The sequence below is a fragment of the Anas platyrhynchos genome, chromosome 9 (assembly GCF_047663525.1).
Source record: "Anas platyrhynchos isolate ZD024472 breed Pekin duck chromosome 9, IASCAAS_PekinDuck_T2T, whole genome shotgun sequence".
NCBI lineage: Eukaryota > Metazoa > Chordata > Aves > Anseriformes > Anatidae > Anas > Anas platyrhynchos.
In genome coordinates this window covers 15,669,859-15,739,528 of record NC_092595.1, presented here as the reverse complement: position 1 = coordinate 15,739,528, position 69,670 = coordinate 15,669,859, and the positions used below count along the sequence as shown (strand labels likewise).

Below are 69,670 nucleotides of genomic sequence, written 5' to 3'. Positions count from 1 at the left end.
TAGGTTTGCAGAAGGAGAATGTTGCTTTGCAGTCTGGGTTGCTGCGCAGAGCCAGGCTAGTGGCAGGAGCTGGATCTTGCTGTGGCTTAAGCCTTGAGGTGGAAATCACTGGCACACATCATGCAGGAAAGACCTCTCTGCCTCTGTTTTCTTTACTTTTGCATCTAATCAGATTTACCCTGGGCTTTCCTGAAAGCCAACAAAAAGAAATCTCCAACACCAATAGCTTCTCAGAGCCAAACTTCTTCCCAGCATACAGGGTCTGGGTCCCTACGTGTTTGCCATGCTCTGATGATGAAGGTGTTAACCAGTTTGGGGCAGCTCCCGGGGTTTGGAGGATGCTGAACCACAGCAGCTGAACCCTAGGAGCACAACAGGTCTTCCCCTTGTCCATAGGGCAAACTGAGGCCCAAAGCTCATCCAGGTCACCAGCAAGTCTCCTGGTGTCACTTCATCAAGCCTGGCTTACATGTCTTTGGTAAATGTGCTTCCAGGGAAGCTTCTCTCCCTTGGTACTTGGTGGAGTAAGTTGAAAGAGCTCGTGGAGCTCAGGGAGGAAGTAATATAACCAAATGGGAGGCATTTTTTTGTTTGTTTTTGTTTTGTTTTGTTTTTGTTTGTTTGTTTGTGTTGTTTGTTTGTTTGTTTGTTTTTTCACTCTCTTTTTAGGAAAAGATGATTTTGTTGTAGACTGTGCCAACACTAAGGACTATCTGAGTTCCTGGCAGAGGTTTTCCCTGTCCAGCCCAAGGCATCCCAGCCCCATGGCATGACTGAGACCTGATCCTAGCTCCTAGACATGGTCCCTGCCCTGTGTCGGGGTGAACCTGTGTGCTCGCCAAACCTAAATCCATCAGTTCTGGTGACCAGTGGCTCCTATACCACAATTCAAAACCTGCTAAAGTCCATAGAGGTCCCTCTGCAGACTTCCATGGGGGAGAGCTTAAAGGCTAATTCCTCTTCCTCTGGTGCCGTGGAGCAGAAATATCCACCTCATCAAAGGGAAATGCCTGGCTGAAACAGCCAGGACGGTGCCCAAGGGCAAGCTTGAAAGATACAGACAGGTCTCCGTGGTGCATGTCATACTCCACCTGGCTCTGTGCTTCAATTTAATAAGTGACTCCGTTTCCCAGGAACGAATATTAACTGAACAAACTATTTAATTTTGCTGATTAATTAACACAGGAAAAAGATCTGACCTTGCTGCAGAGGCAGTAATGTTCTTCTTATGCCACTGCAAGAGGATGGTTTAATTCTGTGACCCCGGAGCAGCTCGGCCATCGCTGTGTGCTGAGTGCTACGGTGAAATTCTCTTTCCTGAGGGGAACGTGGGTGACCCTGGGTAAGCAGATCACACAAAAAATGAATTATCTGTTTTATGCAATCAGTAGATCAAGAGATAATAACAGTGCAGAAATGTCATGAAGTACATGTCTGTCTCCGTGTACATTAGCCCTCCACGTGCCAAGAAGCTGGGATCGGAGGCATCTGGTCTGTCAGAAAGCAGAGTTAAAAGAAAAGCAGAGAAAGCTTTGTCTTTTGTTCCCGGGTGGTCAGAGTGGAGCAGCCGGGGCAGAGCGCTGATGCAGCTTGGAAACAACATGAAGTTGTGGCAGGGCTTGGGGTCTGCTCTCCTGCGGCTCGGGACCCCACCTGAAGCCCTCAGACTGATTTCCAGCCCACTGGCCTCTCCAGAGCAAATTTCTGCTCTGCCCACCACCCAAACATCACGTCACCCTGGGCAGCATGCAGTGACTTCTGCAGGACAACACTCTCCTCCAAAAAGGCTGTGCTGCCACCGCCTCCCCACAGCTCTCCCTCCTGTTCCAGCACAGCACAGCAGTACTGGAGGCATTTTCAATATCTAAGCCCATGGTACACGTTGCTCCCTCGCCAGCCCTCTAGACCAGCCACGAGCTTGTTGTAATAAATTCAATGCTAAAGCTGGTCGAAAACACTTCAGATGAACGTTGCGGTTTTTTCCCCCATGGGAAAATGCAGTCGGACTGAAATCAAAACATTTTGAAGGAAACGTGTTGATTTTGACTGGGAAGTATCAAAACAGATTGTTTCAACTCTCTCGGTTTGTTTTGACAGTTTCAAAATGTTTCATTTCCATGAGGTAAAAACATTTGGGTTTGAATTTGTCTTAGTTTAATTTTGACTTTCACTTTACATGAAAACATTGTCGTTTGTCACGAAAAGCCTGAAAAGAAGCTCCTGTAAGCCTCAAAAAAAAGCCCAAATGGAAGCACTTTACTGTGGCTGCTGCCTCCAAGCCAGCTCCGGACCCCCCCAGAGCAGAGGAACAGACAGGGGAGCAGCTATGAGGCCCTTTGGGATGATGCTGTGCCCCCCAGCACAAAGGCCTTGCAGACAGCACCCACGGTGTGAGGCTGGTGCAGAACCAAAACCAAGTCTCCACTTGTCCCCTCACTCTCCCCCACCACCATGAGCAGCTTTTGTCACCCAAAGTTAGGGGAAGTGTTTAAACCTGCCAGGGGAGCCTGGAGGGGAGACAGATCCATCAGCAGGCTCAAGCAAACAATTAAAGCAAAGCAGCACACGGAAATTAACCTTCAGAGGATAGGAACAGATAAAATGACTCCTCTTCCTCTGCTGATCTGTTTCACAAGCTGGTGATTCATTTCTCCGTGGTGCTCATTGCCATGTTATAAAGCACGGAGAAAACTAGTAGGTAGCTTGAGAAGTCCCAAGCATTAAAATACTTTATTTCCTGGGTGTTTTGCTTTCCCATTTGCTTGCTGATTTCCTGTGGATCTTTTTCTAAGCATTTTAGGGTGTATTTGCCTCTTGAGCGTGGCAATGACTTGAGTAAAAAAACAGGGTTACTCCTGAAGTGGCTTCTGCATCTCATCCACGTCTGAACGGGCTGCGCTGCTCTGGGGTGAGAGGTGAGGGCTGAGCGACCTGCTGGATCCATTACAACTCTGCTGCCTGCGAGGGCATCTCTCACACGCCCCTCTGCCTCCTCCGTCGCTGACATCTGTAGGAGTTTTAGTTTTTTAGAGACTTTCTTTGGTCAAAACTGGCCAAGAGATTAACAAGTTCTTATAGAAAGAAGGATCCCATAAGCTTTCCTACCGTGAAAAGCAAAGGAACACAGGGGGCTGAGTGCCTACATGTCTGCATGTGGTGGGACAGATGAGGGGTGCTGGGTTCGGGGGGAAAAGTGCCCCCAAACCAGAGAGCAACAGGCCAGGGGAGGCCTGTGGAGGGCAGGGGAAGGAGGTGGGTCTCCAAAATATTGCATAGGGTTCCTTTTCCCAAGCACAAAGAGTACACGTCCAGCTTCTTCCCAGAGAGAAAGTGAATCTCTGAGTACCTGGAGGACTGCCGCAGTTAATTTAACGGGTCCAATTCAGCACCTCGTCCCGCACTGCCGAGATCAATGGGTCACACGGATTGTAAGTGTTTTATGAATACATTAAGAGGGTGATATCGGCTGGAGTCTATTAAACAAGCAAAGGCCCCAGCATAATAGCTTCTCTCCTCTGCAATTAGAAGTAAGTTCTCCGTGTGCAGTTCCCGTCTTGTGTTTGGAGCTGAGCCCTTGGCCGCCCACCACAGGACATGGCGTCTCCGAGAGCAAAGCGTCTTGGACAAGTCGCAAAGTAAAACCACATCACTAGGTTAGAGGAGTTTAAAAAAAAAAAAAAAAGGCATCAAGAGAGAAAGAAATGGGGCTGGGGGCAGGAGAGGAAATCAATACCTCGTTGAGCCTTTCTTCTGGTTCTGGTGAAAGCCCAAGATCACTCGTAGGAGCCCGCACAAGTTCATAAACACCTTTATTTGTAGTTTCCAATTTGACTTTGTTCAAAGTGGAGGGTACGAATGTGTTCCTGTCGCTAGCTGCTGATTCTGCTACTTCTCCAAAAAGAAATGGCTTTGCCTTTTTTTTTGTGCGTGCCTCATAAAATAGGGATTAAGAGCATTTTTTTAAAACATAGTTTTTGTAATAGTGCAGCCCCAAACCCCTTCAATCAGCAAACTTTAGCACGACTTGACAGACTAAACTGCCATTCCTTAACCCACAGGACAAGAAGTGCCATTTGCACATGGTTGAGTGGCGAGCAGGAAAGATTCATGTCGCTTGCTAATTGCCTTTGGCTCTGCGCCACCGCACAAACACTTCAGCACCAACTGCATTTCTGCTCCCGCTTCCATCTTTGTAAATGTCTCTTGCTGTATTTCAATGACTCGGGAGTGCGTGTAGCTGGAATTCTTGTAAAAAGGTGGGCAAGCAAAGGACAAGCAGCTATTGCTGGAAGGGCACGGGGAGGCAGAGTGCTCCAGCAAGGTGTGTGAGCACAGCGGGGGCCTTTGTGTCCCCCCTGTTGTGAGTTCTCACTGAAACCTCCTGTGAATGTCGGCTGAGCACTCGGTTCTTGGTGCAAAAGCAGTGAGGACATGAGGAAGAATGCCTGCCTTCGATGTTCTGTCATCAGCCAGGTCTGGTGGTGCTGCTGGAGGTACCTGAATGTATCTGAGATGTCCACACAGGGCTGGGAAATAGAAGACAGGTCTTACAATGGACACGTGCCTTCCTTGAGTGACTTTAAGCAGCCAGGGGTGGGTACCCCAGATGAAAACCCTTCAAGTGACCCTAGGCACCTCTGAGCAGCCAAAGCCCTCCATCCGAGTCCCTCCTCTGCCTGCAGACTCTACCCCAAATTGGCTCAGAGCTGAGCTGGGGATCAGCTGAGCATCACTCCCTCACCCTAATCCCTCAGAGCTGGGTTGGGGCACACAGAGACAGCTCCTCCAGCCCTCGCTCAGGGGGAAGAGCATTCCCAAAAAAGCCAGGAGAAATGAGCCTCTCTGGGCCCAGGGCCAGAATCTGCAGGAAATCACGCAGAGGAGGGTTGTGAGCATTCAGACTAACCCGGAGCGCTGGCCAGCCCTCCCTGAAATCACAGAGAGGAGGGTGGGAGCCCACCTGAAGGCGCATTCAGTGGAGAGGAAGATGAAGGTCTTGGCAGTGGGAGGAAAGAAAGACGTGGCTGTCTGGTGAATCCAGGCAGAATGCCAAGGGGGGATGTAAGGGGGGCACTGAGCTTCGTCGCTGCCAGACATTGCAGTCTTCACAGGACAGTCCTCATGTTTTATGCACTTTTTAACTGTGCAAATAACTTTCAAAAGATAATTGAAGGTCTTAGGATGAGTCTTCCTGAGGAACTACACCACATTTCCAGTTATCTGCACAATCTCCTTTAGAGCCACATAGCAGAAGCTGTAGTCATTGATAAACTTAATCCGTTCATTTCTCCAGGGCAGAATCCTGTAAATAAGAGACTCGTTTCCCTCTCCTTCTCTTGTTTGTTTTGTCATTCTTGTGGACAGGATGATGGATTTTGATTTCCTGGACCCTTCCCTTTCATTGATGGGCTCTTGTAAAGAAACACTGCTCACATGGATTTTCTTTTAATAGACTTAATTGAAATGATGGCAAATGTCATGACTTGAAGTGCAGGATATGAAATACGAATATACTTGCATATGTTCTCTTCTAACAGTACAAAATTTATGATTATATAGCTTACATCGAAATAGCCTAACATTGACTCTAAATGCTGATTTCAGTATATCATGTGTTATGTACCCTGCAGGCAAAGCAGCACATACAGGCGTTAAACCAGGAACAATTAGGATTTGGCAAGTTTATTTAAATCTACAGAGAATGTAATCGACCATGAATGCTATGAAGATAACGTCAAACTGTCAAACGGAGTGACAAGTTAGAATGGGGAAAATCCACGGTGAGAGCAGTAGTTTGCTGCGGAGCATGGGCTGAGCTGAAGCCAGGGCTGGAGCTGGCCCACAGAAAAGAGCCTGGGAACCGGTGTCTGCCAGGAGCTTTGGAGCTCTTCGGCCACAGGACATGCTGGGGCATCGTGGGGCAATACAGGCCTTAGGTTTTTTGTAGCTTACCTTTCCAGAAATAGCTGCGGCAGCTGGAGCACCCACCGGGAAGCTGGGAGCCCGATGTGCACATCCCTCCCTGCAGGTGTCAGTGCCCCCTTCTCATCTTCAGTGCCTCTCAGAGTCCTCTTGCCTTCATGCACTGGCACCCACTGACCTGCTGTCTCCTGCCAGTGCTTAACCTCTTAACCTCAGTTTAACAATTAAATGGGAACCAGCTCAAGAAAGAATGTGCTTTGTGTCTTAGGGCCAGATCAACATCTTCCCATGTGGGTGTCGGGGATCAAAGATGATTCTGTTACTCCCACCCTAAATTGCTTTGTGCTTTGTCACTTCCAGCTCACAGCTTGCGCTTGTTCAGGAGGATAACACAGAAACAGCAGGTGGATCCTGCAGCCTGCAACCAGTCTGTGGCTTTCTTACATTTCTGGAGAAAATGAAGTGGGCAGAGAGAGGTGTGCAATGGCACGAAGCCTTCTGAGAGATGGGAGGACTAATGAGGAAAATTGTCAATCACTTGGCTGGATAGGGAGCAACTTCTCCATCCTGCGAAGGCTCCTGGCTGCCTCCTGTCAGGGGTATGTCGGTGATAATAAGCCTTGTGTAAATTACTAGGGACAGACTGAATACATATAACTCCACGTCTTAGTAGGCCTCCACCCTCCTGTAATAGCTGGGACCAGATAATGGGAGTTCAGAGTGACACCAGTCTTAGAAAAGAGTTAGCTCTGCCTCCAAGTTTAAACAGCTTTAAGTTCTTTTTTCGTGCCTTGGACTAATTATTATTAAATCTAAACATTTTCCTGAACAGTTCAAGTCTTTTATGTGTTTCCCTTTATTTTCAAAGGAGGATGGATCTCTCTCTCGTCTGGATTAAAACCTCTTTTAGAACAAAATCTACAAATGCCTTGATTCTCTGCTTTTAATTTTTGCAAGTGCTTAAGAAAGAAGACCTTTCATAAGAAACATGAGAGATTCATGCATAAGACAATGCAGATTTGTGCATCATTTGTGTAAGTAAAATACAGCTACAATTTCATGTGATGTGACCAACCTTCTGCTCTTTCTACCCCCTAGCAGAACTCCCTAAAGGGCAAGCTAAGCCCTCTGCAGCATTTTGTCTGTCGACACTAAGGGGCCTTTCCAGTTACGCTTTGCCCCAAACAAAAGGCTAAGCACTTAGTGCCTTTTACATTCATTACCAGGAAAATTTGTCACCTTCCTAATAAAGCCTGGCTTTTCCATTTTCAGACCCTGCTCCCTGATCAGTGCCTAGCAATTAGCCCTTTTGTGTCCAGCTGAAGACCTTCCCAGGGACAGCTGGTAGGAACATGCAAGAGCAGCGAGAGGTTTCTACCTGCAGTGCTTGCCTCCTCAATCACATACTGCTCTTGCCATGTGTCAATGACAAAGCAGGCTGAGCAAAACCTCTCCTGAAGCCCTATTATCCAGCCAACATTGCTCAGGCTCACCCAGGAGTCAGGGCAAACTCTGTTTGCCTTTGCAGGTGCATCTGCAAACTCTTGAGTCTTTGGGGGATACAGAACAAATACATCTACCCGAGAGGGAAACCAAACAAATGAGATAATCGCTTGCTTTATTTGTGGAACCACACGATGGCAGAGCTGGCACTGGGAGCACAGCTGCTCCCCCTGCAGCAGGAATAATCGTCCTTACCAAGGAGGCACGTCGGTGGAGACGGACAGATGTGGAGGCTGCGAGCTTTGCTGCCATGCTCATCCATCTGGAGGATGGTAGGAGACACCGCGAGGGATTATGAGCCAATGGCTTTATCCTCAAAGAAGGCTCTGTGATTCATTATTTCTTTAGCATCACGAGGCCTTGCCCGATGAGCTTGGTTTGGTTTCCCTTCCGAGGCTCCAGCGAGCATGAGCTGCTTTGACTTGCTTGGTTTCTGCAGGCTGGGAAGCAAATCACGTCTGAAATGCAGCAGGAGGCTGCCTGGGAGAGTGGATTTCACACCGGAGACAAAATGCTGTGTGCAGTGTGTTCCTAGCACATCGTGCAGCCTCTCAGACTCTGCCTGCAGAATACAGCAAACATTTCCCTGCCAGCTGTCAGAGTGTGCCTGAAGTGAAGGCAGACGCTCCCCTGATCCCACCTGATGCAGGAGGGCTGAGTGTGACACAGCACTACGTGGCTCAGGTGAGGACACGGGCACCTGGAGAAGGACAGCAGCACACCAGTGTGTGTCCCTGCCCCGGGCATGGTGACACCAGCCACACCATCTGTGTGTGACACCTGTGATGCCTGGAGCTGGACCTGCACGCTCGTGGCCTTTCTTATCTGTCCCCCCATGCTACTGCTGGGGTTGTGCCTCTTTGGGGCTTGGCAGTGAGACTTCTGCTCTCCAGACACGAATTACAGGTGAAAACTCCACCTATGGAAATGGGGGGAGAGCTGCCCCGGCCAGCTGAGGTTTACCAAGAGAAGCTGTGCTGATGAGAAGGCTGCAAGGAAGTGCAACGCTGGTAAGAGGTTAAAAAGAAACCCTAGTGTTAAGAGAGAGCCCTCAGTCGGGGCTGCAGCAGCAGTCCTCATCACTCCGGTGCTTTCAGGCTTGCTCCTGGAGGCCTCAGCAGGCGCCAAGCCCACATGAAGGAAGATCCTTAGAGGTTTATAGGCTGGACAGGTCCAGGCAGATGCTTTGCAGGTCTGTAAAAGACACATCTGTGACAGCAGGGTGACTCCCTGCCAATTCTCAAATCCTTGCTCCGAGCCCTGGAAGTGTAGGGTTTCTCAAAGAAACCATTGTCAGAATTTGTTTAACACGAATGAAACTGTATTTTTTCTTAATCTCATTTTTATTGATCCCTCCTATGAAATGAAAGAACATATAATCTGCTTTTCTATATATCACAGGCTGTTAAAGGTCACCCAGGTATCCAGATCAGGCCAAAATATGAATTATGGCTAATGTTTTGAACCTAAAGACAGAAGATATCTGTTACAGACAAGGACAGAAGGGAGCAGGATGTTATCAACACATTTTTAGTTTTATGGCAAGGCAGAGAAAACCTTGAGCAAGCACACTGCGTAATCTAATGGACCCAACTTTTCTTCTCACTTCATAGTGCTAAGTTGAGTTCCTTAAGCTTCACATCATGAGGTGGTTCTCCTTCCTGGGAATGACCCAGAGCGGGAGTCAGCCTGTCCTCACCACCAGCTCCAGACAAAGTCGCCTTCCAGTCTGGGCTAGGACGAGTTTCACCCTTTCTTCTTCACCCTTTAGGTGACAGCTCCTAGTTCAAAGCATTTATAAAGGCTGAGGAAGCACAGATAATTTATTATTTCATTTTAGAAGAGGAAAATGGAGGCACTGCAATAAGAGGCCTCACCCAAGATGGCACGCTGAGGCTGGCAGAGCATCTTCTCACCCCTTGGTGAAGTGTTAGGTGTAAGAGGGACCTCCCTGGACATGAGTGCTGGGTTCCTCTTTTCTCCTCTCTACCCCAAACATGATAGATCAGGGCCATATGGCAGATACGTTTTAATTCTAAGTGATTCCATTGTTTATTTAGAAAAGTAGTGCTGATTTTGACAGATGGAGTTTCTGAAGAGTCCTTGGAATGGCTTTACTTTCCTGATCAGTCCTATGTACACAGTTTCCTTGGTCCAGGGAAGTACCACTGATATCTGCCAGCCTTCCTGCATTGCCTCGCAGTCATATCTTCTATGGCTATGATAAGTCAGGGGTTTCTTTTTCCAGATCCTTTTCCCTTTGGTTGTAAAGCCCACTTACATTTCCAAGGCTGTGTTGCTGGGTATTGAAATTAAAAAGTCCTTTTTGGAGAAAACAAATCACAAAATATAGCACAGAACTATGGGACAGAATAACAAAAAGATTACTAAACTGGCAAAAATGCAGTCCAGGTATGGCTCCAGGTATTAGCAGGTGGTGGGGATAAAAGCTAATGAATGCAGAGATAAATATGGTGCTTCATGATGTATTGAGATGAAAGCACGTAGTCTATATAGTGAAGTGAAGTATTTATGTCTCTGTTCTCCAGGAACTTTTGGAAAAATACTTTTGCTTGTGTTTTGTTGAAAGAGAAGCCAGACTGCATAAAAATCATTATCAGCTGTTTTATTATTATTATTATTATTATCTGTGATTTTTTTTCCCCTCACACTAATGGGTCCCAGACCTTTCTAAACCAAACAATAATAGCTGGGGAGAGAGCTGGAGGGATCCCTTCCTTTGCCAGTGCTGAGCTACAGAGCATCTAATCATAACCAGGAGATGGGAACAAAGCCCAGAGCCCTTCAGTGTCCAGTTCCCAGGAAGGAAGAAAGAGAGAAAGAAAGAAACACCCCAAAGTTTCCAAATGCAGTTTGGATCCAGCCCTTTCAAGCAGGAATCAAAACTGTACACACCTGTGAGAGCTGCCAGCAGGACCCTTCCCATTGCATATCTGGAGGAACAAGCAAGAAAGCTGTGCTGGAGCAGAGAAAAGGCTGCACAAAGTTTTCCACAGCAACATGAGCCACAAATCTACCAGTACACCTGGAAAACCCTCCCTTCCCATGCAAGAATAAGAAGATAACAGAAGAAGTGAGGAGAAGCTGGTTGAGACAAATAGCAGGGCAAGGTTTCCCCTGTATGCTGGCCATGCCGAAAGGTATGGAGACCACTAACTCCACGTGGAGTCAAAGGCAGTGGGGACAAGCTCCTGAAGGAGAAGTCATGAACAGAGAGAAGCTACAGGCAGACAATAGCATCTGGGTCCCTGGCTCACCTAATTCATGCTGAAACAGATCCTTCACCCAAACAGAATGTAATCTGCCCAGGTCTAGCAAGAGGATTGTGCTGCTATACATTTAGGCTTTCTCCTTTTCTCTGCTTGGTCCAGGTTCTCACAAAATCCACTAAAACTCTATGGAGGTGGGTTAGATCCTTGTTTACCAGTCATTATCTTCACGTCTTAGAAATAGCTGCTCTTTGGTGGTCATTACACCTTGTACATGTGCATGCCGGTGGAGGTAGCCTCATATTTCCAGCACACAGAAGTATTCCTGCCAAGTCATGTCTCTTGCAGCTCATGAAACACCTCTTCCTTCAAGCGTCATTCAGGCATTCATCTCTGTACGAAGCCATGAGGGGGACCTGATGGCCCAGAGGTGGTCAAGAGCAGGTCAAGGGAATGAACTAAGTCCCATCTCATGAATACGGAGCAGGGAAAAAAAACGTGTGGGAACCTGCCTTCACCAAGCATCACCACCTGTGGCACGACATGCTTTCCTCCAGCAGCTTCCAGCTCCTCCAGCCCTGGCATCACCCCTGACAAGGCAGTGGTCGTCACTCACAAGGCGTTTGTGTCAGAAGACAAGCAACCGTGGATGATTCAACAGGACGCGAGCCATCCTCTGGGGAGAAAAGAGCACTTAGGAAAAGCAGATTGGATCCTCTGTTAGTGAGGTCCGGCGTCTTGGAGCTCATTGGGAGCTTGGCAGCGAGCGGAGGGGAGCGCCTGAGGCATGCAGAAGCTTTTATGCAGCTGGAGAAGAGACGAAATCTTCCATTTGCCTCATCCCAGGCTGCTGGTGAGCCAACTGCTCCAGCATCGTTTGTGTCCCTGCTTATTGACAGTATATTAACCTCTGGGTGAAATGATAGGCCTGAGCAACTTCACAGTGGCCTTTACGCTATTTGCAGCAACTGCTAAATACTGCAGAAGATAATGTTATTTATTCAGCACATTGCTAATGTCGGATTACAACCGGACCCCCGTCTGCAAATGGAGAGAACCCCCTGCAAGAGGCTGGCATGAATTCATTACGAATCAGCGCTGCTAGAATAAAGCATTTATTGAGAATATCTAAGCAGTGACCTTCATACAAAATGTATCGCATAACACTTTCTATTAAAATAATCATAAACACAGTGAGCAGTAAACAAAACAATCAAAATGTGTCTTGAAAATAAATGCAGAGAGGGGGTGGTAGATGGAAGAGGGATTAAATTTCCATTTAGGTATTACAGGCAATGAAGGCTTTTTTTTTTCCTTCTCTTTTCAAACAATGTTTCCAAAATCAATAACGGGGGGAGGGAAATGGTGTGATTAGTAACATGGTGAGTAATTGCTCCAGTTTGTCACCGCTCGTGTTCAATGTTAGAGCATCTATTAAGAAAGGAGGCTGTTGGAATGAGCCCCAGTCAATATTTGTCCACGCCTCAGAAAAAAATCCTGCAGTCTGGCTAAATTCTGTGTGCTTTTCGATCAGCTGCCTCGCCTCAGCCAACATCTGTCCTTCTCCGTGTGAGCAGACCGACAGGCTTCAAAATCCAGAGGCCGCGGTGGCAGCTGGTGGCAGGCTCAGGGCAAGGCGATGCTGTGATGGGCAAGCAGAGAGACGAGACGGCACACCAAGGGCAGCCAGGAGAGGGGGCAGAGATGGGCCAAGAACTGGGTCAATGCCAGAAGACCCTTGTGGTTCTTGCAAGAAGACAGGACATATCGTGCCTGTAAGGGGCTCAGGATTCTGGGTGGTGGCTGTTCCTGGTGTCTCAACCCCCTCTCCCACCCTCATCCCACCAGCCTCATTGCACCGAGGATTTCATTCTGCCTCCAGTTTGTTTCTGGTCCTGCAACCCCGCTCTGCTTCATTTTCAGTCTTCAGCATAATCCCTAGAAACACATTCATTTTCAGCATGGTCCTACTTAGATTAGCTGCAATCTCTAGCTGCACAAGGAGAGAACAAGGAAGAACTGTGGCTCTAGGGACAGCCTTTTGTTAGAGGTTTTAATATATTTTGCAAGTTCCAGTTCAGTTTGAATTTCTCAATTTTCATTTTCTCTCTAAGTTTCCTGACCTCTGTCACATCTCTCCCTGATGATCAGTGTCTTTTCTGTCCCTTCTGTGGGTTCTTGGCTTACTGCTTACGTATTTTTAGGGGCGGTTAGTCATCCCATCATATCTGGAATTTTTTGCAGACATATTTTCCTGGTTACTTGTCAGACAACTTCCAGACTGCCTCCTAACTTTCAGGCCCCCAAGTTTTTCAGCAAGTTACTATCAATTTACCTGAGTTTCCCCAAGTTTGCCCTTGTGATTTTCAGAGAGCACTACGTTTACTTTCTTCCCCTCCAATCTCAAATGACCTTCTCATGGTTAGTCTACACAGTTATTTTCTATGACCAATTCATTAGCTGTACCTAAATCTAAAATGGCAACGGATTGTTGACTTGGAGCCTATCCAACAAAACCTTGTCACATCCATAGTCCTATCTACAGATCAGGGCTGTTCGCCTGACCTTCCCTTTTCTCCAGGTGCTGGGGTCCCTGGGCTCTCCTCCACTGCCATCTGCATCCCCCATGCCCACATTGTTCCCCTGAAGTGAGGCACCACACAGGGCCATGGTCACAAAGGGTGCCCATCACATACCCACTGACATAAACGTTCATCCAGACTTTCAGCATCTTCCTTCTTCCTTCCCCTTTCTCATCAGCTGCCTTTATATTCTCTCCCTTGCCCTTATCTATAATAAAAATGCTAATTGTATGATCTCATCTAAATTTTTTTCCTTGCTTTAGTGGCAATGCTCAATGAATGAGGCAGGTTTGACATTTGCTTTTAGACTGTCTTTTCAGTGATCCCATATCACTGAAAATCAGTCACCCTAAGAAAATGCTTTTTTTTTTTTTTAACTGAATATTATCAATGAGTAGCTGTAGATGCTTTCCTTCTGATTAGCACTAATGAATCTAATAGCATGCTTTTATCAGTATTCCTTCATATTATATAGTTTATTGATGTACTTTGGTGCCTATTTTCTATAATGAAAACTATGAAATTGCATATCTATCATGACTAAGTAGTGATGTAACTCAGAGCCAGCTTTAATTGTTGATTCTTTCAGTGAGAAGATGATCTTAGAAGCTATAACTACAAAAAGCCATTGAGTTATTTTTTCCTAATAAATAACCCACTTTCCCATAAAGGTGGAAAATTCAAACTGATAAAAGAAAATAAATTTTCATATACAGCATAATTAGTTTGTTGGACTTCTCACCACAAAGTCATTCAGCTCAAGAACATTGCAAGATTAAAAAAGCTCAGGCATTAAATGAGTAGTGAGAAGCCTATGGCTATTACAGCTACAGCTGAAAAGGTTTGGGAAGCGATACGATGCTGCACATCTCAAGTTTGCTGCTCTTTTCCAGAGATCAGGGTGAGTCTTAGAATGGGACAGGAAAATATACGAATACTGAGGGTCTTGCACCATTTTTGAAAGCATCTGGGTGCTAACCCTTGGGAGAAGCAAGGTCAGAAACTATCCGAGCTCCTGACCTACTGAGGCTTGGCTATTCCTGTACCCGCTGTTTAACTCCAGTCCGGGGAATAGATTTCTGCAGGGGAAAAAAAGGCTCAACTGTTCAAGCCGCCACTGCTGTGCCTCTCCTGTTTATAATTAAATAAGTTCCTTTAGTTTCTAATACATTCAAATGAGTTCTTTATACTCCTTATTTATGAGATGAACTCAGCTTGCAATATTAGAATAAATCTAATAAAACCACTGGCACTTTTCAGAAAATTGTGCAGTTTCACCTAAATGCCATGTTTTACGTTGCTTTCAATCTGAAGAAAACATTGGGTCTATGTGGAATCTGAACCTTTTCTGTCTTTTTTCCCCCCAAAACACTATGTTTTGGTGCTGGGCTCATGGGCAGAAAGGAGGGGGATTGTAAGGGCTGAGTGATGCTGGAGAGGAACGCGTTCCCAGACAGGGAGCGGGGCAGGCAGCTGGGGACAGAGCGGTTACAGTGCCCACAGTCACAGTCAGCACAGAGCTGGGGATCTGGACGCACAGCCACCACCTAACCCAAACCCATCCTGGCTGTAAATGCTCCTTCCTGGGTGGGAAACCCGTGGCAGCCCGTTTTTAAGATGCTCGTGACTCTGCAGACGGGCTTTAGACCATTTGGGGTGGCTGTCATTGATGGTCGGACGTCCACTGCCTGTCACCCCGGAGGCAGGGAGCGAACGCTCCACTCATGGTGCACGGGGACAAACTCTTCCTCCCACCTTCTGCTGGGTTTTCTCCTAACTCCTGCTGTGCCCAACGGCTCCTGCACCTTGCGGTGCCCTGTGGGGGCGCAGGGGACCCGTCTCCCCCCTGCCAGGCCAGCTGTGCCACATCTGGAGGGTGTCGCGGCTGCGACGGAGTAACCCTGACATCTAGTGGCTTCCAGAGCCCAGGTCCTGCTCGTCCCCGACCGAGCGGCACCCCCGGGGAGCAGAGCAAAGAGGGAGGCACCGGGGGATGGATGTCTCCAAAGGCCACCTTCCAGGGTGCGGTGGGCTTACGGGGCAAGGGCTCGATAGCTGGGGGTGCAGGGTGGTCTCTGTGAGCTGCCCCGTGTCAGATGTGAACACAGCCAGCAGCAACATTTCCAAGGGGTGAGAAGAGATACCGCAATCCACACCGCCCCCAGGGACACTGCTAATAGTGCTGTTGCTGATAAACGACAAGGGAAACCTCACGGTTAGCACAGCGTAGATCTGGGCCAGCTATGACCTTGATTGTCCCTGCATGTGGCTGCTCTCTGTTGGGCAAAAAGCCATGGATGGCTCTTTTTGGCCCTCATTTCCAGCCTCTGTCCCCCCAGGCTGGAGGTATTCCTGGTTGGGAAAACAAAGCATGGGACAATGGGTTTCATTAGACAAGCAACTGTGCAGCCTCCGTGCCTGGAACCATCCCAGTGATGCTACGGCAATGGGCAGGAGAAAGCCAGGAAGGGGGAAGAGGAATTTTAATGAGAATAATCACAGAGAGGTTCATGCAGGTCAGGAGTCTTCTCCCCTCACACCTCCACCCCTGCAGCATCACCTGTATGAAGATAAAGGATGGTGTTATCACTTTTGCCACCCCTGTTCCCTGCTGGCAGTGGATTTCTGGATGCCCATAGGGGCTGGTGGCAACCTCACCAGGTGAGGCAGGTCTGGGATGGGGTGAATGCCAGCCTGTCCTACCATTGCCCCGGTTGTGCCAAGGGTCATGCTGCTCACACCACTGAGCACCAAGCCCTGCTGCATGAGGGATTTATAGTGGGGGAAAACACCCCAAGGGAATGCGCAGAGCCCAGATTCTCTAATAATTTGTCCATTTTGAGGACATGAGGGCTATAAGGAGCCCTTCACTTGGAGGATTGTTGGAGGATGCCTTTGGGCTTATCAAGGGCAGTGCAGTTGGTGGATCAGCCCTCGTCCTCGTAACAAGGAGACGGTGCTGGAATTTCTGCTCCTTGCACATGGATCAAGGTCATGCGTGCTCCAGGAGGGTGAGAGGATGGAGGTGGCCAGCACAAGCATGACCACAGGGCTTGGGACAGCAGCACTTTGCCCCATCCCTACGGCCCCCTCCAGCAAGGTCTCCAACGAGGGTCCCCATTTCCGTGGCTGACATGAGCCATCTCCCCTCATCCTGTGTGGAGGATTTGCCATGATTTTCTGCTTACTTCCAGCTGTGGTTACAGACACAGGATTTCTTACTTCTCATGAAAGTCACTCCCAGGGTGAAATTTGAGTTTGTAAATTATTAAAATGTTATCAAGAGCATGCAGACTTGCCCATTTTTTTTCCTGTTGGTGAATAAGCTGATGTATAATTCAATTTTTCCCCTACAGTTTCTTCAGTAATACTTAAAAATTATACACACACACACACACTCACACAGATCCAAACCTTATTTCCATTTATTTAGAAGTCTCTTTGGGCCAGAGGCTTTATCTTCCCCTCTTTTTGCACAGTGCTGAGCAAACTTATGGTGTTGTCATTATATGACTAATATATAATAATAATAAACTCAGAATTCTTAGTTTCTGAATGTTTCTTCATAATATATTATTTTAAATGCTTGTTTCTAAGAGAGAAAAAGCAAATGAAAGCACATATGTGGGACACAATTATTATTGTTGGTTATTATGTGGGACAGGAACCAATACTGCTATTTACAGTTTCCTGACAATCTCCTTTACAAAAACCTGCATATAATTTTTGCTAGGTTTTAATTCTTTGGGCTGCAGCTCCCTTGGCTGGCTGCCTGACAGGGTTCAGCTTTTCTTGAAAAGTGAAGTAAGCAAACACTTGCTTTCTCCTCATTGCATTTAAACAATTTTACAGCCTGGAGGAGTTTCCATGCCCCCAGGCAATAAATAAATAAATAAATCCCACGCAGTTTGGCAGAGCAGCTGAAGTCCTCAAGTCAGGGGTGGCACCTTGGAAATTCCTCCGGACTTAGTCCAAACCAGTAACTACTGAAAATGCCTACTCACGCCCTTCCTGCTGGGGTTTGTTGGTGACTGGAAGCCAAATCCTCGTAGAATGGGAGGTGAGCAGAGGAGAAAAGCAATGCAGGATGCAAAAGAGAAGAGGAAGGTCGAAAGAATGGGGGATCAGTGGTGGGGTAGAGCTGGAAGGGATCTGGAGGAGGAGATGGCACAAGGTGGGGTGACAGCTGAGGATGCCAAAACGACTGGGGTGAGGAGACAGAGGGAAACTGGGAAGGGGTGAAGGGAGACACGAGAGCTTCCTCCCCTCCTGCTTCCCTCCAGGGACTGTTCTGCAGGGAAGAAAATCCCACCCTGGTTGCTGCAGGGGATGCAGGGGAAGGAGAGCATTGCTCAGTACATTGGAGGCTCCTCAGCCCACCCAATTTCAGCTGTCCATGGCTCACACACGTACATGCTGAAGCCAGGCCCCTGATGCAGGCACACTGGGGACATCATCTTGTGTGGGAGAAGACCCTCCCCGCTGGTGGCACGTCCTAGCCACGCTTCTCCCAGTGACTTCTACCCCAAAATCCTTTCAGTTCACCAGCCTGATGTGGAAGTCGAAGCTGCCCCAGAGCCTGCCCTAGGAGGTTTGCTGATATCTACTTTGATCTTGTCTTCCCCAGGAAGCTGCTCTGAGCCACTCGCTGCAGCTCTTCAAGTTTTCAGCAGGTCACCCAGCCAAGGAAGTGGCTTTTCTCATCTTCAGAAAGGTTTCCCTATGCCCTGGGACCCAGATCTGCACATCTTCAAGACAGGCCACCAAGTGGCTTGGCAGCACATGCAGACAGGGCTCGCACATGTGCTCAGCTGCTCCCCTCCCGAGGCCAACGCAGCATCCTGGAGGGAAGCCGAAGCATTAGCAGCAGCTTTCCCCATTACACATCTGGCAAGACCGGCGCTTTGGGAACATCAATGACATGCTTATGTGCGAACGCTACCCAGGAACACGTTTTATAGTGAAATGTAGCTCGCTAAATGCTCTCGTGTGTTCGGCTTAAGAGACTCAAAGGCTGCCAGAAAGCTCCCCAGAAAGCACGGGCCGTCCATGGTCACATCGCAGTGCAGTGCTTGTGGCAGAATGAAGCTGGGAGAGGTTGATGTATGGCACCGCAATTAACATGAACAGGTTGTACACAGCTAGCTGGAGCAAAGAGCACCCAAAGGACAAGCAGTGAGGAACAGCTCTCAGGCCAGACTGACATTCGCTGTCCTGTGGGCAAACATTTCTTACAAAAATTGGACTCCACAACCAGATGTGGATTCATAATCAAAATTGATGAGGAGAGGAAACTGTTGGCTGTCTCCATCAGCAGCAACAGGCACCACCATTAAAGACAAGGAGTGAAAGATTTTGTTTTGCTCTTTCTAATGGAACCCAATCTATTGAGATGTTTCACGTTGCTGAGATAACAAATAGGCTTTTTATTGCATCTCCAGTTCTGGTTCTCTCTTTTCCATCTCTTGTTAATGAATCTTTCAGTATATTATAGAGACTGCAATATAGATCAGCAGCTGGCTTGGTCTTGAAACCTGTATTCCTAAAAATGCATCCTTTTGACCCAAACAGGAATCTCTTCCTCATAATAGACTGTTCTCCTGTCAGGTGGACTTGCAAGAAGAAGGAGACAAATAGCATTGATGCAAGCCATTAATTGCTTTCCCGTTTATGGAAGGCAAACTTGGATGCAGACTCTATCTAAGCATTTAATTACAAGCAGAAATTGCTTTTCTCTACTGAAACTAGAAATGTTAAAGCACGCAGACACTTTTCATGCAATGAAAGTGAATATTTTTGCAACCACATCAAATTCCCCCCACCCCACCCCCTCCCTTGCTCCCTGTTTGTTAGCATTTTGCCAGCAAGGAAAAATAATTAACCAGAACAATGCGATGCAGAGAGGCGTCGCAGGCACTGGAGTCGTTTAACCAAGAGAGGAGAATCAGAAGTGATTTGATCGTGAGGGATATCATGAGAAGTAATAAGAATATACTGTCATTTCCTACAAGCAGTAGGGATGCTCAGCTGGAGTACGGTCCTCCCTTAAAACAAAGCGAAGATAATATTTTTAACTCAGAGGCTGGCGCTGGCATGGCAGACGAAGATACCTAACTAAAATTCAGTACCCACTAGGTGCAAGGTCTGCTCGTGTCCTTTCAGGCTTCAGCTTTGAATAATTTCTATTCAAGGCGCAAAGCTCTTACGCCGAGGCTTGTCGTTCTCCTCGCTGCTCAGAAAAACGCTGATTTATGGCAGTGGACTTGCCTCTAAGTCGTTGTTTACCGTGATATCTGCTTTCCAGATAAATGGATAAATTGGATAAATGGGGGTTGCTCTTTACGCGAAGAAAGCCTTGTCAGTAAACATGCATTATTGCTGTGATTAGCTTGAGGAATCATATACATTTTTCATGCTTTTCTAGTTCCACACTTCCTCTAATTCACTCCTAAAAGCCTATCTGTTTAAATGAGCTGGTAATACCCGCTAATCAATAGCTCATGCTCCTGGGCCGCTGCAGGCGATGCTGGGAGCCAGAGGTTGGGGGATGCCGGGGGACCCCATGGCTGGGGAAGACCCAGGGAGCAGGAGAGGGCCCGCGACTGGGCTCTCACTGAAGTGCTGCTTAACTGAGGCTTGGCCCCAAAATCTATCCACAAACCTCTGCCTGCCCCCACTGGGCTCAGGCTCTCCTACCATGCCAGAAAGCTTCCATAGCTCTCTTGCTGACAGCCCAAAACAACAGCCAGAGGATTTTAGGGCAGCTTTCACAGATCTGAGACCCCACTGTGACACTGCTGCCATCACCACGCTGTGTAAAGGGAATTTGGGTGGTGGCATCTCTGAAAACAGAGGTCTGGAGGCAGCAGGCTGACCTGTATGGGACCTATGGGGTCCCAGGGACACGAGCTGTCTCATCCTCCCCATCAAGAGGAAAGCTGGCACATTAGGGCAGCCACCCCGGGCAGTGGACCTGCTCCTTCCTGAGCCCATTCCCACCTCCAGCTCAGCACGAGCCCGTGTCTCAGCCTGGCAGAGGACCATCCGAGATGCATGTTCCTTAATTGCCGAAGCATCTGCCTCACGCCAGGAGCAGGAGGCAGTGTGATTTAGTTTGCAGATGGCTGGGCCTCCGTTGTGAACGTTTTGCTGCAGACAGGGAGGCTGTGGCGGCCACGCAGCAGCTCCGCACCCCCACCAGCAGCTGCAACAGCTTCAACCGGGTGCGAGGTGCTTGGTCCCAGCCAGCATCCTTCATTTGCTACCACTGAACCTGCAGAGTCTATAAAAAGATCAACGTTGCATTTACTTAAGGCTTTGCAGGGACTTTTACAGTTTCTGCAGGAGTTATTTGCCACAAAAGGCTGGTGGGAGAGGTGGTTACTGCATGCTGCAGGGCACGAGGCTGCTGAAATGCACAACTCTGGCTGCACAAGAACAGGAAAGTTGGTCTCTGCTTGCCAACACGGCAAAAATTAATCTAATGTGACCGCAGAGCTAATGAGAAGCCTTTTCTTTCTCCATCCCAATTTGGGGTTGCTAATACTGTGGGTGTTTGCACAGACTTAATTGAATCTCCTCATCTCTGATGCTCTCTGACAACACATTTTGCAGAAGTTTGTCGAACCAACAGAGCAGCTTTGGAGGCCCAGACCCAAAACACAAACTTCCCTTTGAATTAGAGCCTGTGCATAATGTTTGCCTCATTTGTTAAAAGCCTGGTTTATTTGCCTACTCAAGCTCATCACTGTAAATATTTGCCCTCTCGTCGTGCTCATTAAGCCTTTCACATTTGAGCTGGAGACAAGAGGCAGCGGTTTGCGCTCCTGCAACGTGCGCCATGTGGCCACACACACGGGGGATTTACCCAGCTCTGGTTTCGTGCTGTGCTTGTTGAGCTGCCCTGCAGCCTGGCAGGTTTGTGTCCTGGAGCTGTGCTGCTCGGAGACCCTTTTCGATGTTCATCCTATTGATTTGCTGTGTTTGGTGACAAATTCTCAGTTCTTCACAGCGATGCTGCTCAGGCATGGGCTGGGAGCACGCATGGTCTCTGTACAGGCACCAGCCACTTGGCTTTCCAACCAAACAGCATTTCATGGTGGACTCAGTGGCCTCTTGAAATATCTCCAGAAGAGAACATGCCATGAAGGACCAGCATCAAAACCCAGACTGAATGAAACACGACTTGAGGCCATTTCCTCTCCTGCTGCCCCTGCTCCATGCACAGAAAGCTGCAGCCCAGTGAGCTCTTTGCACTGTGTCACCACAACCCAGGGCCCCCCCTTCCAGCAGCAGGGGGCTGAACCTTGCACCCAGAGCGAGCTTCCTCCCCAGGGCCACCAACCCGTAGTAATAGCTACTGGCAGCAGAGCCTTCCCAGAAGGGTCATTTCCCAGCACAAGTCTTTTAAGGAACCTATCACACTTTAGAGAGGGATCAATCCCCCTTTGCCCAAAGATCTGACAAAATACAGGATATTCAGTGCTTGCTGGCACCTCTGAGCAGCCATTTGAACCTTAAGTCCAGATGAGTTTGAGTAAGGCAAGATCGCGGAGCTCACCAAGAAACATTAATTCTCCCTCAAGCTCTGAAACTTAGATAGGAAATATTTTAAAGGCATTTATTCCACTCTCCTGCTCAAGCCAGAAACACTGATTCCTCCCTTTGATGTAAGGTTTCCCTAAGAATAATTTACGATGCAAGAAGTTTTACTCCGAAGATACTTTGAAGCCAAGCAGATTTTTTTGGTTGTTTTTCAACTCCAGCAAAGTCAAAGCCCAGTAACAAGCTGTTACATTCACATATCCCCTGTAAAGTTCTCAGAGCAGATTCATTTGCTCCCTTTACAGCTTTCTTCTCATGCCTGTCTGCAAAATCCTTTTCTGAGGGAAGTCACCGCATGACAGCCCCCAGCCCTGGAGGGTGCCTCTGCTTGGAGCACTGCTCTCCCACCAACAGAGCGTGGTCCTGGGACCCCACTAATTAAATAAATGCTGTACACCCCAGCTGAAGCTGTTCCCCAGAGCAGAACCCACTCACCAGCACTGCTGACACTTTGGGTTGCAGGTCTTTACAGCCACAGTTCCCAATCAGCTGGGCAGGCACAACAGGGGACCCCATGAGCCCCCATCATTGACCCCCTCAGGGCTGCTGGTGCCTGAGGTCCAGCTCCTTCATTACAGGCCCCTGCAGCGCCTTTCCTCCTTGTTCAAAGCTTGCCAAGTTACAGAGCTGTAGAGCTAATTCTGGTTATGAAAGCGAGGTAATACACAGCCCCTTTCCTTCATGGGCATCAGCTGTGGCTCGCTGGATGGAGCCCTGGAGGTGGGTTTTACCGTGCACAGGTGTGAACATTCCTTTTCACAGTGACTGATCCTGGAGGGGGGAAAAAAAAAAAAAAAAGGTTTTCTTTTGTTAAACCCATTGCCAAAATATCATTGCAGAGAAGCTTTGGACACAGCATTTTCCATGAAGGCTGTGTTCAGCCCGATGCCATGTGCTCTGTTCCCCAGAGGTATTCTCAGAGGTGTTTCAGAGGCAGCCAGTGCCACCAGCATACAATTACTCTTTCCCTTGGCTGGTAATTTTTCAGTTGCCCTCCAGGTCCTGAGGTTGGAGGTTTGCTACTGACTCCAGTCAGGTCCTTCTGGACCTGGCTTTGGGCCAGCTCCAGCACAGAAGGTTAAAGCTGGGAGCCCCTGGGGGCCTGCCTGTGTGCAGCGGGGCAGCTGGAAGGACTCGTGCTGCGCTAAATGAGGATGTTCTGAGTCTGTAAAGCATCACCGCATAACAACTGACAGCCTTAAGTGAGCTTCACCCTTTGATTATGCTCAAAATTAGAGTGGAAACTCTTCAAGATAATCTCTCTGTACAAGTCCCACTCCTGCTCCCTGGGGACAGGCGGAAAGGGGAGAAGAAATCAGCAATGAAATGCTCCAAATGTGCAAGACAAGTTTCTGAGGGCAGCCTGTGGAGTCTGGTGTTGGCTGTGGCCTGCTGGCACTGCCATGTCCAAAGGGATGACCAGACATCAGTCTGTCTGTCCTGAGGTCCTTGCTCCTGCTGGTGGCCATGTGGGAGCCCCAGGGGACCCAGTCTTGGCTGGGTTCACAGTGCTCCAGGAAGACTGCCACACATTTTCTGTTCCTTTTTTGGTGGGTTCCCATCTTTGTTCATAGGTTCAGGATGTTTCACCTCCACCAGAGGTTGTCCACAGAGCCTGTTGTCCACACTTCTGCTCCTCTTGTGGCTGTGGTGTGCAGAGATAACCGTCCTGCACACATTCAGACAACCCACGCCTTGCCTAAGCCTTTCCTACACGCCTTGGGAGATAATCTTCAAGTGACCATTTGGGGATTACATCCAAAAAAAAAAAAAGAAAGAAAGAAAGAAAGAAAAAACCCACCTCGTTGTTATGCAGGAGTGCCAGAAGTGCTTCTAGAATTAGCAGCTACTCCAGGTTGCCCTGTTCATTTTGAAATGTGCCACTTCAAATCCCTTCAAGGGCTTGATTTGGGAAGTAAATGGGATTTGGAGCAGGTGAAACATTAAGTAATTACAAATTATTGGAACACTTCATGTTATGAAAGCCCTTCAAATAATTTTAAATTACTTTGTACTAATTGTGATCAGTGCTCCATTCATTTCCAACGTCCTCTTCAAACGACAAGTCGTGGTATATTTTGGGAGCTGGAACCCAGTGCTTGTTTTTTTTAAAAAAAAAGTACAAAAAAATCTTTTTGGAGTAATACGCTTCTGAAAAAGATCTGAAAAATGCACTAACCAGCTGCATTTCCCAGGTATTTCTGTATTGCCTGGAGCAGGATACCAAAACCCAGTCAAAACCAACGGCACCCCCTGAGCAGAGCATATTCCCTAATTACATCACTAGGGAATCATTTTCAAAAATGAAAAGAGGATTAGAGTAGAAAAGACCAGATGACAATGCTCCTGGCAAGAAACATAAGCACAACACAGGAGTGTGGCCAATGCATCGTAGGTCTGATGGTCAGAAAGCACGAGAGCGAGTTGTGGCTTTAAAGAAAGCAAGTTCCTGAAAATCCTAAGGAAAACCAAACTTCTCATAGGGTTGAGATTTTTAAGAATGGCAGTAGAAGAAAAGCCTACAAAATGTAGAGAAAACGGTCTGATTCAAGCAGTAGTATTTTCACATCTCGGTTTTTATTCACTTTTGATGCGTTTTATGTGGAGCTGCATTAAATTGTTAACTCATGTCTTGCCTTTCTAGCAGGGCCTTTCCTGGAGTGAGAAAACATCTTTTTGTGTCCTCTGAAAGCGTCAGTGAAAATCACAGCGACTTGGGTCTTCCCACCCCCTGCACCTGGAGAAACCTCCTCTCCCTCCCGCTGCTCCTGGTGCTCACGCAGCTCATTTTCCTCTCCCGGTGAGCAGGCTGAGGGCTTGCAAAGCTCCTGCGTGGAAGTATCAGGCTGTGATCCTCCACACCTCCCCAGGGAGGCGCAGCCCATGTGTCCACCTTGCTGAGCCTGTCCCTCAGGGGGTCACCACGCAGCCACCCCAGTGACAGCTCCTTTCAAAGTGCCCTTAAAAAAAAAAGGCGGGGGGGGGGGGGGTTCCTGGAGGCTTGTCCCATGAGCAGCCCCCAGAACAGGTCACATAAAACACTCTTTCTAGGCTGAGTGTGGTGATGTGGAGAGAGAGAGAACCCACAGGATGGGAGGAGAGACGGCACGTCACTGCACGGAACAACATGGAGAGAAAGAGAAAGCAGCAACAAGGAAGAAAGAAAGGAACAGAGGTGAAAAAGAGGGGAACCAACAGCAGAAGCAACGTTTCAGAGAGGAACAGATGGATGGGCAGGGAATGACTGCACTTAAAACATCCAACTGCCTTCCCATATAGCAAAGCACGCTTCTCCCAGTTAACAGTATTTGCAACCCTGCTGTGAGGAAAAAGGGAGAAGACTTTGTTTTTATTCTCACCCAAGTGCCTCCCTTAGACAAGCAGCTGTGGGATGAGTTTGGCTGGCCAGCTCCCCCAGCTGCTGGCCATCCCCACCAGTGGCCAAATCCTGCCATGGGCAGCAGTGGCTGGACCTTCTGCCCTGCTCCTCTCGGTCTGCAATTGTCACCAGCTTGCAGGAGCTCAGTTATCTTGGAGACATCACCCGCACCCACCAGCACCAGCTGAAATCGGTCACCACATGGAAAGGGTGAGGGGAGGGCTCACCAGCATGCCGGCCTAAAGAAAACAGGCTGAAAGCATGGAGAGAAATAGCACAAAATCAGAAAACAGTCTAATTTACTAATTACAATAACAATAAAGCTCAGTCATTAAAAAAGCAGTTAAAGCTGCAAATGAACAACTGCTTCGACCATTATCAGTAACAGCGTTTACAAGGCCCAAGTTCTCGAAAGCCATGAAAACGAATAGCTCAGGATGTCATAAATTTTATACTGCTCCCACAGCAAACCTGCACACAGCACACCAGAAAATGCATATTTCATTACCACTCAACGGTCTGAGCTCCCATGCAGACTACAGGCATTCTTTTCGGTGTAATTTTATAATATGCACACAACTCAAAGCCTCTTTGTAAAAGAAACATAAAAATGATGCATGCGCATATTAAAGACTCATATTTATCAGTCTCAAATGTAAGTTCACGTACATGCTTAATGTTGCCATAAATCAACAGCTCTCTCCATTAAACCATATATGCAACCTTGTTATCGAGAAAAGCTATTTATGAACACTAGAGCAAGTAATCCAGCCGTCGTTTGAAAAAATATTTGTTAAAAATATCTCCTATCTGAATGAATTACTCGAAGGATACATCATGAAAGCAAAACAAAAACAAAACCCACCAATTAAAAATACACCAGGAATTCAGGCTTGAGGAGCCAGCACTGGGAGGAGGAGGCACTAAGAGCTGTGCCCTCAGCTATTCGCACTCCTCGGCGGGTGCTGGGGTCTTTGAAGATCCTCCATGAAGTTTGGACAAAAAAAAAAAAAAAAAAAAAAAAAAAAAAAGGCTCTGTCAGAGCTAGTTTTGATGAGAAGACTGTGTTTTCAATGAGGATGGTAACTCTCTCTGCTTTTGTTGAAAATGATGGTTTTGTTTCTTTGTTTGTTTTGGTTATAATGAAAAAAGCATGGAAGATCATGATATGTTGCTTCTTCATGGAGTGGAGAGGGAGCAGAAGGCATAGTCCATCCATCTTGGGCTGCCCTTGGCCACCAGGACCCCATATTCTGCCCTGCCCAGAGGACTCCAGCCAGGGCAAGGAGAAGAACCACATCTTCCCTCCATCCTTGTTCCACCTCCAGCCAAGGCCCAGAGCAGTTCTGGGGCTGGCACTGAGGGAAGAGGAGAATCCCCACCATCCTATCCACAGCTTCTTGCTAATATTCCACGGCTGTGTGGCTACCAGCTCATTAGTATTGAAATTGGTTCATACATAGTTCACTTGCAATTTAGGCTCCAATAATCTTCCTATTTAGACCCTGCAATGCTACGAATTTATGCCCAGCTGAAATCTGTTACAATGCTACTGCATAGACATGCAATTTCATAGAGAGATAAGATATAGATCTGCTGTACTCTGGTGATTCTCTTTCAGAAGTGTACCTTGTCAGGCCATAATTTGATATTCTTTTACCATTTCTATAGGGGGGGGGAAAACCCTTTAATTTAAAAAAAAAAAAAAATCACATTTTCACCCTTTTGTTCAGTAATGACACAAATAGTAAAATGTTCAGATTACATCAGGGAATGGAAAAGCCCCATGGAGAAAAGACACGGACAAAAGCTTCATTTTCAGGTAAAATTGCATGAAGCTTGGGGCACTGCATACTCTTAGCTCTGTTTTTTTTTCCCCTGCCTTTCATCCCCGTGCATCCCTCTGAATGTTAATAGATTTTACATGGGGATGTTTAAAAGGACTGCAGAGAAATGGGGCTTTATCCACTCTAATGTCTTCCAGAAATCTCAAAGCAATTTACAACTGTGAATAATATACAAATAGTTTGGTGAGAGCAGGGGCCAGCAAATCGGATGCTGACTCCAGCTGCAGCTTGCATCCTGCTATAAAATCATTTTTAATCAGGATGCTCTTGGTTATATGTAATACGTATATATATATGTGTTTTATTTTTTTTCCTAAAGCTGCCCAATATTTTTTACTCCTGCCTCGACAACCATCAGAGATAAAGGGAAGGGGATGTTCCAACAGATGATGCCCTCGCCAGGACTATGCCAGGGATGACACAGGCTGGGATTTAAGAAGTGCTGGTCACACACTGGGTACCAGGATGCTGTGCTATGAAGGCAGCCTCTGTGGTGCCTCCAAAGCCAGAAAGGGGCTGTACAGGAGGGATATGGGACTCTTTGTTGGAGTCAAGGGAAAACTGGCACCGGGTAGTAAAGTGGGACAGTCATTCTGAAACAGTGCCACCCGTGTGAAACCCTGAGAACAAAACTCTACACTGGAGTTACAGAGGGGGTGGTGAGAAACACAGAAACACACCCTGTAAAACCCAAATCCCAGTGGCTTCATCACCCTGTGCTCAGCTGTGCTCAGCAGAGCCACGCCAGCACCTCCATGGCCAGCGAGTGCTCAGCAGGGAGCGAGGGCTTCTTGGCTGCAGCTTGCTCCAACACCTTCACGCACCCCAGCCCTCTGACCTCCAGAGCTTACTGCCCTCCTCCCAGCATGGGGCCATGCTCTAATTGGCTTTATGTGACCATGAAGTCATTAGCTTGTCCGGGCTGGGGACAAAAGAGAGATCTGCGTCTGCCCATGGGTGCCACAGCACAGAGACACCGAAGTGCCAGGAGCTCCGTGCTGGAAGCAGCCCCTTTTCCTCCTCTGCCTGCGGCTCCTGACTCAAACCTTATCAATGCTGCTAAACTTTTTAATGTATATCAATTGGGTAAAGTTCACAAACAAAGGAGGGATCGATCGGTGGAATAATAAAGTATTGATCACCCTGATGTGAACCGATGAACCTTCAAATCAATAATGAGCACAGATCACGTTCCCGTAGCACGTTTGGTTACTGCCTGCTCAGTGGCATGCCGCTCTGGATGGCAGGTGGGAAGGGAAAGCCTTCCCACAGCTCCCCAGGTTCTGCAAAGCACTGCACAGGCATTTTGCAGGTGCAGAAATACCCTCGTGGGTATTTCTCTAAGGACCAAGCTCTTCCCAGATGGGCTCCCCATCTCTCTCATCTCATTAGCCATTTCTAAGCCCATGGCTAGCTGGATTTTCTCTCTGAAGTGCTGAGAGGGAGAAATACTCTTACAAATGCCTGCACAACATGTGAGTGTTTGCCTACCTCCACCAAGCATTCCTCAGCCGACACGCTTGGGGACTGCTCCTGTGGTTTCACGGTAGGATCCCTTGAAGGGTTTGCCATCCCAGCATGAAAACCTGGTCTTTCGCTGCCAGGCTCGCTGCCTGAAGCAGAATTTTTGCTTCTGGTTTCCCTAGAGAAGCAGAGCACCGCTATCAGTGCTGCTTTTGATTGCACGGTATTGATCGATCGCACCAGTATTAATAGGTACGAGGGTACCGGTGTGTAAGCTGGACTTGGACAGGTTGAAGATGGGAAGGAGACACAGGTTTCTAACTGTGATGCTCCCTCACTGGGTCCCCAGGGGCTTTAGCTGAGTCCTTCTGCGTCAGAAACCTTCTGCTCTCGGGGGGTACCATGCAGCAGGACCCCCTCAGGCGGGGGCCGTGGGTGTCTCTGGAGAAGCAGGAGCGTGTTCCTCTCTGCCCTCTGATGAAAATCGTGAGCAATTTTGTTTTCATACATCAGAGAAGAAAGCTGCCCCCCTGCCAGGTCCAGACAGGGCTGAGATATCAAATTGTTCTTTTCAGAAGAGCATTTACTGTTTCCAGAGGTTTAAGAGAGCAGGAGGCAGCTCATTCGGTTATTCACTTGGACTCGGAGCTGTTAGACACAGATCTTAATGGATAGTATTGATTGAAAGAAACAAAGCAGCGGTTCTCTTTCTTTCTATCAAGGGATTTCTAGGCTAAGATGAGAAGAGTTTGCAGGCTTACACTCTTAACAACAAAATACCATATTACAGGATCCCCAGAAGTCTCTCAGGGTATCGCAGTGGTGAGAGAAAGAAATGTGCAAGGTGTTAATGGGATAACAAATTAATAGAGAATAGGATTAGCGAGGGACACAGGCTGGTACCAGGGCTCCCGAGGTCACCGGTGTCGAGATGTAATCCACTCCTGGCACGTTGTCCTCGCTGGCAGATGAACACGAAGGGAACCCACCTGGTTCCCGGTGCCACTGGGATCCCAGTGGCAGCTGGGACACTGAAGTCATTGTGAGCAGCTAAAATGCAATTTTAGGGGAAATCAGTGCCTGCATTACCTGGAAAGCCAGTGCAATTCTGTTCTGTAACATCTGAGAACTGTGACGAAGCAGCAGGCTTGGAAACAGTTTTAAAATCATTACCTGACTCTCTGTTGTCCCATGCAATTTTCCCATCCATCTGCCAGTCATTTCGTAAGGTCAAGAGCAAGGACATGCAAGCATGGGGACCCAGTCCTCCGTGCTGCATCTAACTCTGTTTTCCTGTCCCTGCAGGCAGATGGCCCCACTCCCCAGGGCTTCCCGAGGGGACCTTCCCCACCTGGACCATCGATGGGGATGGGTGAACCCCAAGTCATTGCCATTGCCACCCTCCTCAGCAGAAGACTTTGATGCCCATCTCCAGCCCCGGGGTCTGCATGGGCTTAGCAGAGCATTTCCTACAGACCAACCCATGATCTGTCTCCTTCCCCAGAGGGCACCAGCCCCCGAGCATTTGGGAAGGCAGTGTGAGCCACGATGTCTGTCCCAGCAGTCGTACTCAGTTCCAGATTCCCAACCACTTCCACCAGCAGCAGGTATACAAATCCCCATGGCAGCTTTTCACACCTCAGCCCTCTGCAACCCTGGGGGCCTTTGAAAGGTCTCCTGCCTCTCATAAAATATTGATCTGGGGGCTTTTAAATGAGTTGCAGACCCTGAAATCCCACCTCTCACAAGCTGTTCCGTCCCTACTGGCATGAAGACAAAAACAAACCGGCTTTCATTTCTGCTCCGCTCTTGACAGTAAGAAGAGGGATGGGGCACGGGATGGGACCTTTCATTGCCTTTAACGATGGTGCTGATTTTGGATGGGCAGTGAAGGTCACTGGAGCTTTGGAGGGCTAACTGCCCCCCAGTCACCTTGGCAGTGGTGCTCGGCTGTGAAAGTGATGCTCTGCAATGCTTCATCCAGGGCTGCAACACCTCCTTGACGATATTTCCATCGCTCCCTGACTTTGATGAGTCACTTATTACCTCCGCTTTTTTTTTTTTTTTAAGGGCCCCCAGTCTTTCCTAGATCATGCTAACAAGACAGCTATGGAGAACGGTGGCCCTGGGGGTCTTCATTAGTTCCTCCTAGATTTATGTTCCCTTCCAGTTTAATACCGTGTTCTGGGCATGGCTGCTCAATGGTGGGGTCGCGGTGAGTTTCCAGGGGTCAAGACCTTGATCTTGTTATTTATAGCTACATGTTAGGGGAGCTCTAAAACTGCATTTAGTCACAGCAAGGCCCTTGCATGGAAAATGCTGACAGCTGGAGGGATATCTGCACAACCACGTTCAGCATCTATGCGGCACTCCAGGCATAAGGAGGTGCTGTGGGATGGAGCTCCAAAGGGTTTGCAAAGCCAGTGCTTGGTCCTGCAGGGAAATGTGCAGAAAGAGGAGACCAGATGCTCACAGGCTTGCACTGCACAAGACTTTGGGATCGGTGTTGTCTTTTGGTGGATCCCAGGAAGGGAGCCCAGTTTTCACCCATCCCATAAACATTGAGATCCTGCAAGAGTTTCACTTTGCCCCCTGGCTGGAGACCTGCTGCCCTACCCTGCTGAGCACTGCAAAGCAAGCTGCAAAGACAACTCTTATTCTCTCCTCACTGCTTTATTTCCCAGTGCAGGCAGTTTTGTGCTGCTCTTTTCACCCCCATGCACATCCCACCCCCTTCCCTACTACATCTCTGTAGGGCACATCCTTTCTTTCAGCTGCTCTTGCTGCTGCTGGCGGTAGGTCTGGTCTCAGTTAGCCATGGAAATGCTACCACCTTCAGGATCCCTCTGCACCTTTCCTCTCCCATCAGGGAGACAGCAGCTCATGCACTGCAAGCTGCTCTCAACACCGGGTCTCCTGACAAGCCCAAGGGTGATGGGCAGGTTACCAGAAAAAAAACAAAACAAACAAACAAAAAAAAAACATCAAATGCTCAGCTAGGAAAAATAATCACGGCTGCATTCAAATGAATACATCTTGATTTACACCACTGGGTCCACATTAATTTGGAGCAGCTGGGGCCAGGCTTGTTCACGACTACTATAAAAAGAGATTCTGCCTGCTAAGCCTCCCTCTCTTACAACTCTAACCTGTAATTTAGTAAGTGAGAGATGACCTAAAGAAATTCCCGGGTAGCTGTAAAATGAGAGGGAGAAAAAAACAATTTTGTTGTGCAGGCTACCACTGGCAAAGAAGTGATTGCACTGGTATCTAAAAAAAAAAAATGTGAGAAATCCAGAAAATAACAATAATAATGCCTGAATTTCAACATTCAGGAGCTATTGTAATGGTTTCTAATTGAATGAAGGGTTACTGTGGAGTGCTAGAGCCTGCATTTCTCTGAAACAGCATCCTTTGGCAAGCTCAATATTCAAAAATCCCCCTGAAAGCTTATTTAAACTGACAGGGTTGGTCTAGGTTTGAGGAATAATGAGCAGATTCTGTCTTTTTTTTCAAAGACTTAAAGAAGACTGAGAATTTTATGCTGGCATAAATTTTTGTTGTAGCATAGGTGAAACCGGGTGTCTTCCCATTTGAGAAAGATGCTGCAGTGATCAGAGATGATGTGTGGGGACAGAAAGGAGCTAAAAGCATTTCTTTGTCTTTCTATGGTATTTTTTTTTTTTTTTGACATTAACATGTGGATTTTATACTCATGGAAAAGTAAGGTACATGCCAAAGAAACTGAAGTCAAGGTGTTAATTTTTAAGGCAAAGACATTCCCTCGGTTTAAAGAGATAATTCTGTGATTAAGACTTATTAGGATTAAAAGCTCATTTCAGATGAATTGATCAGATGGCTTTTGGGTGTAATTTAAACTAAAAATACGGGGAAGGGATAAGCAGACTTTATTTTTATTTAAAATTGTTTTCTCTTCCTCTGCCGTGCACCCATGTGTGCGCATTCACACTTACTCCAATCAACTTTGGCTGCTTTTGTGTATTTTTTGGTATACCAGGAAAGGTTGTTCAGCCTGGATCTGCGATGGAGATAGCAATGCCTTGCTTCTCATCTGCCTTAATTTAATATTCTTCCTTCCACTGCCACCTGCATGTTTTCACTCCTGAGAAATGAAGGCTGGTGGTCCAGCACCACGCCGCTTGTGCCACGTGGGGACAGATTTAGCTTCCACCGTCATCCTTGGTTCACAGTTGCAATTACTGATATTTCTTGGAGTACGTACCAAAATGTGTCCAGACACTGCAAACCAGAGCTGGAAGAGGAGAGAAGAGAGCTGCTCTTAGGTGGAACAACATTGCCATCTCATGGTGTAGGTGCAGCCCTACAAAGTCTGCAGGGATGCTCCCCTCCGAGCCTTCGAGGTTGAGTCTTGGTACAGAAATCCATGTAGGCAAGGGAGCTTCACTGCTCTGCTCCCAGCCTTGCACAGGGATGGAGGTGGCCAGCCTTTATGGGATAGATGCCAAAACAGAGTTTTCAGGCACCCACCAGCAACCTCTTGCACCCCGGCTCCCCTATGCCGATCCTGTTGTTGTCCTCATGCCAGCCCCTGATCTCTCCACTTCAGAGTTCTTCTGTTAATTCTCATTTTCTCAAGCTTTGCTAATAATTTCCCATGTGGCACCATATCAAATGCTTTATTGAACTCTAGATAGATTAGATCTACCAAATTTCCCTTGTCTGGAAAACCAATTATCTTATCAAAGGGAGATGTCAGCACAGTCTGGCACAAACTGCCTTTGGTAAACCTGTGTTGCACTTTATCTCATTTTTCTCTGTGCCTTTAATTAATGTTTCCTTTAGCATTTGTCCTACAATCTTGTGTATAACTAAAAATGGGTTAATGCATCTGTAGCTGGCTAGCTCATGCTTTTCATTTTCCTTATCATATTTTGCTTTTCTTATAATCCCTTTGCTTTTGGGGGTTCAATCAGTGCCTTTTGACCCACAGGACTCATCAGAAATGTGCTTTCCCCTCTGCACACAGGGCACCGCTTGTCTCCAAGCAGGATGGAGATTTCCTCAACCCCTCAGGCTTCATCTCAGTGCACTCCGGAGTTCTGCCTCCAGATGTGGCTGCTCTTTCTCCTTCCCCTCTTATTCCAGATCATGTGTGCCCTCACGCCCCAGTCAGCGTCACTCCTCCTGACAAAAATGATCTGTTTAATTTTGGGGGGAAATGGTTTTATTACCCTTTAACCCAGCCCTGCTTTTGTGGCTGGCTGTTCCCCTTTCTGCACACTTCTATGTATAATGCTACATTTTTTATTCCCCACCACCACCCTTACACCTTATATGGGTGCACTCAGCCCTAGCCATCCCCTCACTTTGAAGCGGATCCATTTTGCTGACCTGCTGTTTCTGTCTGTCCCTGTCAGCTCTCCATCCACCTTTGCTACTCTGGAGATCTGGAGCCTATCTCAGTCCTTTGTCTCAGCATAAGCTTCCCCAGATTTTAATTAAAAAGCATAAATTGAGCCGGTTCCTAGTTCATCAGGACAATATTATTTTGGATGGACAAGCTTTCTACTAACAGTCTAAAGCCAAGTCCTTTCTCCTTTCACAGTTCTTGTGACATTGTGCTGTGACAAATGGGATGGGTAAGTGAAGCTGGTTACCATAATTTTATGCAAATTCTGTAGAAATGGGTTAAGGGTGGGATGACTGGTTGGGAAATGCTCTGGGACAAGGAAGAACATTAAGGAGGAGGTTCCCAGCTCCAGAAGAGCTGGGACTTCAATTTCATCATCTCTCAGACTGCTGCTCCACCAGGGCTCTCCGATCACTAGCAGCAATGTGTGCTAAGGCCAAGAAAGGAGGTGGCATGTGTTTCTCTCTGATTTCTGCCAGGATTTCCTAGCCTGTAGGTAATCCTGATGCAGTGCCAGATTCAAAGCCTGGCTCTCTGGGTAGCTGCCCAGATTCTCTGGGCAGCTGGGTGGGGTCCTTCTCTTGAAAGCAAACCTGCCTCTATGAAGGGCATCCCAAAGTGAATCCATGAGCCACCTGGTGGTCTTCAGCTTCACCAAATCAAGGACTTCTGGACTTGGGATTGGAGAGGAAAGGTAGCTGGCTGGAGTTACAGCAAGGCCAGTGGATGGCTGTAGGCAACTGTCCATCAGTTTACCGTGAGGACAGGTGGCAAGAGGGGGAGATCACAAGCTGTCCCTGCAGGATAGAAGATACCTGAGCTGTGACGACAACTCAGACACCTCTGCAACTCCAAAGTACTTGAAAAAATTATTCACACCCTTGGGAGAAGAGAGGTCCCCCCCTAGATGTGCCAGTGCAGAGGGCTGCTCGTGGCAAGGTGTTGCTTTCCACCATGCCATGGGCACACAGGAGGTCAGCAGGGCAGGTTCCCTGTGGTAATTCCAGCCACTAAAATGTAATTGCAACTTTTATCATCAAATAATGTGACATCACTGAAAAGAGGGTTGTGTAGAAGGGAGTGGTTTCCCCCCTGTTGTGACAAGGTGAGGGTCTGCACCTTGAAGAATTATTCCAGATCACTGGGGGAGGAAAACCTGAATTCTGGACAGGAACATGCTGAGAGTATTTTAGAGTAGCTTACCAGCATGCCTGGCACTTGTGATAAATGCCCCCTCCAGCTGACCCAGCTATGAATGGGTCCTTGCTCACACAGGATTTTTGCAAGCATCTTCAGCTCCCCAGCCTCTTTGCTATTGTGCATGCTTTAAAAACAAATGCACACATACAAAAAAAAAAAAAAAAAAAAAAAAAAGAGAGAGAGGGAGAATGCAGCATTCCCAGCAGTCTGCTAGTTAGGCTCTGGCAGATGCTCAACCAAATGTTGTATTTTGGCATGGTGGGATCCCTTCTTTTTTGAATCCATCCTATTGGACTCATGTCAGAATACGCTGACAGCGTATATTGCACATAATGCTGTGGCAGATCTTTGGCTGGTGGCACCATATGGGCCATGTGGGGAGAGGTCAGGACAGGCTCTGGCAGGGGCAGAGCAAGGGGACTCGCTAATGGCAATGGGGAGAAGCAACCGGGGTGAAGAGGATTTCATTGCTTCCACCATAAACCCTGCTGGGATGGCAGGGGAGACTGGTCCATGCTAGGACTTGCTGGAGAGCCTCCCAGGCATCTCCGCAGCCACTTTGGCTTTTTTTTTCCCTAGTCCCCAGGCTGTCTGCCTGCTGGAGGAAAGCCATCCATCACGGCTGTTATGCTCTACCCACTAGCTATCTAGATTTAGCTTGTGAGTGCATAATTTATGGTCAGTTGGTTCATCTCTGCTCTTCATCAACGCACAGCACTTTGCGGACTTTCCTTCGAGGAGAAAAACTCCGGTACTGAAGTTGTCCAGGAGCAGTGAAAGCCCCACCTCCAAAGCACACAGGGCTGGTACCGAGCCAAGGAGGCTCACAGGGGCTGAGAGGCGCTGGCAAGGCTTTGTGGTGGAGCTCCAGGGCTGGAAGCAAAGAGCCTTACACCCTCCTGTGAGGTCCCTGGATCAGGAAGCTGTTCTGCTGAGGCTTGTTTTGCTTTCTTCCCTCTGCACACAGGATAAAGCGGGCAGAAAGTGTGAAGCTGTTATTAGAGGCAGCGCTCCAAGCAGTCGAGAAAAATCTCAGGGAGGAGCATGAGTCATGTGCCCCAAACTAAATTTACCTTAAAAACTGGTATTGTTATACACAACCTCATAATGACTTTATTTCTGTTATGATTGTTGCTGTTGTTCTGGTTATTACCTTTCTCACTTAAAAACAAAACAAAAAAACCTACCCAACCCTGTAGCTACAACCACAGAAATATTATTTGCTTGTATTATTCTTTAGGTGGTTCCTGTGCTGCAGGCAGTAAGTAGTTACAATCACTCAGACTATAATAGAGAAATTCATTCCAATAATAATAATAATGACATCTATTATTTTTGAAATACAAATCTGATGAGTTCATGAATATAGAAAGCTCTGGGTGCTGGCTGGCTGTAACATGGCAATAAAGCAAGCGTGATTTCCTGATAGATGCCTGCCGCAGGCTCCCAGCACACTCCCTCCAACTGCGCACCCATCCCTGCTCAGCACCCAGCTGCTGGTCCTGCCGTGTGGTGGGAGACACCCTCCAGCAGCGGGGTCCTGCCTGTCCACGGCGGGTGCAGGCTTCATACCCCAAAAAAACCTGGGAGGGTGATGTAGTGATGCAGGTGTTCTCTTGGAGGCACAGCAATCACTTGTTCTGTCGTTTTCCAGCATTTCTGGGGGCTGGGAGCACTGTGGGTGCAGCAAAGCCATGCTTGCAGCAGTGGGATGTGGGTGGGTTGTCTCTGGACTGCCCTGTTTGGGGGTTTTGTGAGGGCTTTGCCCTGCAGGGCCTGAGGGATTGTACAGGCTCTGGGCAGAGGTAACAGAGCTGTTCCTAATGGGAGGGGATTTTTAGATTTTATTTATTTTTTTTTTTTGCCATGTGAGGCCCATGAGGTCTAATGGTGTTTGCTTTCCACACACCAGCACAAAAAGCTTCTGTGATGCAAAGGCAGACGTGCGAGCTCCCAGCCAAACTGTTCCTCTCTACACAGTTCTGACAGCTGACTCTTTGGTTTCCAAATCCTTGGGTTTCAAAAAGGCTGTCCAGTGCAGAAAAAAAAAATAAATTAATTAATAAACACCTAAAATGGTATCAGCACTTTGGGGAACTAACTGATGATGTACTAACTACTATCATGAAGGCTGACTACATTAAAGCGGAGGAAGGCTATAATAATGCACAGGTGTTTGCAGGGCGTGATGCTATCAGGAGCTGGGGAGCTGCAAAAAGCTTAAAGTGAAATTAGGCAAAGGAAAGCAAACACCCTGCTGCAGATAGGGTGGCCGGCTTTTTAGTTGTTACTCGGGTTTTATCTCTGAAGCTGTATGGACATTGCAGGTGTTAGGGAAATGAGCATGGAAACATTTAAGCACAAATATATTGCTTTACAATTGCTTGTAATTTGGCACAATTCAGCTCCTTGCATTCCTTTCTCCGGTAGTGTTTCCTCCATGTGTTAGTCCCTGTGGCACGGCTGCCTGCTTGCCCTTGGGGTGGAGCACAAGTGATTTTGTAGGATTAGTTGGCAAGGTTGTTCAGGACAAAGAGAAATCCCCACAAGATCTCTGCTGTGGACCTGATGAAGGTTTGGGTGGGCTCCAGAGCAGAGAGCTGGGCTGTTCAGGGAGCTGGGGCCTCTGGCTTTGGGGTCTTCTTCAGCTGCAGGCTGCTTGTGTGACACTGGGGTGTGATGTTTGCCTCTCTTGGACCTACCACCAACCCGCTGGGAATGCAAAAGAACCTGGGCCAGCTTCTGCCTGCGGATCCTCATTTTTCTGAGCTGTCCATGGAGCAAAGCAAACACTGGGCTCCTCTAGAGGGCAGGGCAGAGCAGCACCAGGATTTTGGCCTTGGCCTGTATTTAATGGTTGTTTTGGTTTTTTTTTTTGTGCTCCTGTGCTGGGTTGGTGGGATGCAGGTGGGACCATCACAGCGGTGCCTGGCCTGTGATGCCCCAAGCAGGAGAACAGAGCATTGTCCCAGAGAGATGCTGGCACCCATGTGGGGGCCCCAGAAAGGGTGCAAAGATGTTTGACTCTGTTTGACGTATTGCTAACTGATAGATAGGATGGGGCTAATCAAGCAGATTTGGGGGGCAACGATGTTTTTTTTAGGAGACCAGAGCCCAGCCAAATGCTGGGGTTCATCAACAGAGCTGCAGGTGACAAGCAGAAGTACCCCCGAGGACAAAGTCTGACATTCCTCCCTTGAAGTGCTTCCTCAAGCTCTCCAACCAAGCTGAAATGTGATCCCTCTTGATGCTTTCCTCCTTGTGCTGCAGGAGGAGCCTGTGCCTTTGGCATCTGGTAGGTGCTAACACCTGCAGGGGGTTGGACCAGGCAGCCTCCAGAAGTAACTTCTGCCCTCACCTGTTCTGTGGCTCAGTCTCTATCATTTCTTATCATTTCACTGGTGGTCGCTGCTCCCCCAGGCTATAATTTTACACTTCCCCCAGAAAATTCACCTCCTAATGCTGGCTCAAGGGGCTGGTGGCACCTGGAGGTGATGGGGCAGCCAGGATGGGAAGGGGATGCTTTCCCACTATCTGGAAGGTACAAGATGAGCTGAGACTTGTCCAAACAGATGGCATCTGTTCCTGTGCATGCCCTGGTGTTTACGGATCAGTGCACCCTGTGTGCTCGGCAGGCACCGTGTTGAAAAGGGGTAGATGGATGGAAGCCTCCACCCCCAGAAGATCTTGTGGCTGATCATTGTGTGCCATGCTATTTTCCAGCGGGACACATTGTGAAAAGATGGACCCAAGCAAGTGTTTGCCAAAGGAGAGGGTTTCTGGGGAAAGCCGAGGTGTGTCGGGGCACGGGGGCTCCTCCGACGTCACTCCCAAGGGACTTCTTTGTAATGTGAGCCCCGGCCGTGTTTTCGCCCTGGGCGCTATCTGCTGATTAAGCCCTGGGTATCTCGCTACCTTTCCGTGGGACTGTTTGCTCTGCCTGGCCGCAGCAGCATTAATGCTTCCACATCCTCCGTCAGCAGCCTGCAGCAGGAAGGGAACACGCGGGAGCGCAAACAGAGCTGGGGGCAGACCCAGGGCCCTTTGCACCCGGTGAGAAGCAAATGGGCACACCCTGCCCTCTTCCACGGTGAAGTTTTCGAAGGCAGGCAGGCTTTTTGCTGCCATGAAGGGTGGACGGGATTAGCTGAGCGCTTCTTGGTGGTTTGTTAACACTAAGTTATCACTACGATGATGGAGAAAGATGTTTTTCTGTGTGGTGAGTGAGTGTTTTTCTCAAGCTTGAGTGCTTCAATGCCAGTGCTCATCTTTGCAGGGGAAAGCCCTTGGGCCACTCATCCCAAATCCTGCACCATGTGCAAGGCTGACAGCCTCCTTCGGGTGGAGGGAGCTTCCAGCCCTGCTACTACATCTGCCATGGGTCTATAGCCTCACCAAAAGGAGAAAAGGCAGAAGGAGGGATACTGCAAAGAGCCTGCTGGCTGGGCATCCACATCCCAGAGGGGGCTCTGGCTTCCTTGAGAGGGCCAGCACAGGTCAGGGTTGCAGGAGGGATGTCCCAGAGGTTTCTCTGTTGGCTTTATGGCTCCATCTCTCTTGGAAATCCTGCCGACCCAGCACAGGACAGCCACTGAGAGCCAAGATGCTGTTGGTCTCCTCCCAAAGGGCTTTCTGACGTCTCTGATGAAATTCGGTAAACACAGCCACACTCACAGTGCAAATGAGCTGCGTGCATTTAAAAGCAATGAATTAAGCAATATCAAACTCCACAGCCTTTTTGCTCAGGTTTAAAGTGACCATGGCTTGGCTGACCCTCCATGTTTCCACCATAAATTAACCTGCAGTGAGGTCCAGCCCTGTGGGTGCTGGGTGTTATTCTGCTGCTAAAGTGCTGCTTGGATTAAATAAATCCAGCCTGTGCTGGCCCAGAGTTCAGGATGTGGGGTGTTTTTTTGGGGACGTGTTTGCGTGTGAGGCCCTGCTGAATGCTTCCAAGCAAAGCAGCAGCATCCTATGCCATTTGGGGAAAACTCTTCTTTGCTACAGGGCAAAGACCTACACAATGGTGTAAAATATATCCAGATCAGCCCTAATGGAGGATAAAGAGAAAAAGCTAAATATTTTGCAAGCAGTCTCCTTTCCAGGTGATAGGGAATAAAACAGCACCCCAAAAGGTGCAATCAGTCTGTTTTTGTGCCTGCTTGGCTCCATCCCCCATCTCCGGGACCCTTCCAGAGCATTTGGGCTGCTTCACCCTGCCTGCTCCTGCATGCCTGCACCTCTGAAAACACAGCCCAGCTCCTGCCTCAGCGTTATCTCAGTGCACCAAGAATGCAAACACCAGAGCTGGTAGAGTGCAAGCAATGAGGCTGCTCCAAGCCCTGGCAGGAGAGAAGACAGTGCAGAGGCAGCGCGGCTCCTCCGGCACAGGCAAAGGGCTCTCCACTGGCCGTGGATGCCTTCCAGCCTGCTTCAGCTTGGCTTTGCTTCCTTGAGGATTGCATGCTCTGCCATTTCTCTGCCATTTTTTTTCCAGGCAAGAGGTGAGTTTTGCTTTATCTATAAAAACGTTGACTTGGGGAACTGGAACGTGAGTGAAAAGTGGTGCGGGAAGAAGCCTTTTTGCTTGCGTGCATTGCTGGAGGTAGGGATGGCTGCATTAATCAGTCTGCAGTCAATACAGCATATTCTTCTATAGAGTTTCTGTTTGATAGAGGTTTCCAGATGTGCCTGGTGCTAAAGCTGAAAGGAAGCTGGCTTTGAAGTGTGCACACATGCACTGACTTGATCACAGCTGCAATTTACTCGAGCACCTTCTGCAAAGACATTCAGTAAACCCATGCAAGCTCAAACGCTGCCATGGGTGCAGTCAGTGTTGGGATTATTCCCCAACAGGAGGAATAAGGACAGTCACCCTGTCAGATGGGTGCAGACCCGAACACAAATCCCGTTGTTCTGGGAGGAAAGCCCCTAAATCCCACTGCACCTCCCTCCTGCATGTGTCCCACAGGCACCCCCGAGGAATGACCGTGCAGCACACGGCGTTCCCAGTAATCTCTCGTAGGCTCCCACCCGTCTTCATCCCGCACTTGAAATACTGCAATTGCCTGGAGAAAAGAAATATCTTTACAAGAAGGGCCATCACGCCAGCGTGCCGTCTGCTGCAGCCAAAAAAGCAGCCCACTCAGCAGGGTAATCTATTCAATGGCTGGGATTTATTTTTAACGCTCGGCTCTGCAGTCCTTTTAACTCGAGCAGAGAAGTGAACATTTTGATAACAGCAGCCTCCAGGTCAAATGTGATGAGAATTCGTAACTCGCCACAGAGTGGGTTTTGGAAAACCAACCAAGCAAAACAATTTCCCAGAATGAGACGATGAAGATTTGCGTTTCTCTGCACAATGTTGTACACGGAGCTGATATCTGTTGGAGTGTCTGCTTATTCTCCCTCCACAATTTGCAAATAAAATGCCTTCTGGACTATTTTAAATTTGAACAGCTATTGCAACCACGGCTCTGCCAAGCTCCTCATAAAGACTCGAGACATCGGATCTTGAGGCCATCGAAGAAGAAATATTAATCCTGTAATGGGAATGTTCGGATGGTCCCGTTTCTAATCAAAGCCAAAGCCTGGGTTTTCTGCTTCAGGCAAGGAGTCTGGCATCAAGATTTTAGAAAATGCAAGGAACAGGAGGGAGCTCCAGCTCCTGGGATGCATGGGAGCAACACAGAATTAGCAGCAGGGATGGCGTAGGTCAGAACAGGGATATGCAGGGGGAAAAAAAAGCCTGAAAATCTGCCCAAGCTGAGCTTTGTGAAGGAGCTGCTAGGAGGCAAATTTTTATTTATTTATTTATTTATTTTTTCCCAAATAACTGGAAATATGTCAGAGCAGGTCTGAGAGGAAGGAGAGGAATGTGGAAGGAAATTTGGTGTTGCAGCATTATTGGCTTTATCAGTGGGTTCCAGAACATGTTTCCAAAACTGTTTTCTCTCCATTCCCTCTCTGTAGGGAGGCCCTGGAGGCAGGGGCTGGGCTCCTCTGCACAGTGCTGGTGCAAGGAGACAAAGTGGGGTGGGGGGGGAAGAAAATAAAAAACAATGATTAAAGCCAATAAAAAGCAGCATCCCCTTTCCTGCAGGCTGCAAACTTTGCTGGCCTTGTCCAGATTGTCCCCACGGCCCTGCTGGTGGCTGCAGCACCTTCCTGCTCCCCCCTTATGCTTTTCCCCATTGCTGTTGCAGGAGCCCGGGGCATAGTGAAAAAACTGTGTTGGCAATGGAAAACAGCAACATTTGCTATGCAGCATGGAAAGCTGTGCTGATGGGAACAGTCATTGCTTTAATATTTAATTTGATGAGATCTAGCTCTGAGAAATGGAGCAGGAGCTGCCACAGCTTCAAGCTCAGCGCTTCCAGGGGAATTTCCATGGGGTTCGCTACACTGCGGACTTATCTATATTCTGGCTGGGTGACATGGTAATGCATCTCATTAGCTAACCGAGCACACAGAGCTGCGTTTCCTCCCGTTCCCTTTAATTAATCAGGCTTTCAATGCATTCAGGGGTCGCTCGGACACTGGTTTGTCATTCAAAGCATCTCCCTTCCACCGGACCCTGGCTCCTGGGAGCTGCTTGGTCTTTGCAGAGCAAATGTGGCTGCTCACGTGCAACCTGGTGGCATCTCAGGAGGGAATTTCCTTACACCATGAGCCTGTCAGTGCAATGCAGCTACGGCCCAATCCTGCCTCTCACCAGCCAGAGCTCCCTGGTGCCGTATGGGCTCATGCTGCTGCAGAACCAGGAACCAGGAGCAGGGCCAGGCTGTGCATCAGCACATGGGAGGTGTCTCACCTAGAACCTGTTCCTTCTTTGCCCTTTCAGGTGGGTCCCATTGGCCCCAAACCATCTCCGGGACTGAGGTCCAGCCTGCAGCAGAGCCAGCTTTTCTCTGTGTGTCATCTCCTGCCTTCAGAAGTCCTGTTGCATGCTTCAGACAATTTGGGTGTCTTCATCCAGGAGCTGGGATTCCAGGAAGCCTGATGGCCAACAAACAAGCTGGAAATGTGGATTTGTCAGAACTATAATCCAGGTACCACCTAGCTTTCTGCGTGTGCAAAGCCACACACTTTGTCCTTATACCTGCCTCTCCCCCTGCAGCCTCCATCCCTGCTAGTCTTTCCTGCCAGTCCTGCTAAGGCATAGCACTGAGATGTATTTCTGCTTCTCCTTGTCTCTCCTTAGCATACATGTCCGAGGCACAACCCCAGAGGCCAAAGGAAAGCAAGAATGTTGAAGAAGATCCACATATGCCTCTGCTTCTTCTTTGTCTCGGGCATTTTGTACGAGATCTCCTTGCTGTCCGGCTGCTTCTTCTCCTGTATGCCTATGCCCAAGCACTTCCTGACACCTGAGCAGGTCTTGAACCTGGGAAAAAGCATCATCTTCCTGGAGACAACGGAGCGCCTGGAGCCGCCCCCACTGGTCTCCTGCTCTGTGGAGTCTGCTGCCAGGATTTACCAGGACCGGCCCGTCATCCTCTTCATGAAGGGGCTCACGAATGACACGGTATTGGACTCAAACTCCAGCTATGCAGCCTTCTCACTTTTATCTTCTATGAAGAATGTCTTCCTTTTCCCTCTCCAGATGGAAACCATCTTCCAGGAGACTCCCCTGCTGCAGTGGTACAACGAGGTGAGAGTTGGGATGAGGGGAAAAACAGGGAATGAATTATAGATGGGGGATCCTCAGGACAAGGCTCAAAATGAATGGAGGAGAGTGGGCCTGGCTACGTGAAACCAGTCACTTTTATTTTTCTGGTTCAGAATAGGTTTATTTTTGCCATGTTTTGCAATGTAGTCATCTATCTGTTTATCGAACACATTATCAGCATTTTCCCAGTATCTGGAGAATCAGATTTTTTGGCAAATGAAATGTTGGTAAAAATAGATTGCATACGTGTTTTGATAAAACAGAGCTTAATAGTCTTGCTCAACAGAAGCTAACCAGGCGTGTTGCACGAGTCATCTGAGCACTTGTGAACGCTGCCATGCTGGCAGAGCACCACCTTTTGTGGTGTAGGAATAGTTTCATGGTGCTGTTTGATGCCAGATGGGGGATGTGGTTGTTCTCTGCTAGAATCATGGTCTCGCCTCTCCAACTCTGCAGGTAGACCCGGAGGAGGAGAAGAATTGGGTCCACGTCAGCTCTGATGCCAGCAGACTGGCTCTCATTTGGAAGTACGGGGGCATCTACATGGACACGGATGTCATTTCCATCAGGCCCATTCCCGAGGGGAGCTTCTTGGCAGCACAGAAGTCGCGGTTCTCCAGCAACGGGATCTTTGGCTTCCCTGCCCGCCACAAATTTATTTGGGACTGCATGGAGAACTTTGTTCTCAAGTACAATGGGAACATCTGGGGGAACCAGGGCCCCTTCTTAATGACAAGGATGCTCAAAACCATCTGCAATCTCACCGATTTTGAAGGCATTGAGGACCACAGCTGCCAGAACATCTCCTTCCTAAACCCACAGCGTTTCTACCCCATCCCGTACCCAGCCTGGGGCCGGTATTATGACGTATGGGACAAAAACCCCGATTTCAACCACTCCTACGCGCTGCACTTGTGGAACTTCATGAACCGCAACCGGAAAGCTGTGGTCGCTGGCAGCAACTCGCTGGCCGAAAAACTGTACAAAACCTACTGCCCCACCACGTACGAGGACCTGATCAAAAACGCGGAGCTGAGGGATTTACCGAGCTATGAGGACTCTGTGTGACATGTGGTGAGAAGAAGGGGAGTGATCCTTCCAGACTTCCCTTGTCCAATGGCCAAAACACGGTCACCACTGGTGGCAGCAGCTGGGCTCTACTGGAGAGAGACCTTTTCATAACCACTGTCCCCGCTCCCCCGGACACTAAGAAGCATATGCAGAATGGTGGTGGTTATCCATGGGATGTAGCCTCCACTGACATAAGGACAGCTTTGCATGAGTGGTTTAGGAAATTAGGTTCTGTTTCCTCATAGGCACTCAGAAACCAAACCTTACTTAGTCAAAGGGATGTTTGAGCCTTTCTGGTGAGCTTTCTTGAAGGGGAAAGTTCCTGAAGAGCTGTGTTGGCCTCCTGGGAGGGATTTCAAATGCCCCTCTTGACATTACTGGCAGCTACGAGTCTGAGGAGTTGCAGGCAGAACAGGCCTTGGACTGGGATGAGGGCTCTGAGCAAGTGTAGAGCGAGTGTATAGCAGAGGATGGACAACAGACATTACTGATGAAAAGTAGCCCAAACTACTGTCTTCATTAATCTGTGTCTTTTCTCACATGAACTTTATACCCTACGTTTTTGAGAGGGACCTATCACTGCAAGTGAAAATAAAATGGGTAGTAAACCACCACTCCTCTGAGCTTGCTTTCACCTGGAAAAGCCTTCCTCTTTTTAAGGAAGTTTGCAGTCCTGCACCTCTACTTTGTCTCCTTTCAGGAAGGGGCTGCCCTTGCCCAGCCCTGGGGGCAGTTCTGGCCACAAGGTGTTGTCTCCTGAAGGGTAGGTGCTGGGGCACCAAGAACTGATGGCACCAGCCTGCGGGGACTCCCAGGTCCCATTGAAATCTATGGATTTCAGTTGCCCTGAGAACAGGGCACAGCAGCTCCAGAAAAGCCCTTTCTGGAGGTTTTAGGAAGGTCACCCATCTCCAGACGTGCCACCTGTTTTTGCTTTCTCTCCGTTCTGTAAGATTTTGCAGTGCCTGTTGCATTTGTCCCGTTCTGTCTTGCTGGCCTCCTGCTCACCCTGGAGGTGCTTCCTTCAGGATTTGCTATTGCTGAGAGACAGGATTCCCATGGGCCATGTCTCCCCACCAGCCTCTCTGAATTCTCTCCATGCAGCGCCATTTTTAGGGCCACTGTGAAAAAGAAAGGGCCCATTTAATCCTAACAGGCTTCCCAGTGACATTTCTTTTCCTGCAAGAAAGCAATGCATCCCCTTGCATTTACTCCCTCCCCTCCCCGAGGTAAAGCAAATCCACCTAACACCACCATGAAAAGCCCAGCTTGCAAATCTCTTCTGCGTCTGTCTGAGCAGCTGTTTTTAGGCTGGGAGCAGAAAGGCGGGGGCGGGTGGCTTGCCCGTCATCGAATGTTTGCCATCTGTACAATGCTATCTTCTGTAAACACAGCAGCTAATGAGCGCGCTGCAATCTGCACGCTGCGATGGCAGCCGGATTAATCGGGAGGAGAAAGCCCTCTGCGCACGTGGGCTTTATGCAGTCAGGTGCCGGGTTTGGGTCTCACTCCAACCCCACGGATCGAGCCCCATCCATCCTTATTAAGCGCTGAAGTCAATCAGTGTAAGGGCAGAAGGCACCAAGCCAAGCTGGGGGTTGTCAGAGCACCAGCATGGCACGGGGGGATATTTTGCCTTTTCCTTCCCCAGTGTGAAACTCTCATGGCTCAGCCCGGGGCCATGGGTTTCATGCTTCAGTGCTGCCCACGGAGGCTGGTTTTGCCCAGCTATGGCAGTGGGAGCTGCTTTTTCTCCGTGCTTTTGAGTTTCACAGGCTGGGGGAAGTCTGGGAGGAGTGTAGGGTTACAGCACGGGAAGTCCTCCCTGCTCTGCAGGGCTGTGCACAGCCCCTCACTGCCCTGTCCCGTCCCTGTCCCAGCTCCTCACTTCCTCTGTCTCTAGCAACAAGTGAGTATTTGCTTTTTTTTTTTTTTCTTTTTTTTCTTTTTCTCTTTTTTCCTTTTCCTGCCCCCACTCCTCAAGCTGTTGAGGGGAGGGAGGGACAGTGCTGGGGGATGTGCTTAGGCTTGAGCTGCTCAGGCTCTCGTAGTACGTTAGCTCATGCGAAAAACATTTCCGAGGCTCCTCTGGACTGTTTTGGCGAGAAGAGAGGCTGATGAAGGGAGGGAGGTGAATGCTGCTTGCAGGCAGGGCCCGGGGAGCTGCTTGTGGGCAGGGTCTGGGTCTCCTGACCCCTCTGCTCCGTGGTCAGTGCTGCTCCACCAGCTCCTTGGTGGAGCTGGTTTGTACACAGAGGAGTGGGAATTGGGCAGGTGAGCGCCTCTGACTAAGCTCAGCTGGATGGTCCTCACTGCTGCCTCTGTGACGGACCCTCATCCCTCATGGCCATTGTTTACAGCACCCAGCAAGCAAAATCTGAGTCCCAGTGAATCAATGTTTCCCTGGTGGGCCCGGAGGGTGGCTTCTACCAGCAGCCATCGCATCTGCTGGTGCTGCACTGCATTGCACAGCAGAAGGCAAAGTGTTTTTACACCGGCTGGGGACATACCCAAGGCAAATTTGAGCAAGAACTGAGGAGAAGGAATAAACCTGAAGAGCTGGGTTCCTGCCTTGCCTGCTGCAGTGGTTTCAGTGCACCCCAAAGCTCTGCTTGCACCAGTTGTGACTTGGCGTGTGGCATTTTCCAGGAAATGCAGGGGAAGCCCACCAGGCTCTGGCACCCATGGGCATGCCCGAAGCAGGTGATGGGGCAACCTCAGCCACGCTGCTAAGCAGCAGGGTTTGGTTAAACACTGCTGGCTTTGGTGCGTGAAGGCCTCGTTAATATTAACAAGGTTGTGCAACACAGCCTGCCTCCCAGGGCGTGTGGGAGATTGCTAGGGGGTTTTAATTAGCACCCTGGAGAACAGGGAGACGCCTGAGAGGGAGGGGACTGGGGTTGCTGCTGTCTCCTTTCCGCTTCCAGACCCCGTTTCCAGGCATTTCTCATAAACTCAGCCTCGTTTAGGCGTGGTTGGTTCGCAGCCCAGAGCCTCACCTGCAGCAGCCACGTGCTGTTCCCCAGCAGATCTACGCAGTTTGTGGCCATGAGTCAGGGCTATATTTAGACCTATATATACATATGGGTGTACATATCTACACAAGCACTGTGTCTGATGCAATGAATTGGGTTGTCTGACACTTGAGTGCTGCTAATAGCATGTATATATATATATACACATATATATATAACAGCAGTAATAATGCTAGTGATCTTTACTGGCCATACAAGCCTGGGAGGGAAGGGGCTTGCTGACGTGGTGATTTTAGGTGCACATCAAAGACGATAAAGTGAATAAAGCCTAAAGGAAGCCTGTGGTTATCTTCATGTCACGCTAATGTGCAGGCCCTCCTGAAGGCTTTCTAGCACAGCTGACCAAAGAGAGGCAGCGACATGAACAGGCGCATGCAGGGCAGAGGAACAAGAGGGGACATTGCAGAGCTTGCAGTGGGTTTGAACATGCTGAGCTGGACTGAGAGCAAACAAGTCTTGCAAGGAATAGGGGAAAAAAAAGATCAAAAAAATGATGATCTTATCCCAGGATACATGCAGGCACTGCAGAAGGCTTCCTGGCTGGGTTTTCCAGCTGGAAAGCCCCATGCAAGGTGCTCAGCTTGAAAGTGCTTTGCTCATGCTCCGTCCTGCCTGTGCCACCGTCACTGTACGTGCCTGCTGAGACCAAGCCCTGAGGAAAAGCACAGGGTCTGGAGCATCCCACTTGCACTTCTGGGGACTGAAATTGTGGCCAAAAAAAAAGCTGTAATGCTAACCATTGCCCCATCTGAGTTAGCAGAGGAGACCACAGCAAAGCCCACATTTATTCGGCATCTCCCTGGGATGCCAGACCCAGCGTGTCCCCGTCACACGAGTGCAGAAGCGGGGCCAGGAGTGGCAACACGGCTGCACGCAGCACACCCAGCAATGCCCTGCCCCACGTCCTGCCCAAAAATAAGGTGAGTGGCCCCCCAGCAAAGAGCGAGGACTAAAAACGAGGCGTCCTCGAGACGGCCAGAGGGCGGCCTGCAGTATGTGGGGCAGCTGCAGACACAAACTCATAGCACAAAGCATTGCAGCTTGGTTGAATTTGTAAATGTTTCGCAGCAGTTTGCCTGTGCTCAGACAAGAAACCCTAGTTAGAGTCTAGGAACTGCATAGGGCAATTTCACAGGTTTAAAGCTATGTGTTTTAAATATAATTACTTAATTATTGCTTAGGGTGCAGCTAGGAAAATGGGTGAACACTGCTTCTGGAAATGATCTAGGTCAGAGCAAGATAACGCAGAGGGAAGCAGCGCTGTGATTTTTGTGTGACCAGTGTTTACCACGTACTGCTTGAAAACAGGCTGTTTTCCTAAAATGTGTAAGTCAAGGAGGTTGGGTAAAGGGGGTTACAAATTTGTTCGCAACACTTTATTTTAAAGAGTGGCAATGTGACGGTTTTAGAAAACTTTCCTTTACCAAAAGCAGATGGTAGATAAACTGGAAGATTTTTTTTTTTCTTTTTTCTTTTTTCAGAGCTTGGCAAAAGCAGTAGATAGCAGCTGCGGAGAGGAAGAGAAGAAGAAGGTTTTGTGCTTGCTCCCAGGTATTATGAACGCTGACCTGCTCCCCACCATGGTAGGGCATCCAGTAGAGCTGGAGAGCAGCAGCGTGGCCAACCTTAACACATCCTTTCTCCCTCCCAGCCCTTTTCCACAGGCATTTCCAGCCCGTGTATGGGACCGTAGGGATGCTGGGCACGGTCCCAGGGTTCACCAGCCCAACCCACGTCCCCTGCTTCCACTTCCAGCCCCGCCGGGCCGGCATGGACTGGCGTCGCTTCAGCGCCGTGGACGTGGAGCGGGTGGCCCGGGAGGTGGACGTGGCCACGCTCCAGGAGCACATCGCCAGTGTCACCTTCTGCAACCTGGACGGGGAGCAGTGCCCCCACTGTGGGCAGCCGGCGGACCCCGTGCTGCTGAAGGTGCTCAGGATGGCCCAGCTGAGCATCGAGTACCTGCTGCACTGTCAGGAGCACCTGGGGAACATCCTGGCCACACACACCCAGCGCCTCCAAGCCACCCGCGCCGAGCTGGCCCGAGCCCAGGACCTGGTGTCGGAGCAGGCAGCGCAGCTCCGGGGAGCCAAAGAGGAGAACAGGAGGTGGAAGAAGCTGATGGCCACCCAGCAGCTCCTCCTGCAAGCCGACCCCAGCAGATACTGCAAGGTGCGTGGTGGAAAGGTGCAGAGCGCGTCCCCTGTGTGATGCTCTTTGCTGCATCCCGGTGCTGGCTTGTTGCCTCTGTGGAGACTGCAAAGTCCTTGTCAGCCCAGGGGCTCCCTTTTTGGTGGACATGCAGGGGAAGGGGGTGAAAGCTGCATGGGCTGCAGGAGAGGAGGCTGGAAAGGGATGACTGGGGAGATCTTATGAGATCCGTGTGTCCTGGGGGATATCTCATGCCAGGGAGACTTGGAAATCCTCCAGCCCACTGGGGGGTTTCTGGAGGCTCCTGGTTTCGGTGGTGGTTTTGACTGTTATCTTGCTGCTGAGGCTTTCCCAGCCTTTCAGCAGAGAGTGCCAGCCGTGCCTTTGCGTGCACATCTTCTCCCTCACCAAATCAACCCGCTTGCTTACTCCTGGAGGTCAGAAGACCCCAGACCAGGTGGTTCAGGTGACTCTCTCCCCCTCCCCAGTGCCACCTCTGTGACAAAGCCTTCCTGAGCGATGTCTTCCTGCGAGCCCATGTGCAGCGCCGGCACGCGGAGGACACCGAGGCAGGTGAGCACTGGGATGGTTTCCCTGCGTTTTCCTATGACTTCGCATTTCTTCTCTGTTCCTGTGAATATTTGTAAATATTTTCTGCTCGCTGCCACTCCCTGAAGCACGGGCAGGGTGTGTGGTCAGACACAAGACTGCAGGCACCCTTACAGCCCATCTCTGCACCTCAGGCTCCCCGAGGACCTTCCCTACCCGTGGGGATGGAGCCACAGTGGGGAGTCTGGGAGAGTGTTTTGCTTGAGTGGCAGAGGGATTCACGTTTTTTGCTCCTTTTGGCAAGGAATTGATGCTCTTGGACTTGGCAGATCAAAAACCTTTTGCTCTTTGCTGGCAGGTTGAAACTCCAGCCCAGGGCTGATGCAACACGACAGGTTTGTCTTTGCTCTGAGGCGCCTTCCTGGGTGCAGCCCAAGACGTCCAAGCAGGGCACTTCAGCTGCTGCAGACAGCCAGCCCAGCTGCTCCTCTAGCCTCTAATCTCTCCAAGTTTATCAAAAAAATAAATAAATCAGAGGCCACTTTTCTCATGTTTTTTTCCTGCAGCTGAGCCAGCTCCTTCTGCAGCCTGACACCCTGCGGCGAGTTTGCTCGGTGCTTTGTTGGGGTGTTGCTGGGTGTTTCTGGGTGTTTCTGTCACCTCTCCAAAGCAAAATCCCAGTAGGAGCTGGCAGATCGCACCCTTGCTCACAGTGCCTCTGTTTCCCCAGGCTTTGCAGAAAGGCAGAAGATGAAGCGGGTGGAGCAAATGGAGCAGGAGGTTGAGGAGCTGAAGGAGAAGCTGCGTGAGACACAGCAGCAGCTGGCAGCGGAGAGTGAGGCAGAGAAGCTGCACAGGGAAAAGGTATGGAAAAAGAGGGAGAAGCAATGAAACATGGGACATTTTTAAGCATAGGTGAAAAAGGTACTGAAAAACATCATATGGTGGGGCTTGTGTCTATTTATGTGGAAAATTTGCCCCAGAAGGTTCCTGTGGGAAATGTGAAGTGGGGGTAAATGGTGGCACTTGTGTAAGTGTGCCTGCCCGAGGCTGTGCTGCCTCGTCCTCCCGTTGTGTGCAGCGTGGGGAGCTCCAGGAACATCGCTGCTCACGTGGCTGGTCCAGGGCAGAAGCCCCAGCCCTTGCCCAACCTGGGCGCTCTGCTCCTCAGCCAGGACATCTGCTCCAGTTTTTTGTCCTCTTTAGGAAAAAGAGAGAGCTCACCAGCGAGAAGAGGAGAGCAGGAGAGATTTGGAAAGGTGGAAAGAGGAGGAGAGGATGAAACTGCGTGCAGAGATGGATGGCCTGAAGCAGCTCTTCCTTGGGGAGCTGAAGGACATTGCCAGCAAGAGCAGTGCAATGGAAGGGGTGAGCCAAAGGGACAGCAAGGGGACATCTGAGCTTGCTGCCTTGCATGATCCAGGTGGCCTTGCAGGTTCACAGCCTGAAGAGTCACCCTTTTTCCTGGGGCATGCATGCACTTTGGATTTGGGGGCAACAACTGGCTGAGGTGGGACTCTCTGGGAGGAACAAAGAGCCTCCTGAGGCCCACCGGGGACAAGCTGCTCCTTCTCCACGCTGCAGAAACTGCAGGAGCTGCAGGCCAGAGAGGCAGTGGTGTCCAGCCTGGGGACCCTGCAGGACGATGACTCTGAGGAGATGCGGTGGCAGACACCAAGCTGGACAGAGCAGGAGAGGACAGCCGTGCAGGTGAGCAGTGGGGTGCCTGTGTCCTCACCCCTGCCACACATCCCAGGAGGTGTGCTGGATGGAGATGGACCCACATCTGTGCACCTCTTTGTGTATCTGCTCCCTGCATGTGTGGTCTCAGCTCAGTTTCTGGTAGCAATGAGCCCAGAAATGGGACCTGGAGGGCACCAAGGGCACGCCAAGGTGCCAGGTCAGCCCTGGAAAACCCTTCTTCACTGGAGCACTGTCACAGCTCACTGCATGGAAAAGCACTTAAAGTAGCAAATGGACAGAAGAGATTTCTTTCCCCATGCATCAGCTGCCTTCTCACTCTCTAAAAACATCTGAACAGGGCCTTGGCATGCACAGCACCTCTCAGTGTTGAGTGGGTTGGGACAGGCACAGCTGCTGTGGTGGCAGGCGTCCTTCAGAACCCAAAGAAATGGGATTTTGCCATGCAGTAATGCATTTGGGTGCCCCTGCCCATGAGGACCCACAGCCCAAGGAGGGCCACGTGGGTGTGTTTAATTTGGCAGAGGACAGAGGGGAGGCAGGCACTGAAGGACCTGCAGAGGGAGCACGCAGACATCCTTGACACCTTGCTCAGGTGCCAAAGCACCTCACTCAGGAAAAGCCTTTGTGGTTTCTCTCCATCTCAGTTTCAAACCCCAGAGATACAGGTCTTGTCAGAAAAGCTGGGGGAGACCCTCTTTGCAGGCCAGCTTAGTGCCTCCTGATAATGGGAAAGAACAGATCTGCACACCTGAAGTGACCGTAGCTGGATTTCAAAGCCCAGGTCAAGAGAATAGAGTTATTTTATTATAAAGGGGAAAGACTATATGAAATGCAACAACCAAAGTTATCACAGCTGATGAGAAGACATAGGCTTGCCACCAGCAGATTTTGAAGTTGGCCATAGGTCTTCTGTAAGGCCAGTGATGCCCTTTGGGGGACACCTCCCTGGGGATGCCAGGACGACCCGATTGGACTCACATGTCTGTTGGCTTGTAGATCACCAGAACGGCTTGCGTTACAATTTGGAGCATCTTCTGCTCATTATCTGATCTGTGAATAGCACAGAGGTACAACAGCCTGGCACCTGCTGTGCGGTGGTTGTACCATGGAGGAGTATGCCCTGGCGGGTATGGTCTGCTTAAAGCTAAAAGCATTTCGGGGTGTATGTGTCCAGTTTAGGCTCCTGCTGTTTTCTGCTCCTTTTGTGGTGCATTTAATAGTAATATTCCCCAGGGAGAGGAAAAGTCACCCAAAAGTGTTGAGGAAGAAATGACCTTTGAGTGATGCACAGTCTGTTTCTTCACAGACCAAGCTGCTGTCTGCAAACAAGCCTGAAGGTAATGATTGCTTTTATAAGGTGAATCAGTTTGGGTCTAGATCAATTTTTCATAGCTAGGAACCCTTCAGACCATGCCGTCCTCTCTGTCTCCCACTACAAAAGCGTGCCATGGAGTCCTCTCTGGGGAGCTGGCTGTGTGTCCTTTACCTGAAGGCACGGAGCAGACATCCTCCAGCCTCCTGACTGCCTGCTGCAACAGCACGGAGTACAGCTCCAGCTGCAAGCAGAAAACCCCTGTCTCTTTGGGTCTTTTTTTTTTTTTTTTCCCCATAAAAATAAGAAGCTGGGATATGCTGTGTTTTTTTCTTTACAGCCTGGGTTTCCTATAATCAGGATCCAGGGAGGAAGAGTGGGGATTTCCCAGCTCCCTGATGCCTGCTGTCCAGCCGCTCATCAGAAAACAAACAAAAATAGGATTTCAGACATGGATGGCTATTAGCAAATACCCTGCGGGTACATTGTCCACACCAGCCCCGAGGGATGGCAAAGGGCTGTTTGGCCACTGACATCCTCCGGCTGGTGGCCCCAGGGGGTGGTGGTGCTGCTGCTGAGCACCCCGGGCTTTCCCTCAAGGATGCTCTCCAAGGCTTGGGGCCATCCTTGGACCCCATGGGCACAGATGTGTCGGAGCTTTCCATACAGTGAAACAAGGAGGTCAGAGCTTGCTTTTGTGCTCACCTTGGCCCTCACAGGCTGTTTTCATTCCTGCAGTGACCCGGCAGGTGACCAAAGTGCTGGTTGCTGAAGAATCCTCAGAAGAAGGTGGGCACCAGGGGTGAGACCATCTCTGTCCTGGCAACACCAGGACGAAGCTGGCATTTAGCTTTTGGGGTGTTGCACAGTGAGGGTGAGGGGTGGTGGCACATGGTGGGGTGGGGACACGTACCTCCATGCCAGGTACAGCAGCACCATGACCAGCCCTGCGGGGAATGCTTTACTCCAGAAAGCTGCCCCAGGCAGCTGCTGTGCTGTGGGTGGGATTTTGGAAAAGCTGTGGCTGGGAATGACTCAAGCTGGAGATGGAAGGCACCTCAAAGGGGACCAGGGACCAGCTGGCTCCTCAGGGCACAGCCGGTGCCTTACTGCTCCCACCTTCACTGCAGGCGGGGAGGAGGATGCCCTGGGTGGGAGGCGGAGACTGCTGGAAGCCCTGCGGAGAAACCCAAACCTCCTGAAGAAGTTTCGGCCCATCCTGGAGGAAGCGCTGGAGGAAAAGCTGGAGAGCATGGGCGTCAAGAGGGTAAGTCTGTCCTTTTGCTTCTGGCACTTCCAGCCCTGAGCCAGTGCAGGGATGCAAGGAGTGCTGCGAACAGATTAGTTATTTTGGAGCAACCAAAACACTAGCAGGGAGTGAAACAGCCCATGCCTGGAGCAGTCACGGCCTGAGAGGCAAACGGGAAGGTGGAGGCAGAAAGCACATGGTAGCGCAGGGAATAAACCACCTCTGAGGTTGGTTATTAATAAATATCCAGCAGCTCTTTCTCGCAAGCAGCCTTTCATATGCTAAATCACCCAGGGCTCCCTCTCTTCCAGGGAAGGAGGGTGTGTGAGGGCACAGCAGCCTCTGTCACGGGGATTTCGAGAGGACTTTCACTGGTCCTTTTCATGCCAAGCATATTAAACAGGACCTCATGAATCTTGCCGAGCTCCCGGCAATGCAACACCACCACCTAGCACCTTGCTGAGCTGGTGCAACAGCAACCAGTGGCTGAAGCCTCATCGTTGGACTGTTTGCATGGGATAAGAACATTGCACTGGGGAAACAAGGGGCTGGGGAAATGATGGGCTGGTACCACCCTTGGGGTTTGGGCAGGTCTTGGGATCGAGCTAGGAGGATACTCATGAGATATGGGCAGTGCTGTTGATGGCTCGTGTCACCACCTGGTGCTGTGGAAGGACAGCTTGGCCACCCTTTTCTTTAGGTCATGACAGGGATCTCCACTCAGACCTACCAGCACCTCCGGGCTGTGGTCAGGCTTCAGCAGCAGCAGAGGGCTGCGAAATTTCCCGGTCTCCTCCACCTAAGGAGCGAGCTGATCCAAGCTGTGAAGAGGAAAGTCAAGCAACGCAAGAAGCCTGGCATTGCTGCCCCTCGACAGCTCTCCATCATCCCAGGTGAGGTGAGCTGTCCCTAGAGAGCAGCCGTGGGGACCTGTGGCCACCTGCTGATGGCTGTGGGATGCTGTTCCCTTAGGCAGCAGGGCAGCCCTTGGGCAGCTGGCAGCTGCATCCCTTCTCGTGGAGCTGTGCCAGCGCCAGGCCCCCATTTCTGTGATTCACCTGCTGTGCCCCTTGCAGGGATAGCCGTGTCCACAAGGGAGAAGCCCGTGGAGAGACGCCTGGTTGCGACCACACGGAGACCAGCTGGTGGGGTCAGCTCCTCCCAGCCCTGAGCTCAACATCTCCCAGAGCCACCGGGAAACTCCAGGTATCTCATGTGAATGGTCCCAGGGATGGGCTTGGATGTCATTTCCAGGAAAATAAGGTTTTGTATCCATCAGCAGTGCCACAAGGTCGTCCCTTTACAAGGAGCTCAAACTTAGAGCAGGGGAGACCTGGCCACTAGTCTCTTCCCCAGGCAGAGACGAGCATCCTTCCCTTCTTCTTTGTCCATTTGTCCTCTTTGGGGGAAATTAAAACAGTGTTCATGCAACTGGTATCAAAACACTAAGTGTTAGAGAGTCAGATTAAGAAAAGGTCTCTGGAAAAAATCCCAAAATAATTGGAGTGATGCAATGGTGAAATTATTAAATTACTGAATATGACTTAAACATAACCTCAGTTTTGGGGGGAGAGCTGATTTAATTAAAGTGTGGGCAGAGTCAGCATCATATTGCTTTTATAGAAATGGGAGGAGAAAAGAGGGGAGGGAGGGGGTTTTTACCAAAGGATTTTTTATTTATTTATTTATTTTTAATTGCAGTGAGGATGAAATTCTTGCCTTTATCTGGCAAAGTGAAAAAAAGAAGCGGAGATTCCTGGGGCACTTTGCAAGCCATGGAAATAGAGAGAGGGTCTCCTGTGTGGCATCCTGATGCAGCTGGGTTTTGCCATCTGCTCTAATTTTGCAAATACAGGATGAGCATCCTGCCCCACTGCCCCCTTCACCCTCCCCGGGCTCAGTCTGCAGGTGACAGCAGCGACCAGGAGACCTCCTCCCCTTCCAAGCCACCAGCACCGGTGGCTGGTGACACAGGGGTGAGGGTCCCCGTTCGGCCAAGCCCTGTGCGAGGGATGCTTGGTGGTGGCAGGGAAATGACAGTCCTCTGCCAGCAGCCACTGGATGGTGCCACAAGACCAGGAACGAGCTGCAGCGCAGCATCCCACCGTGCCAGAAGCTTTCAGCAGCATCTCCCGGGCTGGGGCCACCCGCTCCCACCAGGCCCGGTGCCTGTGGCTGCTGTACCTGTTGACAAGTCCAAAGAGCAGCATGGGAGGGAGAGAAGGCAGCTGTTCTCGACCTTGTGTCCCTCTCTGCCAGCTCTCCCAAGGGTCCGAGGGAGACCCTGGCCCAAGCACACGTGGGCAGAGGAGCAAGCCACAGCTGTGGTTTCCTTCCTCCTTCCTTCTTGAGTGGGAACTCTGACCCAAAGGACGACCATCTGCAGCATCACCAAGTGAGATTGGCTCTGCTTTTAATGCTTGTCGGCATAAATGAAGTGTGTTTTCCAAACTCGCTCTGGCTTTTGTACATCTGTAGCAGGGCGTGAAGTGATCTTGATCCCTCCAGAGTACAAAATTTTTAAAAATGCAGCTTCTCAGCTTCTCTGTTTTCCAATCCACTCCACCACCAGTTTAAATTTCTATCTTTGCCTGTTCCTAAGTGCAAACATTTGCACGTGCATTTTGATGCTAGGGAGCAGAAAGCCCGGCCAGGGCTGAGCAGCACAGGGTGAATTCATTTCATTCCATCAAATAGCAAAAGTGCCTTCCAGATAAGTGCTTGCCAACATGCAGAACACCACCACGTAATTTGTAAATCCACAGGTCCCCAGGGATGTATGCAGTCTGCTGTGTGCCTATACCCTCCCACATTGTGTGGGTCTGTAGCTACATACCTTGAAAAGGAATTGTTCATTTTAATCTTTCGACGTGAAATAAGAACTATACCTGGTTTGTGTTATCCTATCTGTAGAATTCTATTGCTAGATGTGTTACTTTATGGCTAATTTAACAAATGTTTTTCTTTTTGGTGAGTGGGGATCATAAGGAGAACTGCTTTTAATAAATTGAATAAAGGAGGGATGTTTTCGTGCCATTCAGAGAGCTGAAATTGGTGTCTCAGAAAAAGAAATGAGCCTTTTACCTGTAAAATAGGTGGAGGTAGGAGCAAACGTTTGCTCCTGTGTAAGGGGTGATAAAGGCAATTCACACACCTCTGGGCTGTGCTGGCATGATCCAAAACTGATGAGAAAAGACATCTTCTGCCCCAAAGAGCAAACAGCAGGACCAGGACAGCCAGAAGAAGCTGTTTCACCCCTACTACATAGCAAGATCAGTGTCAAGGCTGTGCCTTGCCCTGCACCTCCCTCTCCCAGCTGCTTCCCTTCCCTATGTCAGAGAATCAAAGAAATCATGCTGTGCCACCAACTGACAGCCAAACCTCAGTGTGTGCAGCTCCTGCGCATGTTCACCTGCAGACAAATGCAGGAACCAGGCCTGTGTTCACTTTTCCAGCAGTTCTCGTGCCTGCGGTGCTTTCCAGCTGCTCCAATGAGCTTCAGGCACTCGACGCTGAGCCCAGATGGTGCCAGACAGGTGGGGGAAAAAATTGCCTAAGACTGGGAAACTCCAAAAGTATCCTTGTGCTACAAGAAACAAATAAATAGATATACACAGGGACAAGGCATTTTTGTTTCGGACTAAATGTTTTGAGCCAGCACGGTCCATAGGAAATGGCTCTCCAGGTGCTACTGGCTTCAGCGTGCATAGGGGGAGAGGATGCACAGTGGGCATGGAAGAGCCATGGGTTAGCACCGGCAATGGGAGAGGATGGAGGTGTTTTTTCTCTTGTGTTATGGACTTCTTCCCCTAGGAAAAGCTGATTCTTCCCGTGCCCCTTTTTAGCGTGCTGTCCTCAATGGGCTGCAGTGGTGGGGACCTGCTGTGAGCCCTGTGCCCGGTAGCAGTGCTGCACAATCCTGCTGTGCTGTGCAATGCCAGAGCACCAGGGATGATCCCGAGCAGGCAAATCACCACAGCCAGGGGGATGTAAAACAAAACCAACTGAAACAAAGCCAACAGAAAGCGCATGGTGGCAGAGAAAGTCAGAAGTGCAAGCAGGGACTCTCACTCGCAGCTGGGTTTCAATAGGCAGACAGGTGTCCTGATAATTCCTCCGCACAAAGATGCCTTTGTAACTGCATTAAGGAAACAAATTTGGCTTCTCCCGTGGGAGAGCCAGAGCAGAACAAAAGCTGACTCCAAAATGCATTTCCCCTGCCCTGTAAAAACAAGATGTTGTAATGCCACGAAACAACTTTAACAGCGAAAGCAACGGGGAGGCTGCTGTGGGCAGAGATGCCCCATGCAAACCACAGCCATCCTGCACGCTGCCGCCTCCTCCAGCACCTTGAAAAGCCCCAAAATGTCTCCTCTCCCTCTCCATCCTTTGCATCTGCTCTTCAAGTCAAATCCTGCCCAGCTGTGGGCTGTGGTTTTGCCTTTCCTCCAGTGCAAGCAGCCTAGTGCTCACCCCTCTGCCCTGACCCACCAGCCCCCGGGCAGGTAGCTCCATGCTTCCCACACCCTTAAATTCCCACAGGGCTTTGTTTTCCTTCCCCTCATTTTTTTGACCTTGTCTTCAGTTTATTGCAGCCTGGGGAGTTCTGCACAGTCTTCACCAGTTCCTGTGCCTAGTTTTTCACACTAGAAGCATCCCCTTTGGCTTCATCCTCTCTGGAGTCTCTGGGTGAAGCATGTTCAAAGCCAGCAGTGTGAAGGACTAGCGGATTTAAGGAAGGAGAAACCACACAAATCAGGGATCCCCTGTGGAAACAGGTCCTTTGCACAGCCATGTCACACTGGAGGGTCTATGAGAAAACCAAGGATGGCCTGACAAAACCAGCTAATGCATGCACAGGCAGCTTCCATATTTCAGGTACTGTGACATGGCCATGCCATTTAGGACATCCATGGGGCACATGCATGACCCCCTTCCATGTGTCAATGCAGCACAGATCTACCGAAGTTGCCTGTTGGGCCCTAGCCAGGAGCCTAATGCCGTTGGAGTATAAATGCTCTTTGAAAGAATATATTTTGTGTTTTGTTTCTCTCAGTGACATCTGTCTTCATGGGATGCCATTTATTGATAATGCTCTTATAAAGCATGAATATGTGTGGGACAATTAGCAGATAATCAAACCACAGCACTAACGATCTGTGAATGCAATGCAACACTCCCAAATAACAAAAAGCTGAAAAAAAAATAAAGGAAAAGAAAAACCCTATCAAATTTATTCAGCTGGAATATCTCACCCAGAGAGCTATTCTCCCATAATATTTGGTGCAAGCATGGTGTCATAAATCTTAGTGCTATTAATCCATAGACTCATTCATCTCTGTTCAGCTATATAAAAGCAGTAACCTTGTCACTATAGGAAAGAAGATTGGGCTTTTAATTGCATATAGATTTCAGGAGAGTTCTTATCTCATAGTCCAATTTGTAGCTTCAGATATGGGTCCTTGCTTCCCTTGGTCAAAGTCCATGCAAATCTGCCGTGCTCTCATAGACTTATAAATGTTGCAGAAGCTCAGAAAGAACCTATACAGAGCTCTGCTGGCAGATAATACACACAGCCTTTTCAGTGTCTGCTTTATTAGACAAGCCTATATTTAATTAGCTGCTTTGAAGCAGGACGTGCACTTTCAGAGGATGATGAAATTCATGGAAACAAAACTATTGCTGAGTGTGGGCACACACACGCTCACATCGTCAACCACGTTTTCTGCTCCAACTCATCTCCCTTGGCTCTGCGGCTGTACCAAATGCACCCCTTGCCCCATGGTTTGTTGTCGATAAAGGCAAAATAATTGGCAGGAGGTCTTCTGTCCATCACCAGTGGCAGATGCAAGAGGAAATGAGTGATTTCTTCATGGGACCAAGAGGTCCAGAGGAGCTGGGCTCCTGTTATTTCCAGGCTTCTGGGGAGCAAAGCTCCTTGTTGTTCCTCAGAGGTTGATTGCACCTTCAGGCAGCTTGAATATTGTTTTTGTTTGTTTGCTTGTTTGTTTTTTCCAAAATTCTAAGAAATAGGATTTTTTTTTCAGTGTAACCCTATCATTTTTAGCCAGCAGAGCTTTAGAGGAAAGCTTGGAAATGGAAATTTTGCTCTCACTAAAGACCAAGAGCTTTCTCTAAGCAGATGGTTTCAGCCACAGGGCTTTCAGGAGTTAGATCAGCTTGGAAGGAGATATTTGGGTCTGTCTCCTGATACAGGGAAACACCAAGTGCTTTCTGCTGAGGAAAGGCAGCTCCATGGCTATGGGCGCTCCTTCTCCCCATGCAGTCATCCCCCTATGCACAATGCTCAGCACTTGTGACTGTGCCCATGTAGTGGTGCCCACCACAAGACTGGGTCCCTTATGACCAACTCAGAATCAAGAGAGGAGCATCTGTAATGTCAGGTGCTGCTACATAACAGGCAAGCTCATAAATAAATGATTCTTGCCTGCAGAATACGATATTTTTTTTTTTTTTAACACTGCAAATTTTCAGCCAAGGTAAGGAAATGAAAACTGGTGCTGGAAGATTAGAAATCTACTGAGGGCAGGAATCAGAGGATCCAGCTCTGCTTCAGCTTTCTGCCACTCTCCATAATGCTCCTGCCCGCAATCTTGTCATCTATATGCCTGCTCCCATCTAAGTGAAACTGAGAGATAGGCAGCTCAGTGTGTTTGTCAGAGTATCTGTGTTGCATAAAAATAAAATGCAACTTTCAAAAGTGTGTCCTTGTAATTTTATGTGTGCACTTTCTTCTTCTCTTCTCTTCTCTTCTCTTCTCTTCTCTTCTCTTCTCTTCTCTTCTCTTCTCTTCTCTTCTCTTCTCTTCTCTTCTCTTCTCTTCTCTTCTCTTCTCTTCTCTTCTCTTCTCTTCTCTTCTCTTCTCTTCTCTTCTCTTCTCTTCTCTTCTCTTCTCTTCTCTTCTCTTCTCTTCTCTTCTCTTCTCTTCCCTGTAGTTGTTCTAATGCAGTATTAGTGCATTATGAAATGCACTAATTATGAAGTGCACTAAATGAAAAGGTATTTTTTTTTTCCTGAGTATTCTTCTGTATTTTTCGTTACCCTGTGTACCTCTACCTAACCACCACTTAAGTGTTTCCTATCTAAATTAAACATTCCTGTGCTTTCCAGCCCCTTTCCAGTGGAAGCTGGCAGGAGTGAGAGCATACCAGCAATATTTTTTTTTGCCTTCCTAAGAACAATGAGGTATTTAGAAGTGTTTAATTGCTCCCTTGAAAGTCAGGCAGATGCTGGGCTTACCAAAGTGGTCCCAATCCCCAAAAGCCCTGGGTACCTGCTGAGCTGCACACCTCAGCACACCCAGGGAGTTCAAGGAAAATCACTTGGTTTTCCAGCTGGGAAGACCCAGTAAATGCTTTAATCAGATGAATCTGGTTCAGGAGCAGCTGCCTGGAGCTCCCCCGGCAGCTTGTCCACAGTGAGGGCAAATATTCCTACATGGGGCAAGTTTGGCTGAGCAAGAAAGCTGGCAGCTTCTGTTCATGGCGAGGAAAGAACAAATGAAAACAATGATTTGGGGTCGTAAAGGCCTTTTCTTTTTTAATACTAAAGTAAAAAATATAAACAACCAACAAAACAAAACAAAATCCAGCATGCAGAAAAAAAGCAAAAAAGCTAAGTCTATATTGAGATGTGGGGGAAAATCCACCAGAACGACTGCATATTTAATTTTAAGGGGGACAGTGTTTCTCTTTGCACAACTGAAGTGGTATCCTTTCAGAACAAATCCTTAAAACAAGTCCTCCCCTAGTACAGATGGAAGAGTCAGCACTGGCATCCACTGGTTTCCCCAGGTGGCAGTGGGGACCAGAGTCCCACCGGAGAAAGGGCCAGGACCCTCTGCTGGATGGAAGATCTTCCGCTCTCTCCTCATGGTGGTCACCTCTGCTGACTGGCAGCCCCAGTGCTGACCATGCTCCCTCCACCTCTGAAGGCCAAACTCCAAGGAAATATTTGGCTCTACCCGTGATACCTCCACAACATGAAACTACCCAAGGAACTATCAGTGTTTAGCCAAAACAAATGTGCCTGTGAAAAACTTACAACTGTTCTAAGTGGGACGAAAACCTGTTGCAGAAATCTATCAAAATGGCTACTTTGGAGTGTTCAGACTCTTTTTTGCTCTCTCTTTTGCTTATCCCTCAGTACCCTTCACTATGCTTATTGGCCCTTTCTTGAGTTCTTATGTCTCTTTCTTCAGCCCCTTTAAATGAATATCCTTTCTTGTGGATAGGCTGGAAGGGGCAGTGTCCCACCAAGGATTTAATCTTCACATTATCTGGGGAAGAATTAACACAAGAAAGTCCCGATGTTAATATGGAGTTACACATCTAGTGCTCCCTGGGATTCCTGCTCCAAATGCAACTCTAATTAATTCTAAATGAGAAATTCTTCTGGTTTCATCAGCGATGACATCTGCAGGAACACCAGTCACACACAGGTTTTCAGCTACTACAGCAAATGTCTAGCATAGGAATAACAATGGATTATATATATCCCCCAGTGAGATCTGAAGAAATAAATACACTTTGGTATCACGGGTTATAGCAAATGTCTAAGTAACATAAATCAGATTAAATATCACAGCAGATCAGCACTGTAGTACCACCAGCAAAGCAAAGGTGTGTCTGAGTAGAAATAGTGCCCAGGGAGGAAAAATGCCATGACTACATGGTCTGTATGCATTGGCCATCACCGAAGGGACATTTTCATTCAATACACCACAAAATAATACGGGAGATTTTCAGATTATAATTTCTGCTTTTCACAATGTTTTTGGTTTAGCTTCTTGATTTGTTAAGGCTTTTTCGTATACAATCTCGGTATGTGTTTTTCAATCACAGACATCCAAGGTGACCACAAATGTAACAGGACCATTACTAAATGGGAATTGAAAACTTTTAGGTGAATTAGAAAATGGCACAAGGCAGAATCCTGGTCCTGGCTATCAGAGTTTATATGTAAAATATGAAGAAATAGTTCTACTCTGAAAGCATAGAGACATTACTTTTGCTATAGGCATGCTGAGAGAGAGCATGCCAGCAGTCAGCCAAATAAAACCAATGTGGTTAGGATACCACCTCCAAGTGGGGGAAAAACAATAGAAAACACAACCCTATTTACATACTTATTTGTTTGTGTATACTTGTTTCTAAACTGTAAAATGTTCTGTAAAATACAGCACACCTCAAGCTCAGAAAGTTTACTAGACATAGTCATATTTTGAAGGGTACGAGCGTCCTCCATCCTCGCTTCGAGGAGCTTCTTCATACCCTGGACCTTTCCTAGTCTTCGTTTCAGGTTCGTACCCGGAACCGACCTTATAGGGCCCAGTTCTGTAGGAGATGTTCCTCCCCGATGCATTGTAGGACACTGCCTTGTAACTGGAAGAGACATGAGACGTGGCATCAGATGCTGCAGGCTCTGTGACTCCCCTGTGCTGCACCCTGTGCTCCTGTTTGCTGTTGGGTTTTGGGAAACTCTGTACTGTCGTAACTTGGAGTCGCTGAATATGCTAAGCGCCAACCACCCGCAGACAGGCTACAAGTCTCTCTCACATTTTTTCATAAACCTATCCTTTCTTTCCTGTGAGTAAATCACTGGCTGAGTGAAGGACCTCCCAACGTCTTCCCTGAGCTTCCTTTTCTTACAGATAAAAGAAACCATTTCCCTCATCAGCTCCCCATAAGACTTGTTAATCATGATAACTTTTGCAATGGGGTCATTATGCCTACACCTGTCTTGTGGTGTACTGGCTGAATGCTATCTTGCCACCCAAGGCCTCACGCAATACCTTCCTGTGTCCACCACAGACAGACTTACCGGGATTCTTCTGGAATCATTCCTCTGCAAGCAAGGCACATCATGATGCCTCCTACGAGGGCCAGGCCACCTGCCACCCAACCAACAAAGAGGGCTGAGCCAAAAGTGTACCTACAAAACAGTGATGTGCGTGGTTACTGCTTTGACCCTGCTCCAGGGTGTTTCTTCATTGACATCACGGTCAATTTGCTCAGACTAATTATCTTTATCTCCAGTGCAGATGGGAATGAGGTTCATTGAATCTTCCAAGTCATGGGACCAGAGTAATATGCACCCAGAGTTTGTTTTTCCTTCAGCTGCAGCATGCCCTGGCCCTGAGGAAATCTGCACCATGGAGCATTCTGAGCTGAACAACCACCTACCTGTTCTGGACGTTCTGCATTCCCTGGTACATGTTGGTTGTGGACATCCAGAAGTTTGTGACCAGCATGTTGGCAAATACAGACACTCCGGTGATGGCACACAGACCTGAGATCAGACAGAAGGGTTGACTGAGACTCATGTAATACAAGCGATCACCTTGGGCCTTGAGGAAACACCTTACAGCTTGGGTGAGACACTGCCCTTTGTCCTGACATGGTACCTTATGGAGAAGTGGGGACCCACTGTGTGTTTGCATTTCTGCCACTATTTCTACATATTTACATTCCAGCAGCAAGAATAAAACTTTATACTTCAAAATCCCAAGTTCTACCAGCAGAAATGCCTGTGACCAGATGTGATGAAGACTGATCCAGTAATCAATTTCCGGTAAACACAATGATTTGCATATGGAAGACACAACACCACCCACTTACCTGCAACAATAAACATGATGCCAGAGGTCAGAGTCATGTTGGCTTTTGCAGAATCCTCCATGCTGCCAATACGAATGCATTTCAGAGCAAAAATGCACACAAAAAGGCCAAGGATGCCCAGAACAATACCCACGATCATGAGGGCCCTCACAGCCTGGAACATTGCTGCAAAACAAATTAAGAGCCACAATGAGCAAATGAATTGAGATTTGACAGAGCCTGGAAAGTTTTTAAAGACTATTTATATATAAAAATAATATATATATATATTATTTAAAAAAAAAAAAAATTAATATGCTGAAAGCAAAGACCATCCCATGGAAAACGGGCACCACATCTACTCTCAGCATAATTTGGGATGCCTCTGGAAATGCAGCTGTTTGTCTCAACTTCCCAAAGAGTTGGATGGTTTAAACAACTTCTTTTTGGAAATGTCCATGGGCATTGGTCATGATTTATTCAGCTGAAATTGATGTAAAGAGGTTGGTATACAGCTGGGGCAAGTGTGAATCAGGCTTGCGTGGCCTTCTCTATTGCTACTCCAAATAAAGCAGTTCAGCTGATTGCATTTGCATTGAAAAATGTTTCATAGGAGTGGAAAAATCATGACTTTCTAATGTGAGAAAGTTAAAATAAAGCCTAAATTATCTGAAGATACTGATATTCCTACTCATTCTCAGTGTGATAATGGATATTTAACATTGCTGGAATATATCAGGTCCTTAATTTAAATATTGCAAGAGCCCCAAGCTATAGTGTTAGAAATACCACAATTTTCTACCTGCAATTCAAAGTGGAATAGAAACCTTCTTTTCTTCATTCAATTTGTAAGGATTTGCTCATTTTATCTCTCTGTATTTATGTGCATCGCTGCTGCACCTCTAACTTACATCACACTAATGCTCTGTTGTTGTTTGGCTGATCTGTTTTTTTAAAAAAATTGAATTTTTCCATAACTGAACTGATTTGAGAAAGATTTTTTTTCCCCAGACAACAATGAGTGCAGAGAGCTCCACCCTGCTGTCCATGATATTCCAACCACTCTGTGACACCAAGTGGAGCTCTGTATGTTCCTCCTTTATAATAAAAACACATGTAACAGGACAAGAGAAAATCACCTTGACCAATGCTGCACATAGACCAAGGGACAGCAACAAGGCTTCAGCAACGACCTCCCCGGCATGTCCTTTGATTGCTTATTTGTAATATTAGACTTGTATACACCCAACCATGTTAATTAATAGGACACGCAAATGCCCTAGCTCTGAATTTATTGAGCATTTTGCCATCAGGGTGGGGTTGCTTGGTTGGAGGCAAGCTGTGATGCTGGTGGGAGCTGAACACTGCTGTCCATCAGGCAGCAAAACCCCTCCAGGCTCCTCCTGGCTTAAGTAGAAAAGTAGGGGGAAAAGCAAAGGGGAACATGCGCCTTTTAAAATGTAGAAATGAAGGGAAAAGCCTGGGTGTTTGAACGCCAAGATGATTTTCTAATAAGGGCACATATCCTGTCTTGCTTACAGCCTGATACTCCCCACCCTGGCAGAGACAGGAAGGTGGCAGCGCTGGCAGGGCATTGGGAGGACGTTGTCAAAAGTATTTCAAAGGCTGTTGTGACTTGGCCAGGACACTTTGAAGCCTCTTTTTGCCCTGCCATGAGCTCTCACAGCCCTGGGTTTGGCTTTGGTGCCTCCCTGTGCATGACACTCGGGGAAAATGACAAGAGCTTGTGAGTGACTGAGAGCGACAGGCAACATATCCTGCAGCCCCAGCGGCTGTGGTAACTCTGCCCATCATCCCTTTTACTGGGCTGACCCAGGGAAGGGAGGGGAACCGTTTACAAGCGCTTCCCCGGACAGCAAGGTGTATGGAGCCTGACCAGAACCACATCGGAACCACAATGCCTGGACAAACAGCCATTTGCCATCCCACAAGCTGGGACTACATCACCTTCTCCCATCTGGCAGTCCCACTGGGGCTGCTGCTCTTATGACTCAATTTGCCCTTATCAGCTGATAACAAGTGCTAACGAGCCTGGGATTTTCAATCTCCCATTCATCAGCCCCCAGGTGCGAGCTCACTAGTTATTATTCATCCGAGAACAAGAAGCTGGCGGATATGCCTTATCAGCCCTCAAAAAGTGTTCGCGCAGCACCTGATGCAAAGCAGAGAGCTGTAAAGAGAAGAAAATCACAATACTCATTTGTCTTTACAATCACTAAAGTTTCTTTCTAACTGCTTGGTTTCAGGAGGGGCAACAGAGGCCGATAAGGCAGCATAAGACACTAGGAGTCCTGATGGCAGGTCCTTGTAGCCTTCAGGGTCTGTCTCTGGGACAGTCCTTTGTTCCTGGGATGTTTTCTACAGACCTTCTGGTCCCTATGTGCCATCACTAGGGTGGTCCAAGCCCTTCAGGAATAGGTGATCCGAAGCCAAGACCTCACCAGGATATTGTGGGCTCCCAGGAAAGATGTTACCAGGGCTTTGAGTGCCTGTGGAAGGGCACAATGGGCAGGCCAAGCCAAGCATCTCCTGCAGACACCAGACTTCTGCTGGAGCACTGAAGTCCAAGTGTGATGGATCTACACTGAAAAGCAGCAATTTGCCACCATCAGAAAGGTAGAGAAGGGACACACGGCAGGGCACAAGAAAGTGCAAAGCAATCAGCAGTCACTCCTCTCTGCAGGATGTCAGTGCCACGAGGTTCGTTTATGCATTGTTTCTGCAAAAGGATGGAAAGGAAAAGAAAGTGCTCTCAGGTGTGCTGTGGCATTAAGACCCCTTCACCAGGATCCTGGGACCAAAAGTGAGAGCACTGCAGTATGAGGTGAATTCTGGCATCCATCAGAAGTCCTCTGAAGAGAGCTGCTTTTCAAAGGCAGTGACCTCCTCTAGCAGGAAGGAGTGGAAGGTTGCAGACAGACAAAGCAGGAGGCTGAGGAAAATAATTGTACCAGGAGCACTAGCTACCATGCTGCCCTGTAGTTGAAGCCAAGCACAGAAACGACCTGCCCGTCTTTGAATGTGTATTTTGCATGGGATACAATAGCTGTGCTCTTACTTGTGCATATATGATTGCTCGTTTTGCACACACACGATTTCCATACAAAGGGTTTGTCTGCCAGAAAACAGTATCAATGCACATCACCAAAATAAATAAATAAATAAATAAATAAATAAATAAATAAATAAATAAATAAAAGTCTGAAATTTTGCATCAATTTGCATTATTACATTTTTTCAGTCCTAAGTGGAACTGGAGAGCTGGCTTTCCCCCCAGTGTTACTGTGAGTAGTGAAAGGTGACAACAAAGCACCAAAGCAAAGCAACTTAAAGTCATCCAAACTAACACCTCCAGCATTTCTGTTACTAATACAAAATACAAAGGTGAAAATGTAAGTTTATGATGAGTGTGATCAATGGAATATGGAAAGTTTAGGGGAAAAAGCTTTTTTTTTTTAGTTAACTAAATTGAAGCTAGAGCATTCCTTCTCTATGTTTTAAGGTCAGCATCAACTAAATGGGCAGATAAAGAGAATAAAACTGACAGAATATCTATGACACAACAGAAATTGTCTGTGAATGCCTTGCACATTTCTTTGTTGCTTTATCACTTAAAAATAAAATGAAAAGTAGAACCTTGATAATGATAAATCAACATCGAAGTAATGGTTATCCTTGCCTCAATGCTCTTTTAAAGCACAACCACATACAGGCAGCATTATTATGATATGCAAATGTAGAGATCAACATGTGTTTGTATGGTTTGATAAATATATTTTTTCTGTCAAATGAAATGAGCCATAAGTCACCTGGCAATCCCAAGGCTGGAGCCCTAGAAACACATTTATTCCATCACAACCCTCAGGATGGTCACAGCCTGTTCTCAAAAGGCAAAAACCGCACGCCAGCATCCTGGTCTTCAACACAACATTTGCCCCTTCCTTGCTGCAGGGGAGAAGTGTGGGCATCCGTGAGGGTACGGGCTGGGAGACTGCCTTGTACTTTCTTCTGCACCAGTCATTAGATGCAAAAGGCCTGCATGCAGTGGTGCTTGCTTGCACCTAGCTGCGATATTTCCCCAAGAGTGAAAAAGGCGCTCAGAACTGCATTTGGTGCTTGGTGGCAGGGCATGGTGCCATAGGGCACAGGGAGGCACGGGGAGCCA

General features: G+C 48.5%; 3 protein-coding genes across 8 annotated transcripts in view; 2 read left to right on the top strand and 1 right to left on the bottom strand.

The window, feature by feature from the left end:
* The first annotated feature begins 37,363 nt into the window (after positions 1-37,363).
* A4GNT (alpha-1,4-N-acetylglucosaminyltransferase) lies at positions 37,364-45,479 on the top strand. Of its 2 annotated transcripts, none has more exons than XM_013099345.5 (4): positions 37,364-38,418; positions 42,967-43,174; positions 43,327-43,776; positions 44,251-45,479. In XM_013099345.5, the coding sequence occupies exons 2-4, from the start codon at positions 43,070-43,072 to the stop codon at positions 44,860-44,862; spliced, it is 1,167 nt and encodes a 388-aa protein (XP_012954799.1). In that variant the 5' UTR covers positions 37,364-38,418; positions 42,967-43,069; the 3' UTR covers positions 44,863-45,479. The 2 variants fall into 2 exon arrangements, with proteins under 2 accessions (XP_012954799.1, XP_005019444.1); XM_005019387.6 differs by lacking the exon at positions 37,364-38,418 and adding an exon at positions 38,432-40,627.
* A 908-nt stretch (positions 45,480-46,387) lies between these two features.
* DZIP1L (DAZ interacting zinc finger protein 1 like) lies at positions 46,388-57,888 on the top strand. Of its 4 annotated transcripts, none has more exons than XM_072042461.1 (13): positions 46,417-46,774; positions 49,382-49,451; positions 49,656-50,072; positions 50,540-50,624; positions 51,331-51,464; positions 51,807-51,968; positions 52,185-52,310; positions 53,611-53,641; positions 54,355-54,405; positions 54,747-54,883; positions 55,566-55,758; positions 55,942-56,071; positions 56,567-57,888. In XM_072042461.1, exons 3-12 carry the CDS (start codon positions 49,671-49,673, stop codon positions 56,034-56,036), a joined length of 1,416 nt encoding a protein of 471 aa, XP_071898562.1. In that variant the 5' UTR covers positions 46,417-46,774; positions 49,382-49,451; positions 49,656-49,670; the 3' UTR covers positions 56,037-56,071; positions 56,567-57,888. The 4 variants fall into 4 exon arrangements, with proteins under 4 accessions (XP_038039801.1, XP_071898562.1, XP_005019445.3 ...); XM_005019388.6 differs by having other exon boundaries at positions 49,552-50,072; XM_072042462.1 differs by lacking the exon at positions 46,417-46,774 and adding an exon at positions 48,655-48,820 and having other exon boundaries at positions 49,552-50,072.
* A 4,510-nt stretch (positions 57,889-62,398) lies between these two features.
* Positions 62,399-69,670, bottom strand: part of CLDN18 (claudin 18) — a 15,454-nt gene continuing 8,182 nt past the window's right edge. For both annotated transcript variants that reach the window (XM_038183398.2, XM_005019389.6), the window contains exons 2-5: positions 65,506-65,670; positions 65,071-65,176; positions 64,709-64,819; positions 62,399-64,269 (exon numbers count right to left, since the gene is read on the bottom strand). In XM_038183398.2, the coding sequence (XP_038039326.1) occupies positions 64,092-64,269; positions 64,709-64,819; positions 65,071-65,176; positions 65,506-65,670 (560 nt within the window). In that variant the 3' untranslated portion in view covers positions 62,399-64,091. The remainder of the gene's footprint in view (positions 64,270-64,708; positions 64,820-65,070; positions 65,177-65,505; positions 65,671-69,670) is intronic.

Bases quoted from the DNA above. Each gene is read 5' to 3' on its own strand.
- A4GNT (XM_013099345.5), top strand. From the start codon at position 43,070: ATGCTTCAGACAATTTGGGTGTCTTCATCCAGGAGCTGGGATTCCAGG. The intron at 43,175-43,326 runs GTACCACCTAGC...GTCTCTCCTTAG, and splicing joins TTGTCAGAACTATAATCCAG to CATACATGTCCGAGGCACAA. The intron at 43,777-44,250 runs GTGAGAGTTGGG...CCAACTCTGCAG, and splicing joins TGCTGCAGTGGTACAACGAG to GTAGACCCGGAGGAGGAGAA.
- DZIP1L (XM_005019388.6), top strand. From the start codon at position 49,596: ATGCTGGGCACGGTCCCAGGGTTCACCAGCCCAACCCACGTCCCCTGC. The intron at 53,642-54,354 runs GTAATGATTGCT...TCATTCCTGCAG, and splicing joins GTCTGCAAACAAGCCTGAAG to TGACCCGGCAGGTGACCAAA. The intron at 54,884-55,565 runs GTAAGTCTGTCC...CCTTTTCTTTAG, and splicing joins AGAGCATGGGCGTCAAGAGG to GTCATGACAGGGATCTCCAC.